Below are 72089 nucleotides of genomic sequence, written 5' to 3'. Positions count from 1 at the left end.
ATTTTGTAAATTTTGTTGTAAAAATGAGAAATTGCTGGTCAACTTTTAACCCTTATAACTTCCTAACCGAAAAAAATGTTGGTTCCAAAATTGTGCTGATGTAAAGTAAACATGTGGGAAATGTTACTTATTAAGCATTTTGTGTGACATATCTCTGTGATTTAAGGGCATCAAAATTCAAATTTGGAAAATTGCAAAATTTTCAAAATAAATTTCTGTTTTTTTCACAAATGAACGCAAGTCATATCAAAGAAAATTTTACCACTATCATGAAGTACAATATGTAATAATAATAATAATAATCTTTATTTATATAGCGCCAACATATTTTGCAGCGCTTTACGGTTTAACAGTTCCAAACATAAGTCATGAGTTACAATGTTAACAATGCAATAATTAGGATGACCCTGCTCGTGAGAGCTTACAATCTACAATGAGGTGGGGGAGATACAAAGTACATGTGTGTATTTACAATGATGTATTTACAATGATGGTCCAGCCATCTTGAGGGAGTGAGGGATGGATGGAGATAGTGAATGGGCTACACATGCACACTTACACATAGAATGACTGTAATTAGTGAACGTGATAGGCCGCTCTGAACAAATGTGTTTTGAGGGAACACCTGAAACTATGCAAATTGTGGATAGTCCTAATTTCTTGGGGTAGAGCATTCCAGAGGATTGGCGCAGCGCGGGAGAAGTCTTGGAGTCGGGAGTGGGAGGTACGGATTAGTGCAGAGGTTATTATTATTATTATTATTGTTATCATTTATTGTTATAGCGCCATTTATTCCATGGCGCTTTACATGTAAGGAGGGGTATACATAAAAACAAGTACAATAATGTTAAACAATGCAAGTCATAACTGGTACAGGAGGAGAGTGGACCCTGCCCGCGAAGGCTCACAATCTACAAAGGATGGGTGAAAATACAGTAAGCGAGGTTAGAGCTGGTCATGCAGCGGTTTGGTCGATCGGTGGTTACTGCAAGTTATAGGCTTGTCGGAAGAGGTGGGTCTTCAGGCTCTTTTTGAAGGTTTCGATGGTAGGTGAGAGTCTGATATGTTGTGGTAGAGAGTTCCAGAGTAGGGGTGATTAGTCGAAAGTCTTTTGCAGAGCGCAGCAGTCGGTTAGGCAGATAGACAGAAATGAGGGAGGAAATGTAGGGGGGTGCTGCACTGTGGAGAGCGTCGTGGGTGAGAATATGAACTTTGAATTGGATCCTAAAATGAATGGGCAGCCAATGTAAGGACTGGCGAAGAGCGGTCGTGTCCGAGTACCGATTAGCCAGATGGACGATCCTGGCCACTGAATTAAGCATGGACTGGAGTCAGGATAGTCGAGTAACGGGGAGGCCACTTAATAGAGCGTTGCAGTAATCCAGGCGGGAGTGGATCAACGCTACAGTGAGGGTTTTTGCTGTTTCCATGGTGAGAAACAGGCGGATTCTAGAGATGTTCTTTAGGTGTAAGCGGCAAGAGCGGGCAAGAGAATGTATATGGGATGTGGAGGAGAGATTGGTGTCAAACACAACACCCAGACAGCTCGCCTGCTGCTGGGGTGTTATTGTGGTGCCATCCACAGAGAGGGAAATGTCATATTTAGGGAGGTTAGTAGATGGCGGGAGCAGAAGATGTTCAGTTTTGGAGAGGTTGAGTTTCAGATAGAGAGCGGACATGATGTTGGAGACTATGGACAGTCACTGGTGTTCTTTAGTACAGCGGGGGTAAGGTCGGGGAATGACGTATATAGTTGTGTGTCATCAGCATAAAGATGGTACTGAAAGCCAAATCTGCTGATGGTCTGTCCAATTGGGGCCCGTGTAGAGAGAGAAGAGAAGGAGGCCAAGGACTGAGCCCTGAGGTACCCCGACAGCGAGAGGAAGAGGAGATGACGTGGAGCCAGAGAACAAAACACTGAAGGAGTGGTCAGAAAGATAGGAAGAGAACCAGGAGCGAGCAGTGTCCTTAATGCCTAGTGACTGGAGAAGAGAGTAGAAGATGGTAATATGTCATGAGAAAACAATGTCAGAATCACCAGGATCCATGGAAGCGTTCCATAGTTGTTACCTCATAAAGGGACAGTGGTCAGAATTGAAAAATTGGCCTGGTCATTAACATGCAAACCACCCTTGGGGTAAAGGCGTTAATAAGGTATTTAATGAAAAAAGGTCAATGCGTAAATATGGGGACAATTGTCATTTCTTTGCACAGTCTTACAATATAATAGATTGCATCATATGCATCATATGCAATTGGAATTGTTATAAATCCATTCATAATTTCATATAGAATGTATTTAAAGTGTTTCCAGGTCATATTTTAACCCCTTCATGACCGGAGGTATTTTCGATTTTGCATTTTTGCTTTTTGTTCCCCTTTTTACCAGAGCCATAACTTTTTTACTTTTCCGTCAATATGACCATTCATACTTTTGAACAACACAATTGGTTTTACCATGTAGTGTACTAGAAAACGGTAAAAATTCCAAGTGAGGTGAAATTGCAAAAAAATGCAAACTCACACGTTTTTTGCTTTGCTTTTTTACTTGGTTCACTAAATGCTAAAACTGACCAGCCATTTTGATTCTCCAGGTCATTACTAGTTCGTAGACAACAAACATGGTTGGGTTCTTTTTTATCTAAAAGGTGAAAAAAATTCCAAACTTTGTTAAAAAAAAAAATTCTGATACCCCTAGCTTCTCCATTTTTCGTGATCTCGGGTTGGCTGAGTGCGTATTTTTGTGCACAGGCTGATGTTTTTAATGATACCATTTTGGTAAAGATACAAACTTTTGACAGCCCATTATCGCATTTTAATGCAATGTCATGGCGACCAAAAAACGTAATTCTGGCGATTTGGATTTTTTCGTTGCTACGCCATTTAGCAATCAGGTTAATCCTATTTTTTATTGATAAACTGGGCGATTCTGAAAGCGGCGATACCAAATATGTGTATGTCAGTTTTTTTATTGTTTTATTTTGAATGGGGTGACGTCAACGTGTGTATATTTTTTAAAACTTTTTTTTTACTTTTGGCATGCTTCAATAGTCTCAATGGAAGACTAGAAGCTGCCATAACCCGATCGACTCTGCTACATACAGGCGATGATCAGATCACCTCTATGTAACAGAATTACTCACTTGCTATGAGCGCCTACCACTGGGCAGCGCTCACAGCAAGCTGGCAGTGACAACCATAGATATTGTGAATTCCCTTGCTCGGATTTCTGAGCTGGAGCTACCTCTGGTGGCTAGTGGGAGTAGTTGCGCTGGCCAGTCTGATGGAAGTTTGCCACCTGACAATGATGATTGGGAATCTGGAATTACTGGCTGGGAGCATATAAGTGAGCAGGCTTCCTTTAGTTGTGCCTATTTTTGCTTTCTGCTTTGTTGTGAGGGCTCAGCGTACTCCCTTCTGGGGGCAGCGATGGGCTCCGCTCCACATGTTACAGCTTGTGCTAGTTTGTTCAGTCCCCAGTTATATTAGTATCTTTTTCTTTGCTTCCAGTTCCAGTTTGTTCAGCGATCCCCAGGATTGGGCTTTTTCTCTGACACCTGGAGATCCTATTCTGGCTAATGTAGATGCGTTTTTTCAGGCCCTGGGGTTGTTGTATGATGAACCTAATGCTATTGAAAATCTTATTGGCATTGAACCAGGGACAGGATTCTGCAGAGTTATATTGTCAAAAATTCCAAAAGTGGGCGGAACTTACTAAATGGAATGATGATGTACTAGCACCTCTCTTTCGGAAAGGCCTGGTAGAAACCGTAAAAGATGTTATGGTGGGATTTCCTGTCCCCTTTGGTCTTAACGATTCCATGTCATTAGCCATTCAAATTGATCGACGTTTACGTGAACGTAAAGGTACGCGAGAGGCGCTGTTGCCTTGTGAACAAAATTCTGAACCCATGCAATGTGATAGGGTTTTGTCTAGGGCGCAACGTCAAGAGTTTAGAAGGCGTAATAAGTTATGCTTCTTTTGTGGAATGCCTCTCATGTTATTTCTGTCTGCCCTAAACGAGAAAAACGTTTTGCTCACTCATTTGCCGTGGGCAGTGTACAGCCTAAGTTCATGTTGGCGGTTACCTTGATCTGCTCCTTGTCTACATTTTCTGCTAAGGCCTTTGCTGATTTAGGAGCAGCTTTGAATCTGATGGCTCTTGACTTTGCCAAACGTTGTGGTTTCCCCATGGTGCCCCTGCGGACCCCTATTCCCTTGAGGGGGATTGATGCTACTCCTTTGGTGGAGAATAATCCTCAGTTTTGGACCCAGGTGATAATGCGGGTTGCCCCAGACCTTCAAGAGAATTGTAAATTTTTGGTGTTGCACAATTGACATGATATTATTGTACTGGGTTTTTCTTGGTTGCAAACCCATAATCCTGTTTTGGATTGGAAATCTGGGACTGTGGTGAGTTGGGGTTGTCAATGTGTTCTTTTCTCCACCTCTCCCCAGTCTCAAGATTTTCCTGACTATTTGGCTGATTTTTCTGATGTATTTAGTGAGAGTAAGTCCGCGTCTTTGCCTTCTCATAGGAGTTATGACTGCGCAATTGAGTTAATGCCCGGTTGTAAATTTCCCAAGGGTCGACTTTTCTGTTCCAATATTTTTTATTACTGTAATTTTAAAATTTTTATGAGGGAGGGGGAATAGGGTACAGAACAAAAACAAGGGGATTAGGGTAGGGAGAACAAATCCCTGTAAAGACAGGGATATCCCCACAAAGTGGGGAAATAGACAGGCAAACATACAAACTGTGCATACAATGCAGTAGTTCCAAAGCAAAATATTATATAATATCAATAATACACAAGTCAATTGTTGCTTAAATGCAAATCTGTAGGAAGAAAAAGGTTAAATGACAATGACAAATGCAAAGATCATTATACTTATATAATAGCCGTAAGAAAATCAGTACACATATTGTGCTATAAAGTTTGCACAATTGTGATAGCTTAAAAAAAAAGTTCAATGCACTTATTATGCTCCTAATACTTAAAAAAAAAATGAAGTACCCAAGTAAGTTATAAAAATATGAAAGCCTGTCCTGTCCGGAACATTCTGTGATGTCCCTAAGACTGCGTGGAGGCCAAAAAAATGGGTTCAATCAAAAACTGTAAGGCTATGTGCACACGCTGCGGATTCTGCTGCGGTTCTGCAGCGTTTTTGGCCCTGCAGATCCGCAGCAGTTCTGCAGATATGGTACAGTACCATGTTAGCCTATGGGTTTTAAAAACCGCTGTGTGGACGCTGCGGTTTTTTCCACGCGGTTTTGCTGCGGTTTACTTACCGCAGCATGTCAATTCTTTCTGCAGATTCCGCAGTGGTTTGGCACCTGTTCCATTGTCCAGGTGCCAAACCGCAGGGGAAAACCGCAGGCCAATCCGCAGGAAAACCACAGGTCACTTTATACCTGCGGTTTTACCTGCGGATCCGCGCGGAAAAACCTGCAGGTGAATCCGCAGCGTGTGCACATAGCCTAAAGTGGAAATATTTCTTCAGACTGTTTTATATATAATCTAGATTACTCAACGACAAATGAATCAGATTTGAAATTCGGTTCTTTAAAAAAAAAAAAACTAAAAGGATGGAAAAAAAATTTATTTTCAGCCATTTGATATAAAAAAAGAGTAACTAACAACAACAGTTAAATAGTTCCTTCAGCCGAGACGAAGATTCGATTTCAAAGTGGAAGAAGGTCCGGGAGAAGCCTTGGAGGACAACATTCCAATGCATTCATGTAAGTCATTCCCCTCATCGGGGGTAGAGATAGGAACAAGTCTCGATGCCTATTTCACCAGAAGAGTGGTGGATTGATTCCAGGTGTAAGGAATCTCTGCACGTCAGAGTTCACAAGTAGTATGGGAAAATGCTTTCCTTTTCTGCAAAGAGTCCTTTGACAGATCCTTGAGGAAAATCAGATGACTATATTTTGAAGACAGGAATCTTGGATCTTTGGAGATACCCAGCAATGTGTTTCTCAGCCAATTGGGGTAAAAAGATACTATAGTGTCTCTTGCTAAATCATGAGGGAGAGAGGACGGCCTGCGAATCCTAAAAACCCTTTCAATCAGACACTTCCCATTGATGTCAGGGAACAAATGAGAGACCATTGACAATATGTAGCCCTTCAGTTGGGGAGCCTGAATTGACTCAGGAATCCCTCTGATCTTCACATTATTTTTTCTTCTAAAGTCTTCAAAGTTGGCCATATTAATTTTGAGAGAAGTGATTTTTTTTGTAATTTATCCAGGGAATCTGAAAATGCTGTAAGGATCTGCTGCTGACGTGAATCTTGTGATTTCTAAGAGATTCGGGTATTTTTTGGTCTTTTGTGGCGTTACCATAACCCTTAGTAGAAGTCGGGTAGGAGTCGTCAGTTAAACACATCAGGGTATCTTTGAAGAGGTCTTTCACAAAAACTTCAGATGCTTTAGATTTATTTTGTATCTTAAACGGATTTCCCTGAAGGGTAGGAGTCCCCATAGAGGCGTTCAGCGAGTCCAAAAAAGCTTTGCACAAACTGACCATAAAACATTCAGTAGGGTAGTCATCCGAGGCGGGTATGGCATCTAGTAATAATGTATTTATCTCACTTTTAGTTCCCCCCTCTGAAAAAGAGCTTGATGAAAGAGGTTCATCCGATGCCTGATCACTGAGACAATCGCTCCCAAGTTCATCATATAAATCATCCTCCGCAAAAAATCCCTCCGAACAAAATCTGTCAAAATCGTTTGACAAGCCATTTTTATCTGAGTGTCCCATTCGATCTCCTTTGTTATCTTTATCATTATAGGATGACCCAAAAGACTCCAGACCACCATCATTATACACTTTACATTGTTCCGGTGCACTTCCCCTTTAAATTTAGGGATAAGAGTAGAGGGACTGGGAAACAAGCATCCATTAGCAACCCCTGTATGAATATTATGGTCATATAACTCTTTACCCCCATTATTCAGCCTGAGTCCAGTAGCATGTTCCCCAGCATCAAGAGGGGATTGTAGGTCTGTGAGTGCAGGGATATGATCCTGCAAAACTGCAGACATAGGGATAACTCCCTGCTCATCGCTCCCTTTAAGCTTCAGTTGCCGCTTCTGAACCCGGTCCCCTCCAATACAGACTGACCTGGGTATAAACTTTGGTGCCTCAGAAAGCAGAACCTTTCCTGCAGCTCTCTGTGGTGTGGATGTAGAGGTCTCAGCAGGCAGACATGTTGCCGATATGACTAATACACCACCAGATCTTCTCTTCTGCATCTCATCATCCATTCCAGCCTCGGCCTCCTGACGCCTCCTCACAATGCTGGTAATTGGCGTCGGGGCCTTGACAGGAGCCGACTTCACCTCCGCTATTGCTGCCAGGTCCCCGCCGGTCACTCCCCAACGTTGTCAGCATGTGAGGAGGTCACGGCCTCCTCTTTCTGCTCACCATGCTCGCTCCTTCTGCTTCTGGGAGCCACGACAGGCCTTCCCGTCGTGCACCTCCACTGTACAGCTAGCTCTGTTTCCCTGCTGCTTCTCCTTCCGGCATGAACATTCAGTGGAGGTGGCTTCATGCTGCTCCTTGGTCCTGGCATTATGCTCCTAGAGGTTGGGGATGCCGTGACAGACTTCCTCACTGATTTCACTCCATTCCTCTTCTCTGTCCCAGGCCTTGCTGTATTCACCTTCTTGCTCCCCGCAGGCAGTGTGGATGAGTCAGCAACTTTTGCAGACCCCTTTCTCTGCTCCATGAAAGGCTTTTTTCTTGTGTAATCCACAGCAATCTTCTTTCCTTTCCAGGCATATTCTTTTAGCTTTTAGTCCAAAAAAAGTCCACTTCAGTATGCTTTCAGCTGCTTATTTAGGGGAAGTTGCAGGAGCTCCTGAGAAGCACGTCTGCTCCTTTCCACTGCAAACCACGCCTCCTAAGGGTCGACTTTTCAACTTATCGGTACCTGAATATGATGCTATTCGATCTTACATCAAGGAATCATTGGAGAAGGGTCATATCAGACCATCCTCTTCCCCTTTTGATGCTGTTTTTTATTTTGTGGCCAAAAAAGATGGCTCATTAATAGTGTTGAGCTATACCACCCGATACTGAAAAATATCGGATCGGAATGGATCGGCCGATCTAAAAAAAGTATCAGGTATTGCCGATTCCGATCCCGGAAGTCCCATTCAAGTCAATGGGACAGAAATATCGGAATTGAAAAAACCCCTTTCTTGCCTTGTACAGCCTGTTCGGGAAGGGGCAAGAGTGTGGGCGGTGCGTGGGCAAACACTGTGCGTGTCTGTGTGTGCGGGCAGGGTCTGTACGGGCCTCTTGGTGGTTTGTATGGGCCTCTCGGGTGCCTGTGCTGGCCTGTCGGGGGCCTGTGCGGCTGTCGGTGGTCTGTATGGGCCTCTCGGGGGCCTGTGCCGGCCTGCCGGGGGCCTGTGCCGGCTGTCGGTGGTCTGTATGGGCCTCTTGGGGACCTGTGCGGGGGCCTGTATGGGCCTGCTGGGGGCCTGTGCCGGCTGTTGGTGGTCTGTATGGGCCTCTCGGGGGCCTGTGCCGGCCTGCCGGGGGCCTGTGCCGGTTGTCGGTGGTCTGTATGGGCCTGCCGGGGGCCTGTGCCGGCTGCCGGTGGACTGTATGGGCCTCTCGGGGGCCTGTACCGGCCTGCCGGGGGCCTGTGCCGGCTGTCGGTGGTCTGTACGGGCCTCTTGGGGGCCTGTGCCGGCCTGCCGGGGGCCTGTGCCGGCAGTTGGTGGTCTGTACGGGCCTGCCGGGGGTCTTGTGTGTGTGCAGGCATCGTCCGAGGGGACTACAAGTCCCATCGGGTGATGCCTGCTACACTGACAGTGATTGACACATTAGCCAATGATGGGACAGTGGTAGTCCCATCATCCGGCTAATGTGTTGAATGTAAAAAAAACCATACTACATACATACTACATATATACTACATACATACTACATACATACTACATATATACTACATTCATACAGCATAAATACATGCTACGTACATGCTACATATATACTACATTCATACAACATACATATATACTACATACACACTACATATATACATACTACATACATGCTACATACATACTACATATATACAACATTCATGCAACATACATACATACATGCTACATATATACAACATACATATATGCTACATGCTACATACATGCTACATATATACTACATTCATACAACATACATATATACTACATACACACTACATATATACATACTACATACATACTACATACATACTACATATATACAACATTCATGCAACATACATACATACATGCTACATATATACAACATACATATATGCTACATACTACATACATGCTACATATATACTACATTCATACAACATACATATATACTACATTCATACAACATACATATATACTACATACTATATATATACTACATACAACATACATACATACTACATACTACATACATGCTTTATATATATTACATTCATACAACATACATATATACTACATACTACATACATGCTACATATATACTACATTCATGCAACATACATATATACAACATACATACATATATACTACATTCATACAACATACACACATACTACATACTACATAGATGCTTCACATATACTACATTCATACAACATACATACTACATACAACATACATACATAGTACATACATACTACATACATGCTACATATATACTACATTCATACAACATACATATATACTACATACTACATATATACTACATACAACATACATACTACATTCATACAACATACATACTACATACAACATACATATATACTACATACATGCTACATATATGCTACATTCATACAACATACATATATACTACATACATACATACATACATACAACATGCTACAGACATACAACATACATACATACATACTACATACTGCATACATACTACATACATACTGCATACAATACATTCATACAATACATACATATAGACATACAGTACATGTAACATAGAGTACATACTCACAATACTTGTCACTTTGATCCCCGAAGCCAGTGTCATCTAAGGAAAATAACAAACCACCAAATACTCCCTGATCCACAGAAATCCACGAGTGAGTGTCCCACGCTGATCTCCCGTGGAGAGCAGCAGCATCAGCTGATGCGACCGCTCTCTACGGGGCTCAGGAATCCAGTGTCGGGAGGTAGGTATCCTTCCACACTGTATTCCTCCGCCACTGTAAAAAAATAGTCCCTGGTCTCACTTTATGGCAAATGCTGCGTGGGAACTTTTTCACACAGCAATGCCAAAAGTGAGACTAGGGACTATTTTTTTACAGTGGCAGAGGAATACAGTGCGGAAGGATACCTACCTCCCGACACTGGATTCCTTGAGCCCTTAGAGAGCGGACGCATCAGCTGATGCTGCTGCTCTCCACAGGAGATCGGCGTGGGACACGCGTGGATTTCTGCGGATCAGGGAGTATATGGCTTGTTTATTATTTTCATATTTTTCCTTAGATGACACTGGCTTCGGGGAACAATGTGACAAGTATTGGTGAGTATGTACTCTATGTTATATGTACTGTACGTCTATGTATGTATTGTATGAATGTATTCTATGCAGTATGTATGTATTGTATGAATGTATGTATGTTGTATGTAGTATGTATGCAGTATGTAGTATGTATGTATGTTGTATGTCTGTAGCATGTTGTATGTATGTAGTATGTATGTAGCATATATGTAGTATCTACAGTTGTGGCCAAAAGTATTGACACCCCTGCAATTTTGTCAGATAGTACTCAGTTTCTTCCTGAAAATGATTGCAAACACAAATTCTTTGGCATTGTTATCTTCATTTAATTTGTCTTAAATGAAAAAACACAAAAGAGAATGAAGCAAAAAGCAAAACATTGATCATTTCACACAAAACTCCAAAAATGGGCCAGACAAAAGTATTGGCACCCTCAGCCTAATACTTGGTTGCACAACCTTTAGCCAAAATAACTGCGACCAACCGCTTCCGGTAACAATCAATGAGTTTCTTACAATGCTCTGCTGGAATTTTAGACCATTCTTTGGCAAACTACTCCAGGTCCCTGATATTTTAAGGGTGCCTTCTCCAAACTGCCATTTTTAGATCTCTCCACAGGTTTTCTATGGGATTCAGGTCTGGACTCATTGCTGGCCACCTTAGAAGTCTCCAGTCCCTTTCTCTCAAAGCAATTTCTAGTGATTTTTGAAGTGTGTTTTGGGTCATTGTCCTGCTGGAAGACCCATGACCTCTGAGGGAGATCCAGCTTTCTCACACTGGGCCCTACATTATGCTGCAAAATTTTTGTTGGTAGTCTTCAGACTTCATAATGCCATGCATAAGGTCAAGCAGTCCAGTGCCAGAGGCAGCAAAGCAACCCCAAAACATCAGGGAACCTCCGCCATGTTTGACTGTAGGGACCGTGTTCTTTTCTTTGAATGCCTCTTTTTTTCTCCTGTAAACTCTATGTTGATGCCTTTGCCCAAAAAGCTCTACTTTTGTCTCATCTGACCAGAGAACATTCTTCCAAAACGTTTTAGGCTTTTTCAGGTACGTTTTGGCAAACTCCAGCCTGGCTTTTTTATGTCTCGGGGTAAGAAGTGGGGTCTTCCTAGGTCTCCTACCATACAGTCCCTTTTCATTCAGATGCCGACGGATAGTACGGGTTGACAGTGTTGTACCCTCGGACTACAGGGCAGCTTGAACTTGTTTGGATGTTAGTCGAGGTTCTTTATCCAACATCCGCACAATCTTGCATTGAAATCTCTTGTCAATTTTTCTTTTCCGTCCACAACTAGGGAGGTTAGCCACAGTGCCATGGGCTTTAAACTTCTTGATGACACCGCACGGTAGACACAGGAACATTCAGGTCTTTGGAGATGGACTTGTAGCCTTGAGATTGCTCATGCTTCCTCACAATTTGGTTTCTCAAGTCCTCAGACAGTTCTTTGGTCTTCTTTCTTTTCTCCATGCTCAATGTGGTACACACAAGGACACAGGACAGAGATTGAGTCAACTTTAATCCATGTCAACTGGCTGCAAGTGTGATTTAGTTATTGCCAACACCTGTTAGGTGCCACAGGTAAGTTACAGGTGCTGTTAATTACACAAATTAGAGAAGCATCACATGATTTTTCGAACAGTGCCAATACTTTTGTCCACCCTCTTTTTTATGTTTGGTGTGGAATTATATCCAATTTGGCTTTAGGACATTTCTTTTTGTGTTTTTTCATTTAAGACAAATTAAATAAAGATAATAATACCAAAGAATTTGTGTTTGCAATCATTTTCAGGAAGAAACTGAGTATTATCTGACAAAATCGCAGGGGTGTCAATACTTTTGGCCACAACTGTATGTATGTTGTATGAATGTAGTATATATGTAGCATGTATGTAGTATGTATGTATGAATGTAGTATATATGTAGCATGTATGTAGTATGTATGTTATATGAATGTAGTATATATGTAGCATGTATGTAGTATGTATGTATGTTGCATGAATGTAGTATATATGTTGCATGTATGTAGTATATATGTATGTATGTTGTATGAATGTAGTATATATGGAACATGTATGTAGTATGTATGTATGCTGTATGAATGTAGTATATATGTAGTATGCATGTAGTATATATGTAGTATGTATGTAGTATGTCTGTATGTATGTTGTATGAATGTAGTATATATGTAGCATGTATGTAGTATGTATGTATGAATGTAGTATATATGTAGCATGTATGTAGTATGTATGTATGTATGTTGTATGAATGTAGTATGTAGCATGTATGAAGTATGTATGTTGTATGAATGTAGTATATATGTAGCATGTATGTAGTATATAGGTATGTATGCTGTATGAATGTAGTATATATGTAGTATGTATGTAGTATGTATGTAGTATGTATGTATGTTGTATGAATGTAGTATATATGTAGCATGTATGTAGTATGTATGTATGAATGTAGTTTGTATGTAGCATGTATGTAGTATGTATGTAAGTATGTTGCATGAATGTAGTATATATGTAGAATGTATGTAGTATGTATGTTGTATGAATGTAGTTTATATGTAGCATGTATGTAGTATGTATGTATGAATGTAGTATATATGTAGCATGTATGTAGTATGTATGTTGTATGAATGTAGTATATATGTAGCATGTATGTAGTATGTATGTTGTATGAATGTAGTATATATGTAGCATGTATGTAGTATGTATGTATGTTGTATGAATGTAGTATATATGTAGCATGTATGTAGTATATATGTAAAGATGCTGTATGAATGTAGTATATATGTAGTATGTATGTAGTATGTATGTAGTATATATGTAGTATGTATGTATGTTGTATGAATGTAGTTTATATGTAGCATGTATGTAGTATGTATGTATGAATGTAGTATGTATGTAGCATGTATGTAGTATGTATGTATGTTGTATGAATGTAGTATATATGTAGCATGTATGTAGTATGTATGTTGTATGAATGTAGTATATATGTAGCATGTATGTAGTATGTATGCATGTATGCTGTATGAATGTAGTATATATGTAATATGTATGTAGTATGTATGTAGTATGTTTTTTGTTTTTTTTTACATTCAACACATTAGCCGGATGATGGGACTACTACTGTCCCATCATTGGCTAATGTGTCAATCACTGTCATTGTAGCAGGCATCGCCCGATGGGACTTGTAGTCCCATTGGACGATGCCTGCACACACACAAGACCCCCGGCAGTCCCGCACAGACCACCGACAGCTGGCACAGGCCCCCGAGAGGCCCGTACAGACCACCGGCAGTCGGCACAGACCGCGCATCATGATGCGCACAGAACGCGCATCATGATGACGTCATTTCCGCAGCCAATCACAGTCATGTCAATAGTTAACATGCCTAACAGGATGTGCCCACACTTCTGAGGATTCCCATTGGCTGAATCAAATCGAGCAGGCTGATGGCTTTATGGGAACTTCCGATTCCGGTATCCAATACGAAAAAAGTATCGGAAGTCAGCATCGGAATTCCGATACAGGTAATATCGGCTGATACCCGATACTTGCGGTATCGGAAAGCTCAACACTACTCATTAAGGCCATGTATTGACTATCATTCCCTTAACAAAATCACTGTTAAATATCAGTACTCGTTACCCCTGATTTCAGATTTATTTTCCATAGTTAAAAGTTCTTGTTGGTTTACCAAACTTGACCTCAGGGGGGCGTATAATCTTATTCGCATCAAGCACGGGGATGAATGGAAGATGGCGTTTAATACTCCAGAGGGACACTTTGAGTACCTGGTGATGCCTTTTGGGCTCACTAATGCCCATTACGTCTTCCAATCTTTTATGAACAATATTTTCCGGGACCTTATGGATAAGTTTTTGATCATTTATTTGGATGATATTTTGATATTTTCCAGTGATTGGGATTCTCATGTGGAACATGTCCGGACTGTGTTCCGGATTTTGAGGGAAAATACTCTGTATGTTAAGGGATCGAAATGTCTTTTTGGTGTAGAGAGGATTTCGTTTTTGGGATTCATTTTGTCCCCGTCTGCTATTAAAATGGACCCCGCCAAGGTACAGGTCATTTATGATTGGGTTCATCCCACTTCTCTGAAGGCTCTCCAGAAGTTTTTGGGTTTTGCTAATTTCTACCGTAAATTTATAAGTAATTTTTCTAGTATTGTTAAACCTCTGACGGATTTGACCAAAAAGGGTGCTGATGTGGTGAATTGGTCTCCAGAGGCAGTCTCAACATTTCAGGAGCTTAAGCGGAGATTCACTTCTGCTCCAGTTCTATGGCAATCTGATGTTTCACTCCCATTTCAGGTGGAGATAAATGCTTCTGAGATTGCTGCAGGAGCCGTTTTGTCTCAAAGAGATCTGGTAACCTCTAAGATGAATCCCTGTGCCTTCTTTTCTCGAAAATTTTATCCGTCTGAACTTATCTATGACGTGGGGAATCGGGAATTGTTGGCCATGAAGTGGGCATTTGAGGAGTGGAGACATTGTTTGGAGGGAGCTAGACATCAAGTTGTGGTCCTCACCGATCACAAGAATTTGATTTATCTTGAATCAGCCAAGCGCTTGAATCCTAGACAGGCTAGGTGGGCCTTGTTTTTCACTCATTTTAATTTTGTTATCTCCTTTCTTCCGGGCACTAAGAATGTTAAGGTGGACGCCCTTTCTAGGAGTTTCTTTGCGGATTCTCTTGATGTGACCGAGCCTACTACCTTTCTAAATGAGGGTGTAGTTCTTTCCACCATCTCTCCCGATTTGAGACTTGCCCTGGAGGAATTTCAGGAGGATAAACCTGAACGATGCCCTATGGAGAAATTGTATGTCCCTGACCTGTGGAGGAGAAGAGTAATGTCTGAAATTCATTGCTCCGCGTTAGCTGGTCATCCAGGTATCTTTGATACCAGAGATTTGGTGAGTCGGTCTTTTTGGTGGCCTGCCTTATCTTGTGATATCAGGAATTTTGTGCAGTCCTGTGGAACTTGTTCTCGATCCAAGCCCTGTTCTCATGCTAGTGGTTTGTTGATGCCCCTGCCAGTGCCCAGGAGGTCATGGACTCATATCTTAATGATTTTATTTCTTATCTCCCTGTCTCTCAGAGAATGACTGTTATTTGGGTGATCTGTGTTAGATTTTCTAAGATGGTCCATCTTGTACCACTCCCAAAGTTGCCATTTTCTTCTTGGTTGGTGCCCTTGTTTTTACAACAAGTGGTTAATTTGCACGGGATTCCTGAGAACATTGTGTCGGAAAGAGGAGTCCAGTTTGTTTCCAGATTTTGGAGAGCTTTTTGTTCCAAACTGGGAATTCAGTTGTCTTTCTCTGCATTTCATCCTGAGACCAATGGGCAAACTGAGAGAACAAACCAGACTTTGGAGTCCTATTTGAGATGTTTCATATCTACTGATCAGGATCATTGGGTCTCATTTTTGCCCTTGGCTGAATTCGCGCTAAGCAATAGGGCTAGTTCTGCCACTTTGATGTATCCTTTCTTCTGTAACTTTGGGTTTCATCCTCGATTTTCTTTGGGGAAGGTGGAAGCTTCTGCCTGCTCAAGTGTGGATTCTGTGGTAGAGAGAATGCAGCAGATTTGGGACCAAGAAGCGGATAAGTTGTCCCACTCTCAGGAAAGGCCCAACAGTTTTCCAACCGGTATAGGACCATTGGTCCCCAGTTTAAAGTGGGTAATATGATTTGGTTGTCCTCAAAAAGTATTCCCATGAAGGGTGCATCTCCAAAATTCAAGCCAAGGTTTATTGGACCTTATAAGATTTTGGAAATCCATAACCCCGTTTCTTTCCATTTGGCTCTTCCAGTTTCATATAAGATTCAGAACATTTTTCATAAATCTTTGTTGAAAAGGTTTGTGGAGCCAGTAGTTCCAATGGCGGCGCCCCCTGACCCTGTACTGGTTAAGGGTAATTTGGAGTATGAGGTAGAGAAGATATTAGATTCTCATCTGGCTAGACGGAGACTTCAGTACTTGGTCAAGTGGAAAGGTTATGGCCAGGAGGATAATTCTTGGGTCTCTGCTTCTGATATTCATGCCAAGAGATTGATTCGTGCCTTTCACCGGTCCAATCCTGATTGGCTTGAAGGCATGGATGAGGGTTCGATGACCCCTCCTCAAGGGGGGTACTGTTGTGAATTCCCTTGCTCGGACTTATGAGCTGGAGCTCCCTCTGGTGGTTACTGGGAGTAGTGGGCTGGCCAGTCTGATGGAAGTTTGCCACCTGGCGATGATGATTGTGAATCTGGAATGACTTGCTGGGAGCATATAAGTGAGCAGGCTTCCCTTAGTGGTTGCTGGTGATTTCCTCCTTGTTCATTTTGAGCTCTTCAGTCTCCTGCCTGATCTGCATGGTTCAGTTAAGCGTGGGTGAGGTCGTGTGGCCTCAGGTTTTTTGTATATCAGATGTGTTGCACTTTTTAGGGTTTTTGCGTGATTGCAGACAGTATCTTTTCTGTCCTGTCCTTTCTAGACAGTTTGGGCCCCATCATTTGCTCAGTGTATTTTCTGCCTGTGTTTGTGTTTCATCTTGTCTCACCGACAATATATGTTTGGGGGCTGTCTATTCCTTTGGGGATCTGCTCCGGGGAAATTTAGATTTCACCTTTCTGGCTTTAGGCTTAGTTAGTTCTCCGGCTGTGCCGAGGCGTCTAGGGCATCGTAGGAACACTCCATGGCTACTGCTAGTTGTGTTGTTAGGATCAGGGGTCTGAAATCCGCTGAGTTACCAACATCTCTGGTTTCCTGGTGGCTTAGCCTGTTCCTGCCATCCTCCTCGGTGACCCATTCATAACAAATAGAGGTCTCCAGGAGACCTCTGGTTGTCATTCCAACCCTCCGGTGACCCACGATCATGTGACGGGGTCACCGGTAGGTGGATTTCCAGCCCCATGGCTGGAAGCGCATGTTAAATGCTGCTGTCAGCGTTTGACAGCAGCAGTTAACAGGTTAATAGCCGCAAGTGGATCGTGATTCCACCTGCGGCTATTCCAGGCACATGTCAGCTGTTCAACAGCTGATATGTGCCGGGAAAGATGTGGGCTCACCGCCAGATCCCACATCAAAGGGAGGGAGTCCGACATCGGCGTAAATGTACACCCGATGTTGGAAAGGGGTTAACATTACATAAAATAAAAGTTATATTTTATCGCATTTACTAATGAACATCATGGAGAACGCAATGCTGGATTAGGTCCAACACTGGCCATTGCCAGCATCAGGACTTTCACTTTGGACATACTTAGCGTGCTCTGCGTCCTGACCTGTGTGATGAATGCAATAGTCACAGTGTCTCCTGATATATACAGCAGTCTCATTGTATGCGATGTAATGTATACACAACAGTCTGAGTTTCTTTTATGTCATGTATACTGCAATCTCACTGAAACTATCTGATATACAGTGGCAAGCAAAAAGGTAACAATGTTTTGAACTTTTGACTTTCAGGCTCGATATCTCACCATCCACTGAAACTACCATTATTCCATAGACAATCATCTTGTCTATCTCCTTGTCTATCTCATACATAAATTTGACTTGCAACTATTTAGCATATGATTAGTTATTCAGATTATTGTCATGTCACTGCATTGTTACTGTTTTGTTCCATAAAAAAATCAAAATTGTTATTTTTATTATTTTGTCAGTATTTTGTAAATCCAGCTTTGGTTTTCAACACTGCCTGAATCCTTCTGGGCATATTCTCAATCAGATTCAGGCATGTCTTGACAGAAATCTGATCCCAGGTCTCTTCTGCACGTTCCCAAAGTTGGTGCATACTGGTCCACTCACTTGGGTATGTATACAGTTTTTTCATCAGCTCTACTCTCAAGTGTTTAATTGGGTTGAGGTCTGGGGACTGTGGGGGCCATTCCAGCACCTCTACTTCATAGTCATTGAACCATTTCTTCGCCAATCTCAATGTAAGTTCTGTAAGTTCTGGTTGTTGTCCTGCTGGAACACTAAGTCGTCCTTTTCCTTCCGATAGTACTTGAATGTATGAAGTAACCCATCTTGTAAGATACTCACATATAGCTCAGCATTGAGACCACCATGATCCTGGTCAAGTATCCAACTCTTTTGGCTGTGAAATCACCTTATATCATCAGGCTTCCTCCCCCAAACTTGACTATTTCTTCAGTTTCTTGATCTGATAGCCCTTATTCCCTTGTTTCTTCCATACCCATTTGCACTAATCACAGCCTAGTCTATTGATTTTTGCCTCATCACTCCAAATCCTTCATTTCCAATCTTCTACTGCCTACTTTTCATTCTTTTTTACAAACCTTGTTCCTTCAATTTCTTGATCTGTTAGCCCTTATTCCCTTCTTTCTTCCAGACCCATTTACACCCATCAAAGCCTAGTCTATTGATTTTTGCCTCATTACTCCAAATCCTTCATTTCCAATCTTCTACTTTCCACTTTTCGCTCTTTTTTGCAAGTTCAAGCCAATGCTTGTTAAAATGATATTAAATCAAGGCTTCTTCACCTTTTTTGGGGCCACCATTCCAAATTTGGGTAGCGTGCATCACACAGTGCTTGCGTGGACATCTGTGATCTCACTATTACGAAGCATATGAGCCCCCTCCACTGCCCTGTTTGTCGGGCCGGTACTGATAGACATTGTGATGAGCCGACTTGTTGACTCAAATATTTTGCCTGGGCGTTCACCTCTTGGCTTTTGAATGGACAGACAGACTTCATTTTGTGTTCTTCCAACTGTCATGGCACTCACATATTTGGTCATTTTCTTGGCCAAGAGATCGATATCGGTAAGCTGGATGATACGGTTTCTCTTTTCTTGGGAAATTTTCTTCATGGCTGCTCCTCGATTTGAACCAGTGACCTTTCACTGGAAAGCAAGCTAATAACACACTGAACTATTAAGGAATGTGAGAACAGGTTGTATTTTAACCCCTTAATGACCACCAATTCGCATTTTAACGGCAGCAGTTAAAGGTAACTACAGCATCACTTATCAGGCGGACAAGACACGCTTCATTACATACAAGTTTACCCGGGACTTACCCTCCCACGAACACTACTTATATTTTCCTCTTCAAAAGTGAGGTTTTGAAAAAGACTAATTCTAATCGAAACATTAACTCCTCGTCCGCAAGCTCTATATGTCAGTTCTCATGCACCTGGTGATGCTTGTACAAAACAATAAAGAAATACTGATTTTTGCCCCATCATCTACATTTTGAGTGCGGCTGATTCTATTTTGTATTCAAGGAATAATGGTGACCACAGAAAAAAAGTCTTATTTCCCATTTAATTTCTATGATGTGCGATCACATCAGAGGAGAGAGAAAAGGGGTCCCCCAAATCCCCCCGGTACCTTCTGGTGTCCCTGGACCCTCCTGCATCCCCCTGGTAGCTGGCATCTTCTTCCGGGAAGAAAATGGCGGGTGCATGCGTAGTGCGCTCGCCGAGATCTACTGGCCGGCATCCGGCAACAATAGGAAATGTTTCCTATTAGTTCATTTTGATCACTGTGATAGACCCTATCACAGTGATCAAAATAAAAAAATAGTAAATCAAACCCCCATTTATCACCCCCTTAGGTAAAAATAATAAAATAATAAAAATGTATTTATTTCCATTTTTCCATTAGGATTAGGGTTCGGGTTATTGTTGGGCTAAGGCTACTTTCACACTTGCGGTTTTTTGTGGTGAGTTATTTGCGCCCACAAACGCATGAAAAAATGCATCATGCGTTTGTGTGCGTTTTTTTGCGGGTCTTGGTGAGTTTTTTTAAAAAACACATGCTTTTTTTGCGCATACGTGCGCATTACAATGCGCACGTATGCACACCCATAGACTATAATGGGTGTTTTGCTGTAAAAAAACGTATTGCGTGCGCATGCGTTTTTTTGGGGCAAGTCGGACGCACAAAAAATGCAACAGGATGCATTTTGTGCGCCCGAGCGCACACTACAAAAAAACGCATGCGCTTACAAACGCGTACAAACGCATGTGTATGCGCACCTATGCGCACCTATGCGCACCCATGTAAAAGATAGGGGAAAAAATGCATGCTTTTTTGCACTAAAAAAACAGCGCAAAAAAACGCAAGTGTGAAACCAGCCTTATAGTTGGAGTTGGGCTAAAGTTAGGGTTGGGCTAAAAATAGGGTGGGGCTAGGGTTAGGGTTGTAGTTATGGTTGCCATTACAGTTACGGTTGGGATTAGGTTTTGGGGTGTGTTAGGGTTAAGGTTGGAGTTAGAATTGGGGAGTTTCCACTGTTTAGGTACATCAGGGGGTCACCAAACACGACATGGTGGTACCATTGATTCCAGCCAATTTTGTGTTCAAAAAGTTAAACAGTGCTCCCTCCCTTCTGAGCCCTCCCATGTGCCCAAACAGGTGCTTTCCCTCACATATGGGGTATTAGCATACTCAGGAGAAATTGCACAACAAATTTTGTGGTCCATTTTCTCCTGATACCTTGTGAAAAAAAATTTGGTTCCAAAGTAATTTTTTTTGCGAAAAAAGTAAAATGTTCATTTTTTTCTTCCACATTGCTTTAGTTCTCGTGAAGTACCTGAAAGGTTAATAAACTTCTTGAAGGTGGTTTTGTGCACCTTGAGGGAGGGGTGCAGTTTTCCTTCAAATGTGAGGTGGTTCCTAAAAAATGGTTTCGAAAATTTTGTTGGAAAAATGAGAAATCATTGGTCAAACTTTTAACCCTGGTAACTTCCTAACAAAAAAAAATGATTCAAAAATTGTGCTGATATAAATTTGACATGTGGGAAATTTTATTTATTAACTATTTTGTATGATATGACTCTCTGATTTAACGGTAAAAAAATTAAAAGTTTGAAAATTGCAAAATTTTCAAAATTTTTGCTACATTTCTGTTTTTTCATAAATAAATGCAAGTTATAGCAAATAAATTTTACCTCTAACATGAAGTACAATATATCACAAAAAACAGTCTCAGAATCGGTTGTATACATTGAAGAGTTCCAGAGCTATAACCTCATAAAGTGACAGTGGTCAGAATTGTAAAAATTGGCCAGTGGTCATTAAGTACCGTATTGGCTCTGTCACTAAGGGGTTAAAGAATACAGGAAAAAAAAGATTTTTCCACCAGCAGGAGCAAAACAATAACAAGTAAAATTTATGAATGCGATAGTCAAGATGATTGACTATAGAATGATGGTATTCTCACATTCAAGGCAGTAGTGGATGGTGAGTTATGGAGCTTGAAATTCAAAAGTTCAAAACATTGTTACCCTCCTGCTTGTCAGTGTATATACACCAAACCAAGTGTGTCTTATTTAATGTATACAGCAGTTTCAGTGTCTCCTATGTAATGTATATACAGTTGTCTCTGTATATTTTATGTGATGTACAGTGAAGGAAATAATTATTTGATCCCTTGCTGATTTTGTAAGTTTGCCCACTGACAAAGACATGAACAGTCTACAATTTTAAAGGTAGGTTAATATTAACATTGAGACATGGAATATCAAAAATAAAATCCAGAAAATCACATTGTATAAATTATATAAATTTATTTGCATATTGCAGTAAGAAATAAGTATTTGATCCCCTACCAAACATTAAGAGTTCTGGTTCCTACAGGCCAGTTAGATTCTTCTAATCAACTCCTTACCTGCATTAAAGACAGCTGTCTTACATAGTCACCTTTATAAAAGACTCCTGTCCACAGACTCAATTAATCAGTCAGGCTCTAACATCTACAACATGTGCAAGATCAAAGAGCTTTATAAGAATGTCAGGGACAAGATAATAGACCTGCACAAAGATGGAATGGGCTACAATACCATATGTAAGATGCTGGGTGAGAAGGAGACAACTGTTGGCTCAATATTAAGAAAATGGAAGAAATTCAAAATAACTGTCAATCTACATCGATCTGGGGCACCATGCAAAATCTCACCTCGTGGGGTATTTTTGACATGAGGAAGGTGAGAGATGTGCCTAAAACTACACAGGGGGAACTTCTTAATGATCTCAAGGCAGCTTGGACCACAGTCACCAAGAAAACCATTGCTAACACTCTACGCCTGCTCAAGTAGGCACATGTGCAGTCCCGTCTTAAGTTTGCCTATAAACACCTGGATGATTCTGTGAGTGATTGGGAGAAAGTGCTGTGGTCAGATGAGAAAAAAAATTAAGCTCTTTGGCATTAACTCAACTCGCTGTGTTTGGAGGAAGAGAATTGCTGCCTATTACCCAAAGAACACCATCCCCACTATCAAGCATGGAGGTGGAAACATTATGTTTTGGGGGTGTTTCTCTGCTAAGGGCACAGGACTACTTCACTGCATCAATGGGAGAATGGATGGAGCCCTGTACTGTAAAATCCTGAGTGACAACCTCCTTCCCTCCGCCAGGACATTAAAAATGGGTTGTTGCTGGATCTTCCAGCAAGATAATGATCCAAAACATACAGCCAAGGCAAGGAAGGAGGGCTCAAAAAGAAGCACAATAAGGTCATAAAGTGGCCTAGCCAGTCTCCAGACCTTAATCCCATACAAAACTTGTGGGGGGAGTTGAAGCTCTGAGTTGCCAAGCAACAGCCTCAAAATCATAATGATTTACAGATGATCTGCAAGGAGTAGACCAAAATTCCTCCTGATATGTGCACAAACCTCATCATCAACTACTAAAAAAGTCTTGTCAAGAAGGGTTTTGCTACCAAGTATTAAGTCTTGCTTGCCAGTGGAATCTAATACTTATTTCTCACTGCAAAATGCAAATAAATTTATATAAGTTTTACAATGTGAATTTCTGGATTTTATTTTTGATATTCTATCTCTCAATGTTAAAATACCTACCCTTAAAATTATAGACTGTTCATGTCTTTGTCAGTGGGCAAACTTACAAAATCAGCAAGGGTTCAAATATTTTTCCTTCACTGTATATGTAGCACAGTCTCAGTGTCTCCTATGTGATGTATATAACTGTCTCTGTGTCTCCCATATGATGTAGACAGCAGTTTCAGTGTCTCCTATGCAGGCCCGGGATGAGGGATAGTCAGGGTAGGCACCCTCTGGGGCGCTGCTTCCTGCCTCCCCTAGGGGGTGCACTTTGGGAAAAAAAAGTGGCATGCCTGAATGTCTGCGGCCACCCAGCATCTTCCTCTGGTCATAGAAATTCAGCAGTGATGGTCAGGGAACAGACACACAGGGGAGAAGTGTCAATCACTAACACCGCTCACCCATCTCTCCTGACCTGCGTCCTGGCAGTCATTCCCTGCTCCCAGCTCCCTGCCCTGCCAGGATCTCCAGCAGAATGCAGGCCACTTTCGGCCTGCTCCCTGTTGGAGAGGGCATATAAAGGGGAGGTAAGGTACAGTGACATTATCGCGCCATCTAGCGCCCACTGCTGTTCAAGAAGCAAGAGTAGATGGCAGCCGCGGGTTACAGAAGCTGGGATTAGGTGGGTATAAGCCTTATTTATATTTTGCCATTGAATGGAGGACATATGTGGGGCTGGCTATGGGAGACATATGTGAAGCTGGCTATGGGGGACATATGTGAAGCTGAGTAAGGGTGATATAATAATAATAATAATAATAAATTTTATTTTTATAGTGCCGACATATTCCGCAGCACTTTACATTTCAGAGGGGATTTGTACAGACAATAGATATTACAGCATAACAATAATCACATACAGTAGATTATAACAAATACCAAGAGGAATGAGGGCCCTGCTCGCAAGCTTACAATCTATGAGGAAAGAGGTAGACACGAAAGGTGGGTGGTAACAGTTGCCCTGATTGTATGAACCAGCCATAAAGTGTGTGACAGTACAGACACAGAGGGCTAATGGATGCATAAAGCATGTGGGAACATGATGCAGGAAATCTGGTTATGGTAAAACTTTTGGCTGTGCCACACAGGGATAGATTAGGTTAATGTGTTGAGGCGATAGGCCAGTCTGAATAAATGCGTTTTCAGGGCACGCTTAAAATTGTGGGGATTGGCGACTAATCGTATTGACCTGGGAAGTGCATTCCAAAGAATTGGCGCGGCACGTGTAAAGTCTTGGAGACGGGAGTGGGAGGTTCTGACTATTGAGGATACTAACCTCAGGTCATCAGCAGAACGGAGGGCGCGGGTAGGGTGGTATACTGAAACAAGGGAGGAGATGTAGGGTGGTGCTGAGCCATGGAGGGCTTTGTGGGTGAGGGTAATAAGTTTATACTGAATTCTGGAGTGGATGGGTAGCCAGTGTAATGACTGGCACAAGGTAGAGGCATCGGTGTAGCGATTGGTGAGGATTATGATCCTGGCTGCAGCATTCAAGACAGATTGGAGAGGGGAGAGTTTGGTAAGAGGGAGACCGATTAGAAGAGAGTTACAATAGTCCAGACGAGAATGAATAAGAGAAACAGTAAGAGTTTGTGCAGAGTCAAAAGTAAGAAAAGGTCGAATTCTAGAAATGTTTTTGAGGTGCAGATGACAAGAGCGAGCCAGTGATCGAATGTGGGGGCAAAGGAAAGCTCAGAATCAAGTATGACCCCAAGACAGCGGGCCTGTTGCTGGGGAGTAATAGTGGAGCCACACACAGAAATAGCAATGTCGGGTATAGGTACATTAGTAGAGGGAGGAAACACCAGGAGTTCAGTCTTTGACAGGTTCAGTTTCAGATATAGTGAGGACATGATATTAGACACAGCGTTTAGACAATCGCCGGTGTTTTCTAGAAAGGCTGGCATGATGTCAGGAGAAGAAGCGTATAATTGGGTGTCATCAGCATAGAGATGGTACAGGAAACCAAATCTACTGATTGTTTCACCAATAGGGGCAGTGTACAAGGAAAAGAGGAGGGGGACTATAACCGATCCTTGGGGGACCCCAACAGTAAGGGGAAGGTGAGAGGAGGAGGAACCGGCAAAAGATACAGTAAAGGAGCGGTCGGAGAGATAGGAGGAGAACCAGGAGAGAACGGTATCCTTGAGGCCAATGGAACGGAGCATACTGAGGAGGAGCTGATGATCCACCGTGTCGAATGCTGCAGAGAGATCCAAGAGAATTAGCATGGAGTAATGACCATTTGATTTAGCTGTTAGCAGATCATTAGAGACTTTAGTGAGGGCAGTTTCAGTAGAGTGTAAAGAGTGGAAACCGGATTGGAGAGGGTCGAGAACAGAGTTTTCTGAGAGATAGCGGATAAGACGGGAGTGGACCAGGCGTTCCAGGAGTTTAGAGATGAAGGGAAGATTAGAGACAGGTCTATAGTTAGTGGCACAGTTTTGGTCGAGGGATGGTTTTTTAAGTAGTGGATGTATGATGGCATGCTTAAATGAGGGAAAAATACCTGAGGAGAGAGAGAGGTTAAATATTTTAGTTAGGTGAGGGGTGACAGCAGGGGAAAGGGACTGGAGGAAATGTGACAGAAATGGGTCACTGGTGCAAGTAGTTGGGCGAGAAGATGCAAGGAGCCTGCTTACTTCTTCTGTGACTGGTTCAAAATCAGAGAGTGAGCTAGATGCAGTGGGGGAGGAAGGACAGTGCATGGTATGTGGTGATTGGGAGATAACTTCCTGTCGAATCTGGTCAATTTTTTCTTTGAAGTAATTGGCCAGATCGTCAGCTCGGAGCTCCGTGGTTGGGGCCTGTACTCTTGGATTGAGTAGAGAATGAAAAGTGTCAAAGAGACGTTTCGGTTATTGGACAGTGAGGTGATGAGGGTGTTGAAATAGGTTTGTTTGGAGAGGTGAAGGGCAGTGTTGTATGTTCTAAGCATAAACTTAAAATGGATGAAATCTTCGTGTAGATTGGATTTTCTCCACAGACTTTCGGCGCACCTGGAGCATCGCTGCAGGAAACGTGTTTGCACCGTGTGCCAGGGTTGTCGCCATCTGCGTTGTGGTGTTCTTTTTATAGGGGGTGCAAATTCATCCAGGGCACTTTGAAGTGTTTTATTGTAATGCTTCAATGCAGAATCAGGACATGAGAGGGAGGAGATGGGGGCCAATGAAGACTGCAAGTTCTTCATAAGTTTCTGGGTGTTAATGACCTGTATGTTTCTATAAGTCTGGACAGTGGGGGTGACCTGAGCAGCCTGGCAGTTCTTTATAGAGAATGAAAGAAGATTGTGGTCAGAGAGCGGGAGAGGGGAGTTTGCAAAATCATCCACTGCACAAAGCCAAGAGAAGACCAAGTCGAGGGAATTTCCGTCTTCATGAATTGGAGAATTAGTAAGCTGCGAAAGGCCAAACGAGGAGGTTAGAGATAAAAGGTGAGTAGCAGATGGGGAGAGGGGAAGAGCAATGGGGATGTTGTGATATATTTGGGGCTGGCTATGGGGGAGATATGTGGGGCTTACTATGTGGGAAATGTGGAGCTAGCTCTAGGGAACATATGTGTGGCTGACTATGGGGGATATATGTGGGGCTAGCTATGGGGGACAGATGAGGGGCTGGCCATGGGGGAAATAAGGGGCTGGCTGTGAGGGACATAAGGGGCTGGCTGAGGGGGACATATGAGGAGCTGGCTGTGGGGAACATATAAGTCAGACTGGCTGCAGGGACATGCAAGGGTTATCATATTATATCAGAGAATGAGGAAAACAATATACTGGGAGCTGTGGGGGACATTATATTGGGAGCTGTGGGGGGGGACTTTATACTTGGGCATCATATTATATAGAATATGTGGAGGGTATCATTGTCTAGGGGAACTTTGGGGGGAATCATACTGTATAGGTGCTGTGGGGGAAATCATACTGTATATTAAGGGGCTGTGGTGGACATCATGGTGTATATTGGGGTTTGTGGATATCACACTGTATGGGATGGCTGTGATCACCATCATACTGTGTAGGGGAACAGTGTGAGGAGGGATACAGTTTGAAAAGGACAACTTGGTGGGCAGTATGAGGGCATAGTTTGAAAAGGGACAAAGAATGGATATAGAGAGGGGCAGCATGAAATGGGGCACAGTATGGAGAGAGGTTAGCATGCAGTGTGGGGATATAGTGAGTGTAATGGAAATCTAGAGAGGGTTCAGCTATAGTATAGGCTGTGGTTCATAAGGAGGATGGTGTGGCAGATATAGTTGATAATGATAGTGTGGTGGGTGTAGCTCATTAAGATGGACAATGTGGAGATCATATACCATAGAAGGCTTATTTAGTGCATAGTATGGACATATATTTTTTATGCAGAGGAGCATTTTAATAGCACTGTTATTTTTAAAGGGCATTGTGTGGGGATGTGCTGGAGAAGACCGGAGAAGAGTGAAGTCTGCAGAGACGAGACGTAGATGTGAAAAGTCATCATGGCAACTGAACATGATGGAGACGAAAAGAAAGAAAAGACTCAATCAGAGAAGAGGTCAGTCACCTATCTGGTACCTGGATGTAAATGTTTACTTGTTGATACTATGTCTCATCATTGCTGTTGTTCCTGTATAAAGACTGATGACAACTCCCAGCATCTTTTTACCATTGTTAAGGACATACTGGGAGTTCAATTTTCATGAGATACAAATGTATATGGGTCTGGCTTAGAAGGATTCAGCTCCTCAGTTATTAATCACGTGATGTCATAAACCTAATGGAAAAGAGAAGAATTAGCTGGTAGAAGGGAAAAATGAGCAATTGTAAGTACACAGTGCTATATAATGTGATGACTGCTATATATTAAGAGAATAAAAATTCTGATGGGAGGAGGAGTGCTTCTTTAAAAACAATCATAAATATCCTTTTATATGTTTAGTTTCCATTAGGATGTGAGCAGGTACGCAGGATACAGTGACAGACAGGAGACAGAGCAAAGGTTAACAGATTTATTAACAGGGGAATACTCAACGCAGGGAGGTATAGGGTTTAGCAGGGATATGGGGTGAAGTAATAATTATAGGGTAAACAACTGTTCATGAAAGAGTTAACTTATTAGTCCAACGGCTTCCTGACTGCAGAGTTTTAGTTTTCAACGGTGGCGCCTATGCAACTTGCATGTGATGATTCCGGTGTTGTCCTGGAGAAGTGGAATGTCCGTTTCCCAGCGATGGCAATAAGTCCTTGTTACGGTGTGGGAAATAAAGGAGGAACCTGGAGGTGGACCCTCTGGGTCATGGCTCCAGAGCCCCCGAGGGCGAGCTGACCAGGTGAAACCCACCCCCTATACAGGGAGCATTAGGAGCAGGCCCCCGAGGGATGGAACCGTAACAGCCGGAGCCAAAGGGACGACCAGGGCTAGAAATATGAGAGTCTGTGGCGTGGAGGGACAGAGTCCAGGCGCACGGAGGGACTGCAGGAACTAGGGAGAATAGAGACAAGCAGGACCGGGAGCATTAGAGGCAGACGGAGGCTGGTGACTGTGGGCGAGAGAGGAAGGAGAGCCAGGTACGGACAACAAACAGAGAGGCCGGACGGATAGCAGAGGGTAGCGGACCAGAGATGCACTAAGGACAAGACATTTATTCCAATTCACTCTAAAGCCAGACGCACCACAGAAAAACTCCAGAAGCAACTTAACCCTACTCATAGAAGCAACACTTTCACTCACAGCCACAACATCATCCATATATCCAAGAACTTTCACATGCTTCCCACCACTCCCAGGTACCAACAAACCTCGCATCATTTTATCATGTCTCACCAAGCACAACAGAGGTTCAATCACACATACAAACAAGACAGGGGACATGGGACACCCTTGCCTTACACCAGACTTAATATTCACTTTCTCACTCAACCACCCTTTAACAAGAAACTCACTTGACACACAATCATACAAAGACATTATCCCATTCACAAATTTTTGAGGAAATCCCATTCTATCCAGAACTTTAAACAAAAACACATGCGAGACCCTATCAAACACTTTCTCAAAATCAATTGACAGAACCATACACTTCCGTTTCCTTCCCATGCAGTCTCCAATCAAATCCCTTAATAACAATAAGTTTTCACTCATACTTCTTCCAGGCACAGCACACACTTGATCCTCATCCACAACACTACCAATCACCTCACGCATACGATTCGCCAACAATTTGCTATAGATTTTGTAATCTGCGTTCAGCAATGTTATAGGTCTCCAATTCTCTAAACACTTTCTCACACCTTTCTTATGCACAAGCACAAACACCCCCTCTTTCATTGATTCACACAACTTACCACTCTCCCACATATACTTACATATCTCAGTCAAATCAGCATCCAGAAAATCCCACGCCTTCACATAGAATTCTACCGGCAATCCGTCTTTACCTGGAGTCTTATTCTTTTTAGCACTCTTCATCACGTTTTCTACTTCTTCCATAATTACATCCTCATTCAAAATATCACATTCTCCACTATCCAACTTGTTCTCTAACCCATTCAGCACTTCTGAAACAAGACCAGAATCAATCCATTTTTTATCATATAACTTGCTATAGAACCTATTCACCTCCTTTATCACATTCTCACCTGACACACACAAACCATTCCTATCCAGGATTTTATCCATATCAACCTTTCCCCCATTCATTTTCTTAATAAAGAACCTCGTGCACTTTTCATCTTTCTCAAGATGTTCTAATTTGGTGCGATAGATGATTTCTTTCCCTTTTTCATCCATAACACTCTTTAATTCACTCTTTGTCTCAGCCAGCAGATCAGACACATCCATGCCACTTTCTCCATACTTCCTTAACCAGTCTAAGCGCCTGTTTAAATCATTAAATCTACTCCGATAAATAGCAGCTTTTTTATAGCCCCACTTTTTGAAGAATTTTTTGCAGCACACCTTAACCCAGTCCCACCATTCCAGTACACACGCAAAATCCCCCTTACATACTCTCCACTCTTTATACTTTATTTTTAATTCATTCATCACATCCTCATCTTCTAACAATCTTACATTCAGCTTCCAAACCCCACCCCCATACACACTGTCATCAATCGCACTAAGCACACCTCTCAAACACTCATGATCAGAAAAAGGTACAGCATTTTGTTCAAAGTTCATACACAACATATTTTTGGAAAACAACATTTTATCTATCCTGGATGCAATACCACCCCTATCAGCATGGTACGTTGGCGGTGGTGGGATGCCAAATTTCAGAGCAGCAGCATCTAGAAGGGAAAAATCAGAAATAAGATTGGATAACTTTTTACCAGTTACAATTCCCTTCTGTGGTGCAATTAAAGTCTCCAACTAAAACTGTAGGCATTCTGCCCGGAAGAAACAAACTTAATTTTTCCAAAAGAGCCAAACGCTCCTTTTTCCTGTCGTGTCCTGATGGACAGTACACATTAATAATTCTAGCCCGCCACCCCCTATAGCTAACATGTGCAATTATACATCTACCCACCTCTACCACAGTGTAGCTATCTAAACTAATCTCCCTGTTACCCATTAATATCCCTACACCATCTTTCCTATTAACACATGAGCCAGACCATACATGCTGTCCGTAAGGCCAGTCCTTATTGCTTGGAGCATCCACAATCCCACATTCCTGAAGACAAAAGATGTGAGCATTCATCTGTTTAATATAATCTAGAACGATTGCCCTCCTGAATTTGGACCTAATTTGCCTGACATTCAGGGACGCAATGCCCCAACCAGCTTGGGGAGCCATAACATGACTGTGTTATTTACATAACGACAAACACGCCACTCCCTCTTAAGCCGTTTTCGTCTTCCATCTGGAACTGCAACTCCATGAATCTGTTTACGTCTGCAGGAATGCCTAAAAAGCATTGGTGGCAGGAGAGATGACATTCTGAGGGTGACTACGTTCACTCACCGGACTTAAACCAACTTCACCGGGGTCTGCCCAATCCGTTCTGGGCTTCTTACAGGAATTTCCAGGCTCCTCATCCTCAGAGGACCTCGTAAGAGTGAAGTCACCTTGATCTCCACAACTGGCCAACTCCTCCTCAGTAGCAAACCAAGATACACACTGGGGGTATTGCCAAGAGTACTCTCCAACTCCCCCTCCCCACAGACATCAGACTGATGAGGGAGCTCACAATCAACATCAGTAGCTTCCAAAACTGCCACCTCTGGGCTGGGAGACTCCGTATGGGGCAGGGCCTCCTCATGTGCATCCATGATTTCAGGTTCTTCAATGGGTTCCGGGTCTGAAGCATGTGGAATGTCAACAACAGCAGCAGGGGGTGCAGCTGCCCCACCTGAGACCTCAGCGTAAGACCTAGGACTGACCCTGGCCTTACAGTCCCGATACTTATGGGCCTCCTCACCACAAGCATTACACATAACAGGATTTGTGCAGTCTTTTGCCATATGGTCAGAAGCATTGCAATTGCTGCAAGGTGGCATCTCCTTGCAACTATCCTGGGTATGCCCAAAATTTTTACACCTCCTGCAATACATCAGGGCATCTGAAAAGAACAAAAAAACAGTATTTTTCCCAATTGAAAAATTAAGAGGGGGGTAATCGATGCCTCCCGGGCCTTGGGGATCCATCCCAAATCTCAGAAAAAATTTGTACTTCCCGGTCCAGAGCCCTTCTCCATTCAGGACCCTGTGGGAGTACTGAACATAAATACAATGTCTTTGCAAAAATAAAGCAATGTCCTCCAGGGAAACAAAAGGGTTGTGCATGAAAACTACAAGTGGGATATCTCCCTTAGAGTACAGCACAGTAAAGGTAAGACATTCCAGCAAAGGATTTGCCACTCCATTTTTCAGGGCAGTAAACAAATTCTGGCCAGCCGCCATAGAAGATAGCACCAGTACATACCTGCCTTCTCTCCTAAACTCCTGCAGGCATATTATATCGGACTTCCGAATCTTCAGGATGTCATAAAACACTATGTTGACCAAATATCCCAGGGAAAAATGCAACTTCTTATCTTCAGCGATGTCAATCCTGAATCCATTTTTGACCTGGCTATCACCGGTCCCAGAGAATTGAAGTAGGACTCCCATCGTCCACAACTCCAAGGGTCTCCTCCCCGAAATCTCCTGGCTATCTCCCAAAAGCAGCGACCAGCTTAAGCCACTGAAGTGGCGATGCCAGAAGGCCAAGAGACAGCACTCAAGGTATTCAGGAAACTCCGCACCTCATCAGTGTGGAGTAGGAAACTGGCCTGTAGGAGCAATGCCTAGTAGAAGACTGTGAAAAAAGAGGATGAATGAACTCATGGAGAACAACATCCAACACTGCGAAGACACCATCACATGTTTCTCAATGCAGTGATTCTAGAGCAATACCCCCATCCCTTATGGGAAATATGTAAAAACATACACAAGTCGCGGAGACACCATCACATGTTTCTCAACGCAAGCAATGACTGGCCAGGTCTTTCCCCGAGAAGGAACAACCACGGGAAGGGCAGTCTCCAATGAAGGAAACCACCTATGCCAAAACATGGAATCCATCCACAGACAGCTGTTTCGGGGTATTGCCCCTCATCAGTGTGGAGTAGGAAACTGGCCAGTAGGAGCAATGCCTAGTAGAAGACTGTAAAAAAAGAGGGTGAATGAACTCATGGAGATCAACATCCAACACTGCGGAGACACCATCACATGTTTCTCAACACAGTGATTCTAGATCAATGCCCCCATCCCTTATGGGAAATATGTAACAACATACACAAGCCGCGGAGACACCATCACATGTTTCTCAACGCAAGCAATGACTAGCCAGGTCTTTCCCCGGGAAGGAACAACAACGGGAAGGGCAGTCTCCAATGAAGGAAACCACCTATGCTAAAACATGGTATCCATCCACAGACAGCTGTTTCTTTTTTTTTTTTTTTTTAAACCATTCAGGTTAGTTATAAACAACTCAATATAAGCTCATCAACTTAAACGTCGTTGTTTCAACTCTCATCATCATGGTTCATATTTATTTTAGTATAACAAACCAAGGGTATACACAAAAGACATCCTGAACATCAATAAACATCACTAAAATTCACTGATATTTGATCAGGTGCTGCCATTTTTTAAATTTCCAGACACCCTCTGCATCAGAACCACCACCGCCTTCGCTGTCTAATTTATAAGCTCATTAATGCAGATCTGAGCAAATAAGTGAGTGAGCACTGTGACTGTACACATCGCATATTGCACATCTCAGAGACAGAGCACCTAATCATGAGGTCTTGATCACTTCAATGGCTAAGTTTTCCAATAACCTGAATTCAGAGTAAGCAGGCATAAGTAGAGAGGACAATGATGGATTTGGTGGGGGAGAGGGCAATGATAGAGGTGGTGGGGGAGACGGCAATGATGGAGGCGGTAGAGAGGGTAATGATTGGGATGGTGAAGAAGGTAATGATGGAGGTGGTAGAGAGGGTAATGATGGAGGTGGTGGTAAGAACAATGATTGGGGTTGTAAAGATGGCAATAATGGGGTTCGTGGAGAGGACTAAAAGTCCTCCAAAAATTGAAAAACAACAGAAAAAAAGGTAGTGATGTTTACCTGCCCAGGCCTCCAAACAAATCCGCTATCAGGATGCAGCAGACTCATGTAGTTAAGATGGCCTGCAACACAGGTGCAAAAATATCGATGAGACAACCTCTCATGGCCTACCAATCCACGGAGGGGGTGGTTGCTTGTTATATTAATGCACAATAGAGGCTTGTATGGGGCACTGTTCATATACAGGTGATGCACAGCATCCAGGTTAACAGCCTATTAGTGACATCCATACTATTCGATCAGGCGGGCTGCCCAGCGCTATCCAAATGCATCCCGTGCAAACAGATACCACAGATTACAAGACCAAATTGGCCTGGCTCCACCCTGAAAAATAAAGTTCAGAAAATATCTATAAAAATATGTGAGGTATTAGTCAATATTTTGGCCAAGATATGCAAGCTCGCAACCCGCGAGATGGCGGCGATCAGTGAATCATTCGGCTGATCCCGGCGGCGGCATGTTCGCGACGGTGTTCCGCTGGTGGTACCATGCAAGAGGCTGTGTACAGCATATACAGTGTGTGTGTGGTGCGTACGGCATATACAGTGTGTGTGTGGTGCATACGGCATATATAGTTTGTGTTTGTGTGTGTGGTGCACACGGCTTATACAGTGTGTGTGTGTGTGGTGTGAGACGGTGTTCCACTGGTGGTACCGCGCAAGAAGCTGGTACCACCAGCAGTTTCCATATTGAGACACCTATCACTTGGGTGTCCCAATATGGAGGTCGGTGAACTCGCGCTGCTTGGAATTCTGGGATGCAGACACATCTGGACGGAATAGGATGTGAAGACGTTACAAGGTAAGTATATATTAAGATAGCAGAGTCCATTAGTATATAGTATACTCACTTATTATGTATAGCATAGTCCCTTAGTATATAGTGTACTCACTTATTATGTATAGCACAATCCCTTAGTATATAGTGTACTCACTTATTATGTATAGCACACTCCCTTAGTAAAAGGTGTACTCACTTATTATTTATAATACCGTCCCTTATTACATACCATCTTCTCTCTATATATATATATATATTACATATAATGCCATCCATTATGATATAGCTTCCTCTGCTGTTATGTACAGTGCTGTCTTTTAAATAGTTTATTCTTTTTATTTTTGTTATTCATAGCAACCTCTTTTATTGCATAGACCCTCTCTTGTTATATATCAAATGACTGTTGATGGAGCAGCTGGTGACCAGACAACTAGTCCATCAGCTCCTGCATTAGAAAGGAAGCTTTCCCATGCTCCATCAGCCGTTACCGAATTATATATCTAACAAGATAGGATGGTATGTAATAAAAAACAGGGCTCTATATAATCCAATATGTAAGGGACGGATCTGTACATAACAAGAGAGGGCACCATGTAATAAGGGATGGTACTATACATAATAAAGGAGACAATGATATATACATGTATGTGTGTGTGGCTATATATATATGTAGCTTTGTCACCATAGAAAGAGTTGGGGCCCAGACACATTTCTTGCATAAAGGCCCCAAGCAGTCAGTGTCCGCCTCTGCAGTACACGGAGAGTAAACACAGAGCTGTCACAGTAAAGGGATAATAAACAAAGAGATTTAAAAATAAAGGGATAATATGCACAACTAACTGAAGAGCCCGACATTGCCCGGGCATAGTAACTAACTGTGGTTAGTTATAACAAATTATAATGATTAGCCTTCATCCCATAGTCCAGGGCCCACATATCCATCATGCATATCCTCCATCCCATAGTCCAGTGCCCATATACCCATCATACACATCTGCTTTCCCATAGTCCCGTGCCCATATATCCATCATACATATCCACCATCCCATAGACCCGTGCCCATATAACCATCATACATACCTGCCACCCCATAGTCCCGTGCCCATAAGCCCATCATACATATCCACCATCCCATAGTCCTGTGCCCATATACCCATCAAATATCCTCCATCCCATAGTCCAATGCCGATATACCCATCACACATCCTCCTTCCCATAGTCTCGTGCCCATATACTGATTATGACATCATCGTCACCATGGCAACCATTCTGACATCATCGTCACCATGGCAACCTAGTATGACATCATCAACGTGACAACCATTATGACATAACCATCACCACTGCAACCTATTACGACATCATTGTCGCCATGGCAACCTTTATGACATCATTGTCGCCATGGCAACCATTATGACATCATCATCGATACACACACATACACACATACACTCATTTTTATATATGTAAACTAGCTGAAGAGCCCGGCGCTGCCCGGGCATAGTAACTAACTGTGGTTAGTTATAGCAAATTATAATTATTCTCCATCCCATAGTTCCGTGCCCATATACCCATCATACATTTAGACGATCCCATAGGCCCGTGCCCATATACCCATCATGCATATCCACGATCCCATAGGCCCGTGCCCATATACCCATCATACATATCCTCCATCCCATAGTCCCATGCCCATATACCCATCACACATCCTCCATCCCATAGTCCCATGCCCATATACCCATCATACATATTTGCCATCCCATAGTCGAGTGCCCATATACCCATCACACATCCTTCATCTCATAGTCCCATGCCCATATACCCTTCATACATATCCTCCATCCCATAGTCCCATGCCCATATACCCATCATACATATCCGTCATCCCATAGTCCCGTGCCCATATACCCGTCATACATATCCTCCATCCCATAGTCCAGTGCCCATATACCCATCACACATCCTCCATCTCATTGTCCCGTGCCCATATACCCATCATACATATCCTCCATCCCATAATCCAGTTCCCATATACCCATCACACATCCTCCATCCCATAGTCAACCATTATGACATCATAATGAGGGGCGGGGCTTGATACACACACACTTTTTCTCCATTATGTAGATAGGGGCAAAATTGTTTGGTGAATTGGAATGCGCGGGGTTAAAATATCACCTCACAACATAGCCTAGGACGCTCTTGGGGTCCAGATGTGTGACTGTGCCAAATTTTGTGGCTGTAGCTGCAACGGTGCGGAGGCCAATCCCGGACATACACACATATATACATACATACATACACACACTTGAGCTTTATATATTAGATATTCCTCATTGTGGCCTATACATTATTAATGTATGGAGTCAATATGGGATGCCTCACCTGTATCAAGTCATAAAAAGTGGGCGCTTTGACAGTAAGGGCACAGAAATGTACGTTATTGTATTTTTGCCACTGTAAAGGGGGCATTTCTGTTGTATTTTAGCAGATAGACAGACATTACTACTGTATGGGGGCACAAAGAAGAATTTTGCTATTGCACGGGGGCCATAAGAGGGGACCAGATGCACAGATCTCAAGAGTTCCTGTGCATAATGTTACTGATGATATTATTTGGATTTATTATTAGGATTAGTACTTTATTTTTTATGTGATCAGTATGGTGGTATTTTTGAGTCACTGTGATGGTAATATGTGATTCAATCTTGGTGTAGCAGCATTTATCCCTTCTATATGTTATAATTGGTATATATTAGTAAAATTGGTCATTGTGTGCGGCTTTTATTCCCATTATGAGTTGTGAGGCAGTGACTGGTGTCACAGATAGGGGTCACTGTATGTTCTCCCCAGGATGTGCGCAGAGGCGTATGGAGGCCATGAAAGTGCATTGAAGTCACAGGCATTGCTGTGATTGCAATGTAGACTAAAAATAAGTGTTAGTCTTGGGCATGCTAGTGTCCAAGGCAGATTTAGGGAAAACTTGCTCTAGGGTTTTTGGATTTTGAAACAGACTGCAGGATTGTACTCATGTAGTCCATTTCATTCCAGGCCCAGGTTTTCCATGTGGCTGAAGGCCACCGATCCAAGTTAAAATCTCTGCAGGAAAGGGTTTGGGTGTGTCAGGTCAGGTTGAGAATCAGTGTCTGTCTGGTGTTTGGAGGAGTACAGAGCAGTCGGCTCTGCAGTGCACCACTTGTGTGAGACACCTGGCACACACAGCTTACACAGCGGTGCAGTCACCCATGGCAATGGGTTTCGGAAGTGGATGTCTTGTGCTTAGCGGTGAACAGGTGGTAGACGGTCCTGTGCTCAAAGGAGGACTGGCATGTTTAGTGACTGTAATCTGAAGGATATCGTGCACTGTGGAATGCTGTGAGTAAAAAGACATTAATATGGCAGTGCAGTCACCCACGACAACAGGTCATGAAGGTGGATCGGCATGTTTAGTGACTGTGTAATCCAAAGGATATGTGCCCGGCTGTGATCCAGAGGACACTGGGTACTATGTAGTGCTGTAAACTGAACATTAATGCTATGCACTTGTGTGAATTGGACATTAATGCTGTGAAGTAACCGCATTAAAGAGACTTTGTGTTGGAACTTTGCTGAGTCAATGCCTCATCACTGCATAAGTGTGCTACCGCTGCACTACAGTGGTTTATTCTTGATATATTAGTTGTGGTGTAGCAGACTTGTTCAGTAATGATATGGTGATATTTGATATCTGCATAACTACTATTTATTACCATGTTTTCTATGAGATTTATACATTTTGTCTGTAGTAAGGGGTGTTTTTAATGATGGAAGAGTGAACACATAGGTCTTCATAGTGTCTCGAAACTTATACGGGTCCATACCTCTGACTGACATGGCTGTGTGGGCCCAAGTCGAATTTTTGCAATGAGACCCATAGGACTCTAGTTACATCACTGCAAATGACCAACAAAAACATACTAATCAGGATTGGATGGTGACATTCAAGAATATCGCCAATAGATGCTACTGCGCAGGTGCTGCCGGTGCCATTTTGATGGATACAATTTTTTTTCCTCTACCAAATTGGTGCTGGTGGTGGCGCCTACACAGTAGCATCTATCGGAACACAATAGATACTACTGCGCAGGCGCGCTTGCCGTCGCTATTTTGATTAAAAAAAATGTTAAGCTCCACAATACTATATGACCAAATAATTTATGAAAATATGCATATTATCCATTGTATCATGCTGTACCGCCACCTGCGTGATGAATGTTAATTTTTTTTCATGCAATATTCTATACAATATGTAAAATATGAGGCAGGTCACTGAGGGATCAGTGAGCTCTCATAAGCCCATAAACATGCATATGTAAGCAGAGCACCACATAAAGCCCCGCCCACAGCCCCACCCATAGCCCACCCACAGACCACCCTCTCGTTAACTGAAAACTGCAAATAAAGATTAAGCAACAACCACAAGATGGATTTAATCAACCAAGATATCACTGTAATCAGTATAATGACGCCGACCTGATACTGTCTGTAGATTACTCAGCACAATGCTGCTGACAGGTTCACTTTAATTAGCAGAGATTTTACTCCTAAATGCAAAATAATCAAATTTGGAGGTTATAGGTATTACAAAAACAAGTAAAAAAGTGACATCCTGACTAATGCACCATGACAATTCATGCTATAGCATTTTATGAAGATCCGAAGATAGCCACAGCCTCTACGTCATGAAACCTGAGGCCAAGTATCCTGCTTGGCTGCGGTACAGCTGCTGCACCTGTAATTTCTACTTAAAAATAGAACACAAAACTGGACAACAAGTGGAATAGGAGGAAGCATCTTGGTAGCTACATATTCATCTTATTCCTAAGTGAGTTTGCCTAATGGAATCCTCCAGCTGACGTGGAATTAATGGATAATCTACATAATTGATGAAGGAAAATTTTGTTTCCATTGTAACATCCTGGCCGGGCACTTCCTCAGCACCCTGCTGTTTTCTAGCTGCTGTATCCTGTTTTCTGTTGATTTATTGAAGTCTACAAAAAAAGTATATCATATGGAAAAAAAAGGCATGGGAAAATGCAGAGTGTCTCAGGATAGTTTTTTTTAGCTACTTAAGGTTTTTTTTACAGTTATATGGATATTCATGAGATGACTTGACAATTAATTCTGTGATGATACAAGTATTCATCAAATGGCATCACATCTGTACTGTGGTGACACAAGAATTTATCAAATGCCATAACGACTCTCTTAGTAAGTATTTATCAGATGTCATCATGAATGTTTTGTGGTGATACAACTATTTATCAGATGACATTTGTCACACACATAGGTAGCGCACGTGGTTTGTGGACCCACTGTGCCACTGACCGGACCTTCCCTGGAGGGGCATGACTAACCAGCTACCTTGGTGTTCACTGGAGCCTCCAGTGGTGAGTTCAGGGTTGTGCGGCATATAGCTGCCAGATGCCAATCCAGGGCGATGTCCGCTAGTAGAAGCTAGACAGGGAAAGATAGGACATCTACTGGGACAAGTTTACATTGTGCATTCAAGATGGCCACTTGGGACAGGTTCATACTATGCCGACATGACGGTCACAGAGACAGGTTCAGTCTGTGCAGTTACCGGATAGAAGATGGGACGGCCACAGGGCCAGGTTTACACTATGCCAAAAGGACATCCACAGGGACAGGTTCATACTGTGCAATCTCCGGATAGCAGACGGGACGGCCAGAAGAACAGGTTAGACCCACTGGTCTCAGGAAAGAGTTCAGGTACCACTAATATGGTTAAAGGATACAAACACCACAGAAGCAGAAGCAAGGGCAAACTATACTGAAACAATGGGACACATGATACGTGAACAAGTTTAACAGACTAGGGACGGGGGACCTGGCATCATACAGTTGCACAGCCCTAAAACTAAACTATAGTGGCTGCTCAGGCGATTCCCTAGGGGAGAGGAAGTCTTTTATACAAGATGCCTTCCAGCTATTGGCTGGGAGCCATCTTTCATATGTATTACATTATACTAAATGCCTCTCAGCAACAAGCTGAGGGCACTTAGTATATGCCGTTTAAGAACAGTACTGGGTGCACCTCCAACACTCTGCACGACATGCACTGAAGACTATGTTGGGGAAGTGAGAAAGCTGGTGTGAGGAGGTGGCGGAGGTTGTTATATGCCTCCCCCTCTTTGATCATTGAACACATGTATTACGTGCGGTTCCATTTACTGCAATATGAATGTACTTGATATGTATTATGTACAGCATTAGGGATTAGAATAGTGGAAGCATACTAGAGATATGGAATGGGAGTGTGGGCTAGCATAGTTAGCATTAGGGGTTTTCCAGCTGGGAGGAGTTACAGAGGGGTGTAGCGTAGAGAGGTAGGGTATATTGCTAGAACTTTCTGGTTAGAAGGGAGATGTGATGCAGCAGTGAACAAGCCATGGGGATAAGGTTGCTTTGGCAACAAGCGGCCCCAGGCTGAGTGGCGTGGAGATTGTCACCAGCTTAAAAGGTAACCATTCCAAAGTGGATTCGGGGTCTACGGCCAGGACTAGGCGAAGATGGGATGGTGAGCCTTTTTCCTTTTCCTTTTGAAACTGGACAAGGAGAATGGGAGGAAGCTGGTGGGCTTAAAGGCACAGACGGGGAAGTGATTGTCCAGGAAGAGCAGTGATTACTGGATCGAGACAGGGATTGTCCAGGAAGAGCAGTGATTGCCAGGACGGGACAGGGATTGTCCAGGAAGAGCAGTGATTGCTAAGATAGGACAGGGATTGTCCAGAAAGAGCAGTGATTGCTAGGAATACAAGGAGAGCCCTAGGAATATCACTCTGTATGCACTATGCTGCAACTGTAATGAAAACCCTGCTGATGAGTAAAGAATGGACATTGTTTCTGGAGCTGTTTGTGAGACCTGTGTGTTGTGAGCCCATTTTTGGGTTTGCCTCTGGCTTCTGGTGCTGGCTGTGCTGACAGAGGAGTAGTAAGTTCTCTATCTTCACTCCCTCTGTTGGTGAAGGGAGGTAATGAAGCTGATCTAAATGGCAGAGACCGGCCATCTGAAGAAGAGGACTGCGATTGGACATCAGGAGTTTCTGATTGGATTTAAGGCAGCCAACTCCCTAGTTTCTTGCTGGTGATTTTTCCTGACTGTGGCTCCTGGTTTCCAGTTTGGTTCCTGCCTTCCTAAAGCTAAGTTTTTTTTGCTATTGTTCATATGAGTTTTTTGTCTGGTTTACTTAGTTTTTGTGTTCAACCAGCCCTGGCTGGGACTGTGCTGAATCCCCATTTTTGACTCTGATCAGTTGATCTCTTTTGCTCTGTCTTCAGAATATACCTGAGTGCTGATATAGTGATTTGAAGTCTAGCGACTTCAGGGCCTTTTTCTATCAGACGTGTTGGACATTCTTTTTGGCAGGGTTTTTTGCGTGATTGCAGACAGCAGCTTTTCTTTCCTGTCCTTTCTAGTTAGCGATGGCCCCATCGTTTGCTCAGCCTATCTTTCTACCTGTGTCTGTGTTTTCATCTTGTTTCACCGATAATACATGCTGCGGGCTGTCTATTGCTTTGGGGTCTGCTCTGGGGCAGTTTAGATTTTCACTCTCTTTCTTTAGGCTTATTTAGTTTTCCGGTCGTGACGAGGCGTCTAGGACCACCGTAGGCACGCTCCATGGCTACTGCTAGTTGTTGTGGATAGGATCAGGGGTCTGCAATCCGCTAGTTACCAACCTCTCCGGTTTTCTGGGCTTAGCTTGCTTTTTGTTTTTTCCTCCTCGGTGACTCATTCATACCAGAATCACCAGCCATACTGCAGATTCTAGGGTACTCAAAAGCAGGAGAGAGTTGTAAAAAAAAAAAAAAAGTGTCAGAATTTTTTTTTTTATATGTATATTTTCTCCTCTTCTTCTCTGGGGCCGTAGGAGGATTCTTTCTTTTTTTTTTTCTCCTTGATGGAGATTAAGCAATTGTCTGATCGTGTGGAGAAGCTCGCTGCTGAAGTGCGGGGAATTTCTGCCTATCTCACTCATTCACATGCTGTTGAACCAAGGATCCCTGCTCCTGATGTGTTTTTTGGGATCGGTCTAAATTTTTACATTTTAAGAATAATTGTAAATCATTTCTTGCCTTGAAGCCTAACTCATCGGGGAGCTCTGCGCAGCAGGTTAAAATTGTCAACTCCTTGCTGCGCGGCGATCCCCAGGATTGGGTGTTTTCTTTGACACCTGAAGATCCTGTTTTGACTAATGTGGATGCATTTTTTCAAGCCTTGGGGTTGTTATATGATGAACCTAATGCTATTGATCAAGCTGAGAGAGCTCTATTGGCATTGAACCAGGGTCAGGATCCTGCAGAGTTATAATGACAGAAATTCCGAAAGTGGGCGGTCCTTACTAAATTGGCAGCTCTCTTTCAGAAGGGTTTGTCTGAGACTTTAAAAGATACTATGGTGGGATTTCCTGTTCCCTCTGGTCTTGACAATTCTATGTCATTAGCCATTCAAGTTGATTAGCGTTTACGTGAACGCAAGACTACACGGGAGGCGCTGCCACATTTTGAACAAATGTCTGAACCTATGCAATGTGATGGAGTTTTGTCTAGGACGCAGCGTCAGGAGTTTAGAAGGCGTAATAAGCTGTGTTTTTTCTGTGGAGATGCCTCTCATGTTATTTCTGTCTGCCCTAAACGAGAGAAACGTTTTGCACACACATTTGCTGTGGGTGGTGTACAACCTAAGTTTCTTTTGGCAATTACTCTGATCTGCTCCTTATCCACATTTTCCGTGAAGGCTTTTGTGGATTCAGGAGCTGACTTGAATCTAATGGGCTTGGATTTTGCTAAACGTTGTCCTATGACACCTCTGCGGACGCCTATTCCTTTGAGGGGTATTGATGCTACTCCTTTGGCGAAGAATAAACCTCAGTTTTGGACCCAGGTGATAATGCGGGTCGCCCCAGACCACCAAGAAAATTGCAGATTTTTGGTGTTGCATAATTTACATGATGCCATTGTTCTGGGTTTTCCCTGGTTGCAAATCGATAATCCGGTTTTGGATTGGAAATCTGTGTCTGTGGTGAGTTGGAGTTGTCGGTGTGCTCTTGGTGACACTCCTGTTTTCTCCACCTCTCCCCAGTCGCATGATGTTCGTGACTATTTGGCTGATTTTTATATTGTACTAGCTGAAGAGCCCGGCGCTGCCCGGGCATAGTAGCTAACTGTGGTTAGTTATAGAAAATTATAATTATCCTCCATCCCATAGTCCCGTGCCCATATACCCATCATACATATCCACGATCCCATAGGCCCGTGCCCATATACCCATCATACATATCCTCCATCCCATAGTCGAGTGCCCATATACCCATCACACATCCTCCATCCCATAGTCCCATGCCCATATACCCATCATACATATTCTCCATCCCATAGTCCCATGCCCATATACCCATCATACATATTCTCCATCCCATAGTCCCATGCTCATATACCCATCATACATATTCGCCATCCCATAGTCGAGTGCCCATATACCCATCACACATCCTTCATCTCATAGTCCCGTGCCCATATACATATCCGCCATCCCATAGTCCCGTGCCCATATACCCATCAAACATATGCTCCATCCCATAGTCCAGTGCCCATATACCCATCACACATCCTCCATCCCATAGTCCCGTGCCCATATACATATCCGCCATCCCATAGTCCCGTGCCCATATACTCGTCATACATATCCTCCATCCCATAGTCCAGTGCCAATATACCCATCACACATCCTCCATCCCATAGTCCCGTGCCCATATACATATCCGCCATCCCATAGTCCCATGCCCATATACCTGTCATACATATCCTCCATCCCATAGTCCAGTGCCCATATACCCATCACACATCCTCCATCCCATAGTCCCGTGCCCATATACATATCCGCCATCCCATAGTCCCGAGCCCATTTACCCATCATACATATCCTCCATCCCATAGTCCCGTTCCCATATACCCATCACACATCCTCCATCCCATAGTCCCGTGCCCACATACATATCCGCCATCCCATAGTCCCGAGCCCATTTACCCATCATACATATCCTCCATCCCATAGTCCCGTTCCCATATACATATCCTCCATCCCATAGTCCCGTGCCCATATACCTGTCATACATATCCTCCATCCCATAGTCCGGTGCCCATATACTCATCACACATTCTCCAATCCATAGTCAACCATTATGACATCATAATGAGCGGCGGCAGTGCTTGCAACCTTTGATGACATCAGCTTCGCCATGGCAACCATTGTGACATCATAATGAGGGGCGGGGCTTGATACGCACACACTGCTTCCTCAGTATGCAAATAGGGGCATTGTGACATCACAATGAGGGGTGGGGCTTGACGCACACACACTTTTTCCCCCAGTATGTAGATAGGGGCAACATCGTTTGGTGAATTGGAACGCGCAGGGTTAAAATTTCGCCTCACAACATAGCTTAGGATGCTCTCGGGGTCCAGACGTGTGACTGTGCCAAATTTTGTGGCTGTAGTTGCGACGGTGCGGATGCCTATCCCGGACATACAAACAAACATACACACACACACATACACACATACATACACACATACACACTTTGAGCTTTATATATTAGATTTAGTGAGAGCAAGTCTGCGTCTTTGCCTCCTCATAGGAGTTATGACTGTGCAATTGTGTTGAGACCTGGGTGTAAATTTCCCAAGGGTCGACTTTTCAATTTATCTGTACCCGAACACAAGGCTATGCAATCTTATATTAAGGGGTTGCTGGAGAAGGGTCATATTAGACCATCCTCTTTGCCCTTAGGTGCTGGGTTTTTTTCGTGGCCAAGAAGGGATGGTTCATTAAGGCCTTGTATTGACTATCGTTCCCTCAAAAAAATTACGGTTAAATATCAGTATCCGTTACCCCTGATTTCTGATTTATTCTCCAGAGTTAAAGGTGCTTGCTGGTTTACTAAGCTTGACCTCAGGGGGGCGTATAATCTTATTCGCATCAAGCATGGGGATGAATGGAAGACGGCGTTTAATACTCCGGAGGGACATTTTAAGTACCTGGTGATGCCTTTTGGGCTCACTAATGCCCCTTCTGTCTTCCAATCCTTCATCATGAATGATATTTTCTGGGACTTTGTGGATAAGTTTTTGATCATCTATCTGGATGATATTTTGATCTTTTCCAGGGATTGGGATTCTCATGTGGAACATGTACGGACTGTGTTCTGGATTTTGAGGGAGAATTCCTTGTATGTTAAGAGATCGAAGTGTCTTTTTGGTGTACACAGGATTTCATTTTTGGGATTTATTTTGTCTCCGTCAACTATTGAAATGGACCCGGCCAAGGTACAGGCCATTTATGATTGGGTTCAACGCATTTCTTTGAAGGCTCTCCAGACGTTTTTGGGTTTTGCTAATTTTTATCGTAAATATATACCTAATTTTTCTGGTATTGCTAAACCACTGACTGATTTAACTAAGAAGGGTGCTGATGTGCTGAATTGGTCTTCAGAGGCTGTTTCGGCCTTTCAGGAGCTGAAGCGGAGGTTCACTTCTGCTCCGGTTTTGCGGCAACCTGATGTCTCACTTCCTTTTCAGGTGGAGGTACCGTGTTTCCCCGAAAGTAGGACCCCCCCGAAAGTAAGACAGGGTGGGGGTTACGGGGGGGTCCTTCAATGTAAGGCCTCCCCCGAATGTAAGGCAGGGTTGGGGGCCGCTGAGAAATGTAAGGCCCTTACCTTTGGGCCGCCGCTGTCCCCCATTGGGTCCCCAGGCTCCAGAGGTGTCCTCAGGTGCAGTTGGGCGGGTCCAGCGCTCATGGGGTTAACTCGCCGTGTTAACCCCCGCAATCCGCCCAGCTCAACAGCTCATTGGCCGCCCCTGTTCCCCACATCACCGCCGGCCCCCGGCTCGAGCACTGATTGGTCCAGCAGCTCGGGCTGTAATTGGCCGCCCCAGCCCCACGTCACCGCTGTTTCCCTGCTGATTGGCACAGCGTTCCCTGCAGCGCCTTCCGCACCCACAGCCGCACCGCAGAGGAAAACATTTAAAAACCAAGTAGGGAAACATGTACTGTATAGGGTATGGGGCTGTGTGCAGTGGGATACGGCACTGTTATGGGGTGTGGGGCTGTGTGCAGTGGGATACGGCACTGTTATGGGGTATGGGGCCATGTGCAGTGGGATACGGCACTGTTATGGGGTATGGGGCTGTGTGCAGTGGGATACGGCACTGTTATGGGGTATGGGGCCATGTGCAGTGGGATACGGCACTGTTATGGGGTATAGGGCTGTGTGCAGTGGGATACGGCACTGTTATGGTATGCAGGCAGAGGGTATACGGCAATTACCGTACAGTACCGTACCGTACCGTAGTGTGTTACTGTTACCGTACTTTGATTTGTTGTCTGCTTTCCAGTTGAACGGTGTAACGTTAAGTACTGTACTGTAAAAGAGATACTGAATGATAAACAATGCTGATACGGTACCGTATATTTTTACCCCTAGACATGAGCGCTTCCGGGAGCGGTAAAAGAAAGAGCTACTCCGTGGAGTATAAAAAAGGAATAGTGGAAGAGTCTTGGGGCAAAAATATGGTAGAATTCTGCAAGGAAAAAATGTTGAGTGAACGATTGGTGCGTAAATGGCGAGCAGATTACGGTCACCTCAGTGAGCAAGTGGAGAGCGGCATGGCTAAAAAGCGCAAGGTTGGATGTGGTCGGCAACCAATGTATACCGAGCTGGAAAGCCTGGTCTGTGAGTGGGTTGCTGACAGGAGAGCGAAGACATTGGTGGTGACCAGGGCTCAGATTCAGGAATATGCCCTTGCTGTGGCACCCCAGTTTGAAATTTCCCCAGAGGAATTCAAGGCATCACAGCACTGGGTGGATAACTTTCTTGAGCGCAATGACCTGTCGTTGAGAAGATCCACGACCCTCTTTAGGCTGGAAGATGCGGAGATTGTTAAGCGTGCATTTGCATACAAGAAGTTTGTGGATGACACTGACTTCTCAAAGTACGGTCTCTCCAACATGATTGCCATGGATGAAACTGCCGTGTTCATGGGCCAAGCAGCTCAAACCACCATTGACCAACGAGGTGCCTCCTCTGTGTACGTTCCCTCCACCGCTTATGAAAGTGCACGTGTCACCTGCATTTTGGCGATTCGTTTGGATGGTAGTAAAGTCCCACCTTTAATCATTGCGAAGGGCAAGAAGGACAAGATTGAGAGGGTGTCTGGCATTTATGTGCTGGAAACTGAAAAAGCTTGGGCCACACAAGCGGTTATAAGGAAGTGGCTTGATTTAATGCTGCCGCTTGTTATGCGCGGGAACAAAAGAGGGATGCTGATCTGGGATGCAGCCAGCACACACCGCGCCAAGGACATGAAGAACTTCCTTCATGAGCGAAGAATCGACCAGATCATGATTCCGGCAGGGATGACGGCTTATCTCCAGACGCTGGATATCGCCATTAACAAGCCCTTCAAGGACAATCTCCGTGCAGAAATCAATGATTACATTGAAAACCGTATGGAGAGGAACGTCCGTGGGAATTTTGTTAAGCCAAAACTGCCTGAGATTGTTAACTGGGTGAAGAACTCATGGGGAAAGATAACTGACACTTGCGTTGCTAATGCACTGCGAGCTGGCTACCTGGACAAGACCTGCTCATTTCAGGACAGTGCCGTTGCAACACATGACAGGTATGGGCCAATGATCCAGGCGGAAATGGAGCCCCAAGAGCCCCAAGAAAATCCAGAGGAACCTCAGAGTGTTGATGTTTATGATGATGTTCCTGAAGATGATGACCTGGTTGTGATGGAATAAATCTTGTTTTATCTTCCAGTATAACTCATTCAGACTGTTTGTTGTTGTTAGTTCGTTGTTTTACATGTTATACATGGAAATACCGTCATACGGTAACACGGTAGTAACAAGATATTCTTGATACGCTACATTTGTTTTATTCTACTGTTTGGTGATGACCGACTCTTCAGCATGTTAATAAATGTTAATTTATTGGTTAAAAAGAAATTGTCATTTTTTTTCGGCTAATGTAAGACCTCCCCCGAAAGTAAGACAGGGTGGGACTTTTTGGGGTAAAATTAATGTAAGACAGGGTCTTACTTTCGGGGAAACACGGTAGACGCTTCAGAGATTGGTGCAGGAGCTGTTTTGTCCCAAAAAGATCTGGTGACATCTAAAATGAATCCCTGTGCCTTCTTTTCCCGAAAGTTCTCCCCATCTGAACGCAACTATGATGTGGGGAATCTGGAATTGTTAGCCATGAAATGGGCATTTGAGGAGTGGAGACATTGGTTGGAGGGAGCTAGACATCAAGTTGTGTTCCTCACTGACCGCAAGAATTTGATTTACCTTGAGTCGGCCAAACGCTTGAATCCTAGACAGGCTAGGTGGGCCTTGTTTTTATGCGTTTTGATTTTGTGGTCTCCTTACTTCCAGGCACTAAGAACGTTAAGGCAGATGCCCTTTCTAGGAGTTTCTTTGCTGATTCTCCTATTGTGACTAAGCCTACTACCATTCTAGGTGAGGGGGTAGTTCTTTCTGCCATCTCGCCCGATTTGAGACGTGCTCTGGAAGAATTCCAGGAGGACAAACCTGAGCGTTGTCCTATGGGAAAATTGTATGTTCCTGACCAATGGAGGAAGAGAGTGATGTCTGAAGTTCATTGCTCCGCATTGGCTGGCCATCCAGGTATTTTTGGTACCAGAGATTTGGTGAGTCGGTCTTTTTGGTGGCCCGCCTTATCTCGTGATGTCAAGAATTTTGTGCAGTCCTGTGGGACTTGTTCCCGGTCTAAACCCTGTTCTCGCTCTAGTGGGTTGTTGATGCCCTTGCCGGTGCCTTAGAGACCATGAACCCATATTTCAATGGATTTTATTTCTGATCTTCCTTTCTCTCAGAGAATGACTGTTATCTGGGTGATTTGTGATAGATTCTCTAAGATGGTCCATCTTGTACCTCTCCCAAAGTTGACATCTTCCTCAGAGTTGGTACCCTTGTTTTTAAAACAGGTGGTTCAATTGCATGGGATTCCTGAGAACATTGTAATGGACAGAGGAGTTCAGTTTGTTTCCAGATTCTGGAAAGCCTTTTGTTCCAAGCTGGGAATTCAGTTGTCCTTCTCCTCTGCGTTTCACCCTCAGACCAATGGGCAGACCGAGAGAACAAACCAGACTTTGGAGTCCTATTTGAGATATCTTATATCTGCTGATCAGGATGATTGGGTTTCATTTTTGCCCTTGGCCAAATTCGCTTTAAATAATAGAGCTAGTTCTGCCACCTTGATGTCACCCTTTTTCTGTAACTTTGGGTTTCATCCTCGATTTTCTTCAGGGCAAGTGGAATCTTCAGCCTGCCCAGGTGTTGACACTGTGGTAGAGAGAATGCAGCAGATTTGGGACCAAGTAGTGGATAAATTGTCTCTCTCCCAGGAAAAGGCCCAGCGGTTTTCTAACCGGCATAGGACCATTGGTCCTCAGTTTAAAGTGGGTGATATGGTTTGGTTGTCATCAAAGAATATCTCTATGAAGGTGGCTTCTCCAAAGTTCAAGCAAAGATTTATTGGACCTTACAAGATTTTGGAGATTCTTAATCCGGTTTCTTTTCGATTGGCTCTTCCTCTTACGTTTAAGATCCATAACGTGTTTCATAAGACTCTCTTGAAGAGATATGTTGAGCCAGTAGTTCCTATGGCTGCACCTGCTGACCCTGTATTGGTTGAAGGTAATGTGGAATATGAGGTAGAGAAAATACTGGATTCTCGTCTGGCTAGACGGATACTCCAGTATTTGGTCAAGTGGAAGGGTTATGGCCAGGAGGACAATTCTCGGGTCTCTGCCTCTGATATTCATGCAGATAGATTGGTTCGTGCTTGTCATCGGGCCCATCCTGATCGACCCGTGGCGTGCATGAGGGTTCGGTGACCCCTCCTCAAGGGGGGGTACTGTTGTGAGCTCATTTTCGGGTTTGCCTCTGGCTTCTGGTGAGGGCTATGGAGCTGGCTGTGCTGACAGAGGAGTAGTGAGTTCTCTATCTGGACTCCCTCTGTTGGTGAAGGGAGGTAATGAAGCTGATCTAATTGGCAGACACCGGCCACCTGAGGAAGAGGACTGCGATTGGACATCAGGAGTTTCTGATTGGATTTAAGGCAGCCAACTCCCTAGTTTCTTGCTGGTGATTTTTCCTGACTGTGGCTCCTGGTTTCCAGTTTGGTTCCTGCCTTCCTAAAGCTAAGTTTTCTCTGCTATTGTTCATATGAGTTTTTTGTCTGGTTTGTGTTCAACCAGCCCTGGCTGGGACTGGGCTGAATTCCCATTTTTGTCTCTGATCAGTTGATCTCTTTTGCTCTGTCTTCAGAATATACCTGAGTGCTGATATAGTGATTTGAAGTATAGCGACTTCAGGGCCTTTTTCTATCAGATGTGTTGGACATTCTTTTTGGCAGGGTTTTTTGCGTGATTGCAGACAGCAGCTTTTCTTTCCTGTCCTTTCTAGTTAGCGATGGCTCCATCGTTTGCTCAGCCTATCTTTCTACCTGTGTCTGTGTTTTCATCTTGTTTCACCGATAATACATGTTGGGGGCTGTCTATTGCTTTGGGGTCTGCTCTGGGGCAGTTTAGATTTTCCCTTTCTTACTTTAGGCTTATTTAGTTCTCCGGTCATGACGAGGCGTCTAGGACCACAGTAGGCACTCTCCACGGCTACTGATAGTTGTTGTGGATAGGATCAGGGGTCTGCAATCCGCTAGTTACCAACCTCTCCAGTTTTCTGGGCTTAGCTTGTTTATTGTTTTTTCCTCCTCGGTGACTCATTCATAACACCCGTGGATCTGAAGCCGGAATGACAGATGCAGAGGGAACTCCAGCAATTAACGTGAGTGTTCTGTTGCTCACGATGCACATACAGCAGAAGGGACATTATGCTTCATTTGTGGGGCACCAGGGTGTGGGAACACTACACCTCTCCACAACTACCACCCTGACTGCCTTACACTGGCATCACCGCATGGAGGGAGAAGAGGAGGAGACATCATGTGGAGAAGCCAGCAGGCGTTACAACATTAAAACTGTCCTGTGGTGATGCTAATGTTTATTGGATGACATCACAACTGTCTTGTTGTGATACAAGTACTTATCAGATGACATCGCGACTGTCCTGTGGTGATACATGTACTTATCAGATGACATCACACAGGGTCGGCTCAAGGTTTTCGTAGGCCCCGGGCGAAAGAGTCTCAGTGGGCCAACTTAACAAATACCACAATTCATGATGCACAGATATAGTAGAGAAATATAGGTATAGTACAATGCCAAAGATTTCAGCTACTTCTTACATTACATGAGTGATATCAATAGCTCAGAAGAGGCAAATTGCATATCAATAGCTCAGAAACTGGACAGTATAGTTCTCCATACAGTATTATGGACACCACTTAATTCTCCATACAGAATAATGAGCCCCATATATTGCTCCATATATAATTGGCCCCATAAGCTGATCCATATATGATGGGCCCCACAAGTTGAACCATATATGATTGACCCCATAAGATGCTCCACATATAATTGACCAAATAAGATGCTCCAAATATTAACCCCTTAATGACCAAATGTATTTTTGGTTTTGCAGTTTCATTTTTTGCTCCTCTTTTTCCCAGAGCCATAGTTTTTTTTTACTTTTTTGCCAATATGGCCATGTGAGGGCTTGTTTCTTGCGGGATGAGTTGTACTTTTGAATGACACCATTGGTTTTAACATATCATGTACTGGAAAATGGGAAGAAAATTCAAAGTGCGGTGAAATTGCAAAAAAAGTGTTATCCCACAATTTTTTTTGCTTTGCTTTTTTACTATGTGCACTAAATGCTAACAATGACCTGCCATTTTGATTCTCCATGTCATTATGACATCATAGACACCAAACATGTCTAGTTCTTTTTTATCTAAGTGGTGAAAAAAATTCTAAACTTTGTTAAAATGTGCCATTTCCGATACCCGTAGCGTCTCCAATCTTCATTATCTCGGGTTGGTTGAGGGCTTTTTTTTTGCACGCCAAGCTGATGTTTTTAATTATATAATTTTGATGCAGATAAGATCTTTTGATTGCCAGTTATTGCATTTTAATGCAATGTCATAGTGACCAAAAAAAAAGTAATTCTGGCGTTTTGCCTTTTTTTTTCGCTGTGCCATTTAGTCATCAGGTTAATCCTTTTTTTATTGATAGATCAGGCAATTCTGAACCCAGTGATACTAAATATGTGTATGGTTGATTTTTTTTAAATTATTTTGAATGGGGCGAAAGGGGGGGGATTTGAACTTTTATTTTTTTATGTTTTTAAAAACTTTTTTTTGCACTATTTGCATGCTTCAATAGTATTCATGGGAGACTAGAAGCTGCCATAATCTGATTGGCTCTGCTACATACAGGCGATAATCAGATCACCTGTATCCAGCAGAATTACTCACTTGCTATGAGCGCCGACCACCAGGCGGTGCTCACAGCAAGTTGGCAGTAACAACTATAGAGGTCTCCAGGAGGCCTCTGATTGTCATGCCAACCCATCGGTGACCCACGATCATGTGACGGGGGTCACTGATGGGCGAATTTTCAAAACAGCAAACGTGTGCTGGGAAAGATGTGGGTTCACCGCTGGAGCCCACATCAAAGGGAAGGTGTCCAACATTGGCGCACATTTACGCCCGATGTCGGAAAGGGGTTAAAAAATAGAAATACCTCTCCTCGCTGGCCGCTGCTCTGTTCAGGGTTCCTCAGCATCTACGTCTTCCGACACTCTGCACTGTGACTGCTCAGGCAGAGGGTGCACAATAGTGACATCATCACACCCTTTGACATGAACGTCACAGTCAGGAAACATGGAAGACGCCGCAGTGGTGGAACAGGGAGAAATGAGTGTCACTAGTGTCAGGGTCCAGAGCAATCGTGGAAGGCAACTTGCGGGCACTGGGCCCCCATACAGCACCGGTGTCCCTGACGGTGAGTGGGCCTCCCAGCCTGCTCAGTGCCCCAGCACTTTCCCGGGTACGCCAGGGGCTGATGCCAGCCCTGACATCACAACTGTCTTGTGGTGATACATTTATTTGTCAGATAGCATTACAACTGTTCTGTAAAGATACAAGTAATCATCAGGTGCCCTTACGACTGTTCGCTGGTACAAGTATTTATCAGATGACATCATGACTGTCTCATAGTGATACAAGTATTTATCAGATGACATAATTCATGACTGTTCTGTAAAGATACAAGTAATCATAAAATGCCATTAAGATTGTTCTGTAGTGATACAAGTATTTGTCATATGACATCATGACTCCACTATTGTACAGATGGACACACTGGAAGGTAATTAACAGTGCACACTAGATATGCAAGATCATATTTATCTCAAGCACTCTTTCATTATAGCCTCATTAGTTTCATGTTTGAGTAGTTATATTATTGTTCTTTTCCATTTCTTGACTAGAGATGTCTATGGCCATTGCACGTTCTTCTATGAACATGATTTTGATTTTGTAGGGACATTGAGTTTCATAGAAATGTTCTATTTTAAAGGTTCCAGTTATAAAAGAGACGTTTCCTCACATACTGTACATGTAGATACAACCATAAAAAAGCTAATAATGCACTGCAATAATGAAAAATATAAAGAATCAAATGAAACAGCACTGCTAAAGAATAGGTTATTTGGTTAGTGTTATTTGGTTCAGTGCCGAAATGCATAGCCTTGCTTCTCGCCGTTCCTCTCCAGTTGATTAACAGGTCTCTCTCTATGTACACACATGGGAGAGTTCTGTCAGTCAAATGGATCGGGGCTGGGAGAAGCTAGCCATGGATCGCATCGGACTAGTCAGAACCCTATAGTCCCCAGCCGGCTTTTCAGCACATGGGTGGACAGATCTCTGGTACAACCTGTGCAGCCACCCAGGGACCAAAGATTTGAGCTGGCCCATTTTTATCTCCAAAACACGTGCAATTGTGCATTATGATGTGTTATTAAAATGCAAGTGGCCCATGAATTATTCTTGCATGGGGCCCTTTTCTGTCTATATCCAACAGTGTTCCAGGGCAAATTTACTCTGATTTACTCATCATATTACCATGCATTGCTCAAAGGGATGAGCAAACCTGTGGATGTTCGGATTCGGCAGGTTGGACTAAGCTACAGTTAAAAGTTCAGTAAAGTCCAAACTTGACCCTGAACCCAATAGAATCAATGGAATTTGAACTTTGTTGTTGTAAAATGGTTGTAAAATGGTCATAGTAAGAGCTAGGGGACTGCAAAACTAAAAAATGGGGGTAAATGCTGGAAAATTGCCCTGTAAACAAATGTGGATTGAAAATTGACTTAAATCCCTTAAATTAGTCAGTAAACGTTCAGTTAATTAATTTACCTAGCAGGCTGAATAGAATCAATAGAATGGTGTGAGGATAGATAAAACAGAGTCCAAAAACAATGTAAAGGCCCCGTCTCACTAAGCAATCTCTGTAGCGAGATCGCTGCTGAGTCACAACTTTTGTGACGTAACAGCGATCTCACCAGCGAGATCGCTGTGTGACAGCGATCAGCGAGCGGCCCCCCTGCCGGTATCGCTGATCGCTGGAAGAAACCTCTGGACATTTCTTTGGTCGCTGGTCTCCCGCTGGCCAGCACGCATCGCTGTGTGTGACAGGCGGGAGACCAGCTATCAGGTGTAAAAAAATAATTAAAAAAATAAAAAATATAGTTATTCTCACCTTCCGACGTCGCGTTCAGCCATCCCGCCTCTCTCCACGCTCCGGTCCCAGTGATCCTTTGCACGAATGACCGCGAGACTTTGTTATCCCGCGAGACTGTGACATCTCGCGGTCATTCGTGCAAAGGATCACTGGGACCGGAGCGTGGAGAGAGGCAGGATGGCTGAACGGGACGTCGGAAGGTGAGAATAACTATATTTTTTATTTTGATTCTATTTTTTACAGGATGGCCAGCGATGCCGGGCGCTCGGCATCGCTGTGCTGATCGCTGGTGAAGATGTCTGTGTGACAGCTCACCAGCGATCACATAGCGACTTACCAGCGATCCTGACACCTTGATATCGGTGTCGGGATCGCTGGTAAGTCACTTAGTGTGACGGGGCCTTAAGTCATCGGAGACTATTTTTATCAATGTCATGTGTAAATATCCATCCATTCTTTGAATCATTAAATCACATTAGTAAGAAAAGCAGACAGCTCTGAGCTGGTATTATTCTGGGAAGGGGCCAATATCCATAAAGGTTCCCAGCCTACTAATAACAGCTCCAAGCTGTTTGCTTAGCCTTTACTGGTTATTATAGGGGGGACCGTCCAAAAAATCCCTGCAGGATTTACAAACCAGCAAAGGCTAAACAGACAGCTGCAGGCTGATGTTAATAGGTTAGGACAGGGTAATTGATATTGGACCCCTCTCAGACTAAAATCATCAGCCCTCAGTCGCCTCAAAAATGGCAAATCCATTATCCTTTACTGGTTATTAAAAAGGGGGGACCAAAAAAAAATTATGTGGAGTCATCCTTATTTTTATTAACCAGCTGTTGGGGGCTGATGTTATTATTATTCTGGCAAGGGGCCAATATCCATAAAGGTTCCCAGCCTATTAATATCAGCTCATGGATGTTTGTTTAGCCTTTACTGGTTATTAAAAAAGAGGGGACCCCAAAAAAATGATGTGGGTTCCCCTCTATTTTTGATCTTAAAAATCTGGAAAGGGGCCATGGATATACAGCTGTGTAATGTCTGTTGACAGCAAGCTGAGAAGTTTGGAATTGACAGGCATCTATCAGACATCCCCATTATTAACCCTGCAGTCAGAAGTAATAAAGACACATACAGAGAAAAGTCTTTTAATTGTACAAATCACTCCCTGAGAATAACTGTTTAACTCCATATCAGCATGGGTCTATGAGGAATTGCTCCTGTCTAATATAATCAGTTTTTATGAAGAGGTAAGCTATAGACTGGCCCAAGGTGAGACATTGGACATGGAATATCTTGATTTTTCCTAAGCATCTGATACTGTGCCACAGAAGAGGTTGGTACACAAAATGAGAATGCTGGGTCTGGGGGAAAATGTGTGTAAATGGGTAAGTAACTGGCTTAGTGATAGAAAGCAGAGGGTGGTTATAAATGGTATATTCTCTAACTGGGTTGCTGTGACCAGTGGGGTACCGCAGGGGTCGGTGTTGGGACCTATTTTCTTCAACATATTTATTAACGATCTGGTAGGTTTACACTGTAAAATATCGATATTTGCAGATGATACAAAACTATGTAAAGCAGTCAATACACGAGAAGATAGCTCTAGATATGAGAAGAAGGAATCAATATCACCATTACACACTGAACGGTAAACCACTGGGTAAATCTGACATGGAGAAGGACTTGGGGATCCTAATTAATGATAAACTTACCTGGAGCAGTCAGTGTCAGACAACGGCTGCCAAGGCAAACAGGATCTCATGGGGTGCATTAAAGGAGGTCTGGATACACATGATGAGAGCATTATACTGCCTCTGTACACTTTGACGGCTATGTGTTTGATGGCCATTCGTTTCTGAATATGCGCAGTAAGATGTGACATTATGACCTTACATATGGCGGACAATTCTTACGGGTTTATGCAGATGGCGGCAGGTAACAGGTGCAATTATCAGTTAATTATTGGCTAGCTATGCACCCCTTCTGAGGAAAAGACTCTCAAAACTCATGTCAAGGGGTACATTGCAGCAGTTTGGATCCTGGGTAACTATGATTACTCTATAATTAGATATACTGTATATTTTTTATTATTGTCAGGCACTTTATATATTTTGTCCACCTACTGACCGGACACGATGTGCAAAGAAATTGAATTAGCTTACAAGTCCCGACTCCCTAACTATTATCATTTTGTATATTTCATGATTTTATTCAAATGGGTTCCTGTTTCTAAGATGATTATAACCCAGCTTGTATATCCAGTTTCATGTGTTAGAACTTCCAGTTGCTTGCAGTGTTTAATTTTTTCCGGCATATTTTGTAAACATTTTGCTGTTATTTATTTATTCTGGGATACCATTGCAACCTGTTGTACATTTGCCATTATTATTGGGCGTAATTTTTCCATCTGCTCAATGTTTGCTTGTTTTCTCATTTGTTTTTCATTTTTTGTGTGTATGGTTATCCCTTTTAGAATATTTTAAAATATGACTCAATAAAATTTCTATTTTATACGTTATACCATTTGGAGGATTTTTCTTATGTAGGCTTTTACAAATCCCTGGTTAGACCGCACATGGAGTACTGTGTACAGTTTTGGCCACCGGTGCTCAGGAAGGATATAATGGAACTAGAGCGAGCATAAAGGAGGGCAACAAAATTAATAAAGGGGATGGGGGAACTACAATACCCAGAGAGATTAGCAAAATTAGGATTATTTAGTTTAGAGAAAAGACGACTTAGGGGTGATCTAATAACCATGTATAAGTATATAAGGGGACAATACAAATATCTCTCCGAGGATCTGTTTATACCAAGGAAGGTGACGGTCACAAGGGGGCATTCTCTGCGTCTGGAGGAGAAAAGGTTTTTCCACCAACATAGAAGAGGATTCTTTACTGTTAAGGCAGTGAGAATCTGGAATTCCCTGCCTGAGGAGGTGGTGATGGTGAACTCAGTCAAGGGGTTCAAGAGAGGCCTGGATGTCTTCCTGGAGCGTAACAATATTGTATTCTACAGTTATTTGGTTCTGTAGAAGGACGTAGATCTGGGGATTTATTCTGACGGAATATAGGCTGAACTGGATGGGTAAATGTCTGTTTTCGGCCATGCTAACTATGTTACTATGTATTTTCCTCGTTTACCCATTTATTAACATAAAAATAGAAAAGCAAAGTAATCCTCACCTGTCCACCGTTAAACCATAATTATGAGGTCTAATGACACTGCTACAGCCAGATGCAGTCCTGAGCGGCGACATCAGTAATATGACCACTCATCATGACAGCCAGAACACACTGAGAGTATCATGAGAACCTGGCTGCAGTGACAAGTGGTGGCGTAATTAAGGTTACCACAGGTCACAGGTGGTGGTTCTCATGGTAAGCTCTGTATAAAACAGCCTGTGAACTGTGATAACCATACTTTAAGGTCACCCGAGTTCATAGTAGCTAGTTATCATGCAGTGCTAGTGCCGGACTGATGAAAAACTGAGTCCGGCACTCAACAGTCTGACACTCAAGCTAAAGTGAAACCTGTTGGCTACGAACTCAGCAGCTGTGAGGCCCGGAACCTCATTTGAACCTTTGAGGGACATTTTAAGTAACTGGAGTTTCTAAACTCTGGAACCCCTTTAGGCTGTGAACTAAGATTACCTTGGATGTGCATTTTACTGTAAATTTTAATAAATAAATGCAAAAATTACATGGGATCCCCGTTTTTTATAACCAGCTGAGGGAAAGTAGGCAGCTGCAGGCTAATTTTAATAAGCTAGGAATGGGCCATGGATATTGGCACCCTCCCAGACTAATAATACCAGCCCTCAGCCACACCATAAATGGCGCATCCATTAGATTCGCCAATGCTGGTGCTTTACCTTGCCTCTTCCCGCTTGTCCTGGTGCATTTGTAAGGGAGGGACAGGACTGTAGTCATGACCTGTATTACTGAAGTAGCTGTGTTTCTAAGATGATTATAACCCAGCTTGTATATCCAGTTTGATGTGTTAGAACTTCCAGTTGCTTGCAGTGTTTAATTTTTTCCGGCATATTTTGTAAACATTTTGCTGTTATTTATTTATTCTAACACGAAAAAAGTGGTTTGGTACCGTGTTAGCCAGTAGAATAAAATATATATATAAAGTGCTCTCAGTGAGAGAAACAAAATAGGAATCTTGTGGGTATGATAACTTTTAATGGCTAACAAATAATAGTGAATGTTGTTACAAAGCAAGCTTTTGGGACTGCTTATGTCCCTTCATCAGGCTGATATGACCAAATATCATATCAATAACCATATCAGCCTGATGAAGGGACATAAGCAGTCCCAAAAGCTTGCTTTGTAACAACATTCACTATTATTTGTTAGCCATTAAAAGGTATCATACCCACAAGATTCCTATTTTGTTTCTCTCACTGAGAGCACTTTATATATATATTATTTATTCTGGGATACTATTGCAAGCTGTTGTACATTTGCCATTATCATTGGGCGTAATTTTTCCATCTGCTCAATGTTTGCTTGTTTTCTCATTTTTTTTTTCATTTTTTGTGTGTATGGTTATCCCTTTTAGAATATTTTAAAATATGACTCAATAAAATTTCTATTTTATACGTTATACCATTTGGAGGATTTTTCTTTTGTAGGCTTTTACAAATCCCTGGTTAGACCGCACATGGAGTACTGTGTACAGTTTTGGCCACCGGTGCTCAGGAAGGATATAATGGAACTAGAGCGAGCACAAAGGAGGGCAACAAAATTAATAAAGGGGATGGGGGAACTACAATACCCAGAGAGATTAGCAAAATTAGGATTATTTAGTTTAGAGAAAAGACGACTTAGGGACGATCTAATAGCCATGTCTAAGTATATAAGGGGACAATACAAATATCTCTCCGAGGATCTGTTTATACCAAGGAAGGTGACGGTCACAAGGGGGCATTCTCTGCGTCTGGAGGAGAAAAGGTTTTTCCACCAACATAGAAGAGGATTCTTTACTGTTAGGGCAGTGAGAATCTGGAATTCCTTGCCTGAGGAAGTGGTGATGGTGAACTCAGTCAAGGGGTTCAAGAGAGGCCTGGATGTCTTCCTGGAGCGTAACAATATTGTATTCTACAGTTATTAGGTTCTGTAGAAGGACGTAGATCTGGGGATTTATTCTGACAGAGTATAGGCTGAACTGGATGGGTAAATGTCTGTTTTCGGCCATGCTAACTATGTTACTATGTATTTTCCTCGTTTACCCATTTATTAACATAAAAATAGAAAAGCAAAGTAATCCTCACCTGTCCACCGTTAAACCATAATTATGAGGTCTAATGACACTGCTACAACCAGATGCAGTACTGAGCGGCGACATCAGTAATATGACCACTCATCATGACAGCCAGAACACACTGAGAGTATCATGAGAACCTGGCTGCAGTGACAAGTGGTGGCGTAATTAAGGTTACCACAGGCCACAGGTGGTGGTTCTCATGGTAAGCTCTGTATAAAACAGCCTGTGAACTGTGATAACCATACTTTAAGGTCACCCGAGTTCATAGTAGCTAGTTATCATGCAGTGCTAGTGCCGGACTGATGAAAAACTGAGTCCGGCACTCAACAGTCTGACACTCAAGCTAAAGTGAAACCTGTTGGCTACGAACTCAGCAGCTGTGAGGCCCGGAACCTCATTTGAACCTTTGAGGGACATTTTAAGTAACTGGAGTTTCTAAACTCTGGAACCCCTTTAGGCTGTGAACTAAGATTACCTTGGATGTGCATTTTACTGTAAATTTTAATAAATAAATGCAAAAATTACATGGGATCCCCGTTTTTTATAACCAGCTGAGGGAAAGTAGGCAGCTGCAGGCTAATTTTAATAAGCTAGGAATGGGCCATGGATATTGGCACCCTCTCAGACTAATAATACCAGCCCTCAGCCACACCATAAATGGCGCATGCATTAGATTCGCCAATGCTGGCTCTTTACCTTGCCTCTTCCCGCTTGTCCTGGTGCATTTGTAAGGGAGGGACAGGACTGTAGTCATGACCTGTATTACTGAAGTAGCTGTGTCTAGTCCTTCCCCTACATGAAATAATACTATTCTCCTTGGCATACCTGTATCTCCAGATTCAGCTTCACCTGGGCACTTCCCAGGCCAGAATGGTCCCTTTTCTTGGCGACCCCCATCAATGGAGACAGAGTCTGAGACAACTTTAACACTTTTTTGGCTTAGGATTTTGCACGTTACATCCACAGTTGGTACATCATTACATTTAGTTGCTTCCTCATCTTTCCCTTGCTTGTGGTCACTTCTGCCCAGTACACGCCCGGACCAGACCATCCTAGACTGCTTCCCAATTCCTTCCTGGCCTGACCTCACTTCAGTGACACTTCCTTCAGTCTGTTTCACCCCAGACATGAATTCATCAGTCACTATGCTTGGTGGCCCCTGGTGAAGCATCCGGCCCATGTGTACCGATCTCGTCGAAGCTCCAACTCCCTTCTTCTCCTTAGTCCAGCCAACTTCTGCCCTAAAAGCATTGGCCCAGGTGATCAGACGCCACATCTTCCTCTTTCTGTACAGGCCCACTGCTAAGACCCACAGTGGCCATTGGTAACATAGGCTATAACGACTTAACGTTACGTGGCTGCCGAGTTGTCCGCGTCTATAGCCCATTTGGACACTTCGGCGCCTGGCCCTGTCTGACTAAACTGCTTTTCAGTACTAACCTTAACTCTCAGCAGCCCCTCCTACAATTAAACCTCTATGAACATCCTATCGGCCCCACTAATATACCCCCATCTAGATGCCCACAACATAATTACATCTACCCGGTCTATGGGGGAGACTATGTACTAAGAGTGCCCTCCTCTAATGTCCCAAGAAAGGATGCACTAACTTTCCCTAACTGTACATGTACAAAAGGCATATAACATATGCAATACTATAATACAGGAATACAAGGCAATATATTACAATATTCTATAATATGGTAACACACTCATGTGGCAATACCATAAACAATGCACGGTAATATATAGTTATACATGTAGCAGCACCGCAGGCAATTATCATAAGATACATTTCTAAACATTAAGAACCGGAAGGCAATCAGAGGGAAGGGAAGCATAAAAGATATTATAACTCACCCCCTTACATGTTCGCAAGCAGGGTAATAGTTTATGGGGTTGATGTCAGTTTTGCAATGTCAGCTGACATCAAGCCCATAGGTTAGTAATGGAGAGGCGTCTATCAGACACTCCCATTAGTAACTCATTAAGTTAAAAGAAAAAATACACACACAGAGGTAAAATACATTTTATTTGAAAAAAGACTCTCCCACACACAATGACTTTACGTCCGCAATTAACCTCTGCAGTCTTGCTCTCATGGTCCTGGTTCACAGCAATGACGTGACCACAAGAACAAGACTGCAGAGATTATACGAGGTCATTTCTCAAGGGCGATGATGTTACACCCATGAGAAATGACAGAGAGGAACCTCTGCAGCCTCATTTTTGTGGTCACGTCATCGCTTTGAGCCAGGACCAAAAGCAAGACTGCAGAGGTTACTTGCCATAATTTCTCATGGGTGTAATGTCATTGCTTGTGAGAAATGACCTCTAATAACTTCTGGAGTCTCATCCTTGTGGCCATGACTCATGTGCGATGACGTTATTGATGTAATCACCAGTGAGAAAATCAGTGGATGGCATGGGACCTAGTTGGATGTCATCAGATGTGAAGAGATTTTATTTTTTAATAGTAAATGGGTAAACAGGGAATGTGTGGAGGAGTATTTATTCAAAGAAAATGCTTTTTCCTGTGTGTGCACATTTTTTTCTTTTAACTTACTGGATTAATAATGGGGGCATCTGATAGATGCCACTTTTACTACCCTATGGGCTTGATATCAGCTGACATTACAAAGCTGACATCAACCCTATAGGGCTCCATACCAGCCTATTAATAGCAGCCTGCTTTGTCTTAGCTGGTTATTAAAAATAAGAGGGAAAACCACATCTTTTTTTAGGGTCACCCCTATTTTTAATAACCAGCTAAGGCAAATCAGACATGGGAGGGCTTATATTAATAGGCTGGGCAGCTTCATGGATATTGGTCTTTCCCCGTCTAAAAATACCAGCTTACAGCTGTCTGTTTTCCCTTGGCTTGTTTTAGAAAGGTATATGCTAAGACCGATTATTTTTAACCTTTTTTATTAATGACTTTGTGGATGGGATTAATAGTAAAGTGTCAGTCTTTGCTGAAGACACCAAACTATGTAGGATATTAGAATCTGACCTTGACATTACTATATTGCAAAAATGATCTGGATAAGACGTCAGAATAGACAAACACTTGGCAAATGAGATTTAATGCAAATAAATGTAAAATAAGGCACCTCATACGGAGTAATCCTATTGCTGAATATAAATTAAATGGGATTACAGAATAGGAGAAGGACTTAGGTATTGTGGTTAAACGTAATGTTAGGAGTGGCGGAAGGCACTAAATAAAAATATAAAGTGCCTTCGCCACTCGGGGTCCACCGTGCGGTGGATGGAAAAACCGCTGCTAGAAGAGGCAGAGCACTGTGGCGGTAATGTGCACAGGGTTTAACTGCACCAACTGTGCACTGGAGCAAGCTCTGTTAGAATCACAGAGCTGCAGGCATAAAGCAAACAGAAAATGCTGTGTCTGTTCAAGGTCACAGACCCCAACGATGCAGACACGGTATTACTGGTCACAGGAGTAGCCTTAAATGACAGGACTACTCCGTCTAGACCTACCGTGAAAATAAGGTGCGTGGCGTCGCAACTGCGAACGCCCGGCAGGACTGCAACCGCTGCGTGGCGTAAACTTGTGCCTAAGAGATGGCGCCGCTGTATCACAAGCGCGATGCAGGATGCTAGCTGCTGGAACAGATGGAGCTTGAGCGCGCTGGCGCTAGTGCTGCTACTGGCTGATACCCAAACACTCACACAGACGTATTATCAGAGGGAAGGGGTTTCTTAATAAGTCAGTCTCCAGTCCAAGCATCCATCACCATACACACAGCAGCAGTATGAGAATACTAGCGCATGGCGGAACGGCCATGCGCACTTTTTATACCAAACGGGACCTTCCGGAAATCTCCAAGTCTCCAGGAGGAGGGTTCGACACAGGACCTGAGCACCTGACTCCCGAACTCCAATGGGAGTTCAAAAAAACTCCAGATTTTCAAAGCCAGCTTACCCGTACACCCCGGTGTGTGAGATCCAATATCAATCCAGGAGAAAGTCTGCACGGAGACCAGAGCAGGAGCCAGCCACGAAAGATTCAAATGAAAAAATGTAACTTTAAACTCCAGCGGACAAAATCCAGGATGCAAAATTTTAAAAAGTTTTTTCTTGCATTAGCAAAGATTTTTACTATTAAAGTCCATCATAAAATAAATCCACACTTCTGGACAGTAGATAAATAGATTAGGGGAAGGGGGGGTTAGCCTCTCAGACTACGCGTTTCGGCGAATTAACGCCTTCTACATGGTCTGTGACCATGGAGTTCATCCCATGAGCATGCTCAGTTGAGGGAACAAAGGACTTAGCCTCTGGAGAGAGTTGCCGCAAGGCACTCTCCTCTGCAATCTCCTCTGCAGCAGACGAAGTGCAGGAGACTGCAGAATATAAGGGTCCATATTTCAACATAGGAGAGGTAGAAATCTGACTCCTAACGCGTAAGCTAAGCAGCAGTGCTCAATATCAAGCAGCAGCCGCAAAGCAATCAAGATTTTAGGGTGTATTAAAATAAATAAAATCCCATGATTCCAACCTATTATTACCTCTTTATAAATCACTGCTGAGGCCACATCTAGAATATGGAATTCAGTTTTGGGCTCCACATTTTAAAAAGGATATTCAGAAGTTAGAGCAAGTTCAAAGATGAGCAACTAGATTATTACAATAGATGGAAGGCCGCTCATATCATGAGAGTTTGGAAAATTTGGGCTTGTTTAGCTTAGAAAAAAGATGCTTCAGAGGATATCTCACTTAGATGCGTTGTGACAAAATCACTGGTAAAGTACTGGAGGGAAGATATATGTCATTATACTTAATGGCATCAGTGATGTAAAACCAAGAGTTTTTAGCACAATACGTGCTGTTAAGTTTAAGCTAACTTGCATAATGGGCTGTTTTTTATGTGGAAATCCATAGAGTGGGTGGGAGGATGTCCTCCTTATCTCCACCTGCAGAGCCATGTGCTGACAGGACCTGAGTGGTGTCGCAGTCATGTGATCAGTCACATGGGCGGGGGAGTCTTATGGTTTGTTGCTTAAGTAGCTGGCCTCCAAAGGCAGGTGGGGGTGAGTGTCTTGAGAGGAAGAACTCCAGGAAAGTGTTTGTGCCTGTGGTGTTTGTTAAAGGATATTGCTAACCCTGAGTGGGCTGATCCCCACAAATGCAAGGACTGCATGTAGTGCTGTCGTTTTGTTTTGCAGCTTTGCCCAGAGGGTCGTGTTTATTTTGTGCTTAAACCTTGGTTTATGCTGCATCTAATAAACCAAATGCATCCTTAAAGCAGCAGTGTTCTCGTGACTTCCTCCCTGCGCAGCCAAGTGAGCCGATCTACAGCAGCATGGTCAGTTCAAATGACTGGTACATGACTTATTCCTTCCAAAGACCATACTTAGAATCAGGGGGTACTCAGTCATTACGGGTAGAAAAAAGGCGATTCAAGTGGCTAAAATAGGAAAGAGGTCTTAACAGTTAGAGCAGTCAGAATGTGAAGTACCCAATCACAAGAGGTACTAATGACAGACACTATAGCAGCTTTTAAAAAATGGATGGATGATTTTCTCAATACATTAAACATTGTGGGTAGTGTTGAGCATTCCGATACCGCAAGTATCGGGTATCGGCCGATACTTGCTGTATCGGAATTCCGATACCGACTTCCGATATTTTTTCAATATCGGAATTCGGCATCGGAATCGGAAGTTCAAAGTTGATTGACAGACTGACGTCATCATGATGCGCGGTGTGTGCGCATCATGATGCGCCGTCATTTCGGGCCTTCCGGGGGTCTCTGCCGGCCTGCCGGGGGGCTGTGCCGGCCTGCCGGGGGGCTGTGTGGACTGCCCGGGGTCTGTACCGGCCTGCCGGGGGGCTGTGCCGGCCTGCCGGTGGTCTGTGCACCCTGTGGGGGTCTGTACCGGCCTGCCGGGGGGCTGTGCCGGCCTGCTGGTGGTCTGTGCACCCTGTGGGGGTCTGTACCGGCCTGCCGGGGGGCTGTGCCGGCCTGCCGGGGGGCTGTGCACCCTGTGGGGGTCTGTACCGGCCTGCCGGGGGGCTGTGCCGGCCTGCCGGGGGGCTGTGCTGATGTCCGGGGGCCTGTGCAAGCATCGTCCGATGGGACTACAAGTCCCATCGGGCGATGCCTGCTACCATGACAGTGATTGACACATTAGCCAATGATGGGACAGTAGTAGTCCCATCATCCGGCTAATGTGTTAAATGTTAAAAAAAAAAAAAAAAATACTACATACATACTACATGCATGCTACATACATACTACATGCTACATACATACTACATACATGCTACATACATGCTACATACATGCTACATACATACTACATGCATGCTACATACATACTACATGCATGCTACATACATACTACATGCATGCTACATACATGCTACATACATACTACATGCTACATACATACCACATACATACTACATACATACTACATATATACTACATGCATGCTACATACTACATGCTACATACATACCACATACATACTACATACATGCTACATACTACATACATACTACATGCATGCTACATACATACTACATGCATACTACATGCATGCTACATACATACTACATGCTACATACATACCACATACATACTACATACATACTACATACATACTACATACATACTACATGCTACATACATACTACATATATACTACATGCATGCTACATACATACTACATGCTACATACATACCACATACATACTACATACATGCTACATACATACTACATATATACTACATGCATGCTACATACATACTACATGCTACATGCATGCTACATACATACTACATACATACTACATGCTACATACATACCACATATATACTACATACATACAATACATTCATACAATACATACATAGACATACAGTACATATAACATAGAGTAACATACTTACCAATACTTGTCACATTGTTCCCCGAAGCCATTGTCTTTTCCGGAATAAATATTAACATAACAAACCACAAAAATACTCACCCACGATCCGAAGCAGTCCACGAGTGTGTCCCACGACGATCTTGGGTAGAGAACTGCAGCATCAGATGATGCTGCCGTTCTCTACGGGCTGCAGGAATCCAATGACGGAAGGTAGGTATCCTTCCGCACTGTATTCCTCCGCCACTTAAAAAAAAAAAAAGTCCCTAGTCTCACTTTATGCCATTGCTGCGTGGGAAATTCCCACACAGCAATGGCATAAAGTGAGACTAGGGACTTTTTTTTTTTTTAAGTGGCGGAGGAATACAGTGCGGTAGGATACCTACCTTCCGTCATTGGATTCCTGCAGCCCGTAGAGAACGGCAGCAACAGCTGATGCTGCAGTTCTCTACCCAAGATCGTCGTGGGACACACTCGTGGACTGCTTCGGATCGTGGGTGAGTATTTTTGTGGTTTGTTATGTTAATATTTATTCCGGAAAAGACAATGACTTCGGGGAACAATGTGACAAGTATTGGTAAGTATGTTACTCTATGTTATATGTACTGTATGTCTATGTATGTATTGTATGAATGTATTGTATGTAGTATGTATGTAGTATATATGTGGTATGTATGTAGCATGTAGTATGTATGTAGCATGCAGTATGTATGTAGCATGCATGTAGTATGTATGTAGTATGTATCTAGCATGCATGTAGTATGTATGTAGTATGTATGTAGTATGTATGTAGCATGCATGTAGTATATATGTAGTATGTATGTAGCATGTAGTATGTATGTAGCATGCATGTAGTATATATGTAGTATGTATCATGTAGTATGTATGTAGCATGAATGTAGTATATATGTAGTATGTATCATGTAGTATGTATGTAGCATGCATGTAGTATATATGTAGTATGTAGCATGTAGTATGTATGTAGCATGCATGTAGTATGTATGTAGCATGCATGTAGTATGTATGTGGTATGTATGTAGCATGTAGTATGTATGTAGCATGCATGTAGTATATATGTGTTATGTATGTAGCATGTAGCATGCATGTAGCATGCATGTAGTATGTATGTAGTATGTATGTAGTATATATGTGGTATGTATGTAGCATGTAGTATGTATGTAGCATGCAGTATGTATGTAGCATGCATGTAGTATATATGTAGTATGTATGTAGTATATATGTAGTATGTATGTTGCATGTAGTATTTATGTAGTATGAATGTAGCATGTATGTAGTATGTATGTAGTATATATGTAGTATGTATGTTGCATGTAGTATGAATGTAGCATGTATGTAGTATGTAGTATGAATGTAGCATGTATGTAGTATGCATGTTGTATGTATGTAGCATGTAATTTTTTTTTTTTTTTTTTACATTTAACACATTAGCCGGATGATGGGACTACTACTGTCCCATCATTGGCTAATGTGTCAATCACTGTCATGGTAGCAGGCATCGCCCGATGGGACTTGTAGTCCCATCGGACGATGCCTGCACAGACCCCCGAAGCCTGCACAGCCCCCCGGCAGGCCGGCACAGCCCCCCGGAGCCTGCACAGCCCCCCGGCAGGCCGGCACAGCCCCCCGGAGCCTGCACAGACCACCGGCAGGCCGGCACAGCCCCCCGGCAGGCCGGCACAGACCACCGGAGCCTGCACAGACCCCCTGGCAGGCCGGCACAGCCCCCCGAAAGGCCCGTACAGACCCCAGAGAGGCTGTACAAGGGCAGGAAAGGGTTTTTCTTATTCCGATACCGGAAGTCCCATAGACTTGAATGGGACTTCCGGTATCGGAATCGGCGATACCGATACTTTTTTTAAAGATCGGCCGATACCATCCGATACGATACTTTGAAGTATCGGACGGTATCGCTCAACTCTAATTGTGGGTTAACATTAATTTAGTGACAAAATGTATAATTGGTGGAGAAAGGTTGAGCTTGATTTAACCTAGGTCTTTTTTCAACCTATGTACGGTAATTATGTAACATAGTTTTACTATTTTTTATTATCACTTATTTATTTTAACTGTCCAGCCAATCATATCCATGCCATTACGTGAGATGGATGTGATGGAGCTGGAAGTTCCCATATAGAGTCACATAGAGTGACTGCAGATTTGCACTCTAAGGATAGACAACCCCTCTAAACAATAGTACCCATTTAAAGCACAGCATGAAGGCAATGCAAGTAAAGGGCCCGTCACACTAAGCGATATCGCTAGCAATATCGCTATAATGTCACTGGTTTTGTGACGCAGCAGCGATATTGCTAGTGATATCGCTATGTGTGATACTTACCTCCGACCGGCTCCCCTGCTGGTTATCGCTGATCGCGCAAGAACATCCTGGGCCATTTCTCGTCGTCAGCTTCCTGTGGCACCGACGAGCGACGCGTGGACGCGGGCGGGAGGACGTCAGGATCGCCTCGTCTGACAGGTAAGTAGCGACCCCCGACCGCTGCTATGTCGCTGGTGAGATCTGCCTGTTTGGCAGCTCACTAGCGACCACTTAGCGATGCACCAGCGATCCTGACCGGGTCACATCATTGTCGGGATCACTGGTGCATCGCTAAGTGTGACAGCACCTTAAGAGACTTGGTGTACACTCAGGGGCTTACATGACCATGTACATTAAGCCAGGTTCTACATGATCAGCATAGTGCCAGTCCTACTTTGAAGTGAACAAGAAGGTACCCCTACTCAAAAAACTTGTTGCACAGAGTCAGATAGGTAGATATTGTATCTTGCTTAATCTGGAGCATGAAATGGAAAAACAATGCTCTCATGACCTGTCTGGTATTGGTATGTGATCACACTTCCCTTGGTACTTATCACTAAATAGAAAGTGCAGGAAAGATTTCTTTTTACAGCTGACATGGCAGATTAACAAAGATAGAGGGGAGAAATATAGTGATGGTCTATGTAGAGGTAGTGAAAATCCTTGAAACAGGATCTTCATGCTCTAAGGTAAGTTTTCTGAGGAGGATGCAAGATCACTCTTTTTTAAATTATACAACTTATAGCATCAAATAATACCAGTCTGGCTAAAGAGCCTCTTACACAATAAGCAGCTATACTTCCTAACTCCTCCTGATATAGAAGCGCTTGCTCAGTTGAGCACTCCTATGTTCTTTACGAGGGAGTCGCTGCCAGATTCCTCTGGTGGCAGTTTATCTTGCTGAGAACAAAAGGATCCATAGTTTGAAATTGCAATGACGAGGGCCAATAGCCCGAAACACCGTGTCTGCAAATTGAGATCCTGATTTGGCTTTTATCCTAAGTCATATTACAAGACTTGTTAAAGGGTTGATTGTGACTTGTAGGATTGCTACTACCAACAGGTGGCGCTATAGAGTTCAAGTCCTCTTCCTCTCTGAAGAGGAAATTTGCATATAGTTTGAAATTGGACATGCCAGATATTTATCTCCCTCGACATCATCTGTCAGGGGTAGTCAGAGGACCCCGTACACATTAGTATGTTGGCCAGACCAAGCTTAGCCAACAGTAGTGTAATGCAGGGGTGGGGAACCTTTCATGTACCAAGAGTAATTTGGATATTTATACCATCCTTCGGGGGCCATACAAAATGATCAACATAAAAACTATCCTGTTATATTTGGTCAACCCACTCACCCTTAGAGTTATGGCTGGAACTGCTTCTCTATGGTGATGCTTGTGATGTTTAGTGGAATTGATGATGTTCCTACTCGCAACTGATTTTCCAGGCTTGCATAAGTTAGTTTGAGGGGCAGTCATCTCCTTGCAATAAGTTTTGTAGAAAAAAATTGCAGAAGTTTGTTCTTTCAAACACAGATACATATTAAACTGCAGGCCTCCTCAAAGTTGGATATTCATCACTGGTCATGTTAAATTTATAGAAGTGGGAAGCATGCAGTATACATCACATAGAATACATAGAGACAGCTGTGTATACATCTCATAGTAGACACTGAGACTGCTACATATATATCGCATAAAAGACAATGAAACTGCTTTATATACATCACATAGGATATACTGAGACTGCTGTGTGCATCACATAGGTGACATCAAGACTGTTAGTTATACATCATATAAGAGACACTAAAATGGCTGTATATACATCACATAGGATAAACTGAGAATACTGTATGCATCATAGAGTATAAAGAGGTAGCAGAGGAGATTTCAGAACCACTAGCCAGAATCTTTGAACAATCCTGGAGAACAGGGGAAGATCCAGAAGATAGGAGAAGGGCAAATGTCCCTGTTTTTCAAAAAAGGAAAGAAGATGGAGCTAGGAAATTACAGGTCAATGAGTCTTACATCTATGCCAG

Source organism: Dendrobates tinctorius, unplaced genomic scaffold (assembly GCF_039654945.1).
Source record: "Dendrobates tinctorius isolate UK_male_01 unplaced genomic scaffold, ASM3965494v1 ptg000133l, whole genome shotgun sequence".
NCBI lineage: Eukaryota > Metazoa > Chordata > Amphibia > Anura > Dendrobatidae > Dendrobates > Dendrobates tinctorius.
This window is presented reverse-complemented; position numbering follows the sequence as displayed.